Source organism: Schistocerca gregaria, chromosome 5 (genome assembly GCF_023897955.1).
Source record: "Schistocerca gregaria isolate iqSchGreg1 chromosome 5, iqSchGreg1.2, whole genome shotgun sequence".
In the NCBI taxonomy this organism is placed as follows: Eukaryota; Metazoa; Arthropoda; class Insecta; order Orthoptera; family Acrididae; genus Schistocerca; species Schistocerca gregaria.
This window is the reverse complement of record NC_064924.1, coordinates 422,020,459-422,092,547: the sequence shown is the minus strand read 5'-3', so window position 1 is coordinate 422,092,547 and position 72,089 is coordinate 422,020,459.

Genomic DNA, 72,089 nt, shown 5'->3' with positions numbered 1-72,089 from the left:
CCATATGTCCTTAAAAGGTAAAATACTTTCCCGCATTGTGAGTACTTGTTGGTTAAATATTCAACGAACACGATTAAACCTGACACATCTTGGCCTAATCTTCGAGGCGTCAGATGGTCAGATGTAGTTGTCTTGTGAGGTAGGAGGAAGAGCAGGAGACTGCAAAGTTATCTAGAAACAGAGAGCATTTAACAAGGCTCCTGAATGTGAAGGAAATGCCATTAACAGCGACTGCAAACACAATGTGACACCGAGTACACTGCCTTCGGCGATCCTACTCTCTTCAAAACAGGAGTCAGACAAGACATCAGCAACGGGATATCGGAAACCCCGTTCCTCGAGAAAGGATTGAATAAGAAGCGGCAGACATCCATGTAGGCCCCATTCATGATTTGATTACCGATGTTGTACATTCAAGTGCTGTCGAACGCATATCAAAGTCAAGAAACACACAAACCAAATGGTTTCAGCGTAAGAATAAATCTTGTGTCAGAGTCTTCAGTAGAATTGAGTTGCCAAGGGGAGAACGGTATCGCCTGGGAGTGGCACAGGTGACCTCTGGATTCGAGGGGCCAGACGAGGCGGCGGTTGACCGTGCTTTCGAGGGTGTTACCCATACAACCGTAAGGGCTACCATTCGTCGGCACGATCCTTGCCTGGTTTCCATAACGGAATTTATCTCGCCTCCTTTCACGTCTTGGGGTACTGTCCACTAAACCACATCATTTTTAAACAATATAAGAGCTTGCCTTTGGCACAGATGACGAAGCACGGCGTAATGAATCTGATCATGACCTGAAGCGGTGCGTCTGGCCGCAGTGAGGGCTGATTCCAGTTCCCACATGGTGAATGGAAGTTTGTAGACCTCCTCATTAGATGAAAAGAAACAGTGCCTTCTTATCTCCACAGTCCTACGGAACACTTGGAACGCAGGAGTTTGTTTCAATGAAGCAGCGAAGGGGGAAAAGAGAGAGAGAGAGAGAGAGAGAGAGAGAGAGAGAGAGAGAGAGAGAAAATCTGGGGCACACCTTTCGGTACGTCCACCAAGACCCCATTTCTCAACAAGGCCATAAGGAGAGGTGTACAGGACCTTGCCTGAAACCCACCCTATCGAGTCCCAAACCTGCGTAGTGGAAAAGGGCCGATTAATGTAAGTCGAGAATTACTTCGAGGAGTTCTCCTTCCGTTCTTTCATCACTCGCCTCGCTTATGCTGTGTTAGTCGGATGGTGTTTGAATTTGCACAAATCTGCGCGCCTGGCTCTCATTCCCGAGCGGCATTCGTCATTTCCTCAAGGGGCAGGCCATCGTCGGAGGTGGTAACTAGACAGAGGCTTGAACATACAGCAACTGGTTGGCTCTCATAGATGATGCTGTCCACCATAACCTGGGCACAATCTTGTTCTTCGGAAAGTCCTAGATGGTACCCTGACTATAGGGTTGCAGAACACTTTCACAAACAGTACAAGCTATGAGACAGCTCTGCGCGACTACATCAAGGCATTTGAAAGTCGATATTCCAGAACCAAGCAGTGTACAAATACTTCCTGTTGTACCCAAATTGAAATGCAGGTCCAAAGCGCTTGACAAAAGAAAATGTTTCATTTATCCACCATGGTCTGTAAATTGCAAGCGTCCCCAGTTTTCCGTCATCCACAACCAATTACATTTGTTACTAATATTTGTGCCATCAAAATGCAACGGTAAGATCAAGCTTCACGATGAAACTAATAATGAATCTGAAAAAACTGCCGTGTCTATCTGTTTGAACACTCGTCTGCAGAACTACTAGACGAATTTTCGTGAGGTTTTCACAGATCACTTGAACATAGCTTCGAGAATTGTATAGGCTTTATTTCATCAAAATCGGATAAAGGAAAAAGAAGACACTGTACCTGAAAATTTTATGTATACTAATATTTTAAGTTTTCACGACTAACCCGCTAAACCGATTTGCATGAAATTTTGAGTGGGAATAACATGAATCCCGTGGAAGAACATTAGCTACTTTAGAAAATGTGTAGTGCAATTGTTTACTGATTTGAAGAATATCACGCGAATTGTGCATAAATATTTAGTCTTTGAAAAAGCTAGTTACTCTTTGACTTCCGGTCTTTATCATGTATTTCAGAAAGTTCTTGTATAGATTGATATGTGCTTCGTGATACGACTCAAATCAATGAATACAATACTTATAAAATCGTAAGCGTGGTTAGGTAATTACATCCACCCGATTTGTTGAATAATGTACACGTTACACGAGGTCTATCCAGAAAGTAACAGGTGTTTCGGTGTATCGTAGCGTTGGCCGACCCAGTCGTCACGATGAGAAGCGCAGTGTTAAGCCTAGCCTTGCGCCTGACGAACTGGTGAAAAAATTAACAAACAATTTTGCGAAAATAGTCGTTTCGCGATTACACATCTTCCGCAGCATTTTCCCAGATTCCAGAGAGTTTGTTGCGTGCAACTGTGGCGGAAGACATTGGTTACCACAATTTTCGTGATAAGTGTGTTCCCAAAATCCTAATGAAAGACCAAAAGAAACAGAGACTGGCTAAACCCCTGACTTACCCCAAAGATTACTTCAAAAATGGTAGAAAACTCATCGATCGTATCGTAACTACGGACGAGACTAGGCTGAACCTTGTCAAATGTGAAACAAAAAGGGCCACCGATGGAATGGGGTGACACAAATTCTCCCAAGAAACCAAGGAAGTTTTTGTAAACGCTGTATTTCGGGAGCCGAAGGGAGTGATTTCTTTGGACGTGGTACAACTATAAACTCAGAGAGATGCCAAACACTGACAAAGTTAAGGCGGGTGATGTAAAACGAACATCAAGGAAAACGTAGTGCAAAATTTTCGATTTTACGAATGTCCACAGACGGTCAATCGTAGCCGAGAGCTCCTACGCTGACTTGGATGGGAGGTGTTTGGTCACGAGCTACTACTACATCTTCCCTGGAATGAAGATATGGCTCGCTACACAACGCTTTGACACTGACGCTAAACTGCGTGCCGGTATAAACAAGTGGTTGCAGTCGCAGGCGGTAGACAAAAATTCTTCAAATGGCTCTGAGCACTATGGGGCTTAACATCTGAGGTCATCAGTCCCCTAGAACTTAGTAGTACTTAAACCTAACTAACCTAAGGACATCAAACACATCCGTGCCCGAGGCAGGATTCGAACCTGCGACCGTAGCGTTCACGCGGTTCCAGACTGAAGCGCCTAGAATAGCTCGACCACACCGGCCGGCGGCGGTAGACGTCTACGGAGATGGAATTGGTAAATTTTTGCCAGAGTAATGTATGTACCACAATTTTAATGACGATTATGCAGAAAAATAGCTTCAAAGTGTATGTTTTAGACGTATATAATACAATTTGATTTTTATAAATAGTTAAATTCTTATTTCGAAACATCTGTTACTTTCTGAATAGCCCTTGTATAATTTATAGCTGTTTCATTAGCAGGACGCACAGATGCACGTTCTTGCCCGTACTCCTCTGCACGCACTGATCGAAGCAACGCTTTGCATGCCGACTAATTGTGTGTTGGTACAGCTTGGGAGGGGGGGGGGCGACGTGTACATCACGAGCTATGCCTAACCGAACAGGCAGACATGTCAGGGCAGCTGATGTTATTCACGTACGATAGTTCACTTTCTCACCATCAATCATTACAGAACTACTGATACGAGCGCAGCCACAGATAACAGCTAGTTACTTAATAGTTTGCTTTAAATGACGTCTTCCACAGTTCCGTGAAGCACCAATAACTGCTAGATTCTCAATTTGCAATCTGGATTATAGAAGCGCTATGCACAACTAGTATTTTTAACACATTTACTGGAAAGTAAGTTTGATTCCTGAAACGAACTGGGTGTGACATGGACGGGTGAATGATGGTTGCGTACTGCAATAGGTCACTCCTCGGATATGGAGCAATACAGACCCGTTCGACACACTAAGAGGTAATGTGGGAGGCAGCGAGGATAGGAACGTAAATATATTAAGTTCTAGAAAGGCGAACGACATCTATCTTCTAGTGTGACACCATTCACTGGTCAGGTATTACCAGTTATTTTTCACTCTCCTTTGGATTACACTATTAGTGTGGCATAAATGGTTCAATACCCCCTTGCAAATAGCCTCAAAGTCATTATTCTCAGAGATTTATGAGCAGCTGAAGCTGTCATATCAGCTCTTCATAAAAGTTTCGTCAGCCGTTGTTTTCTTCGTAATAGTGTGCCGTAAGACGCTGTACCCTTAGAAAGCATTATTGCGTTCGCCTGTTTATAAACCATAACATCTTTAATTGCACACATCCTAGTGGAACGTACATGTCATATCGCTGACTGTAATGGAGAATTTTGACAGGAATGTGTTGGCATTTAACAGGCAGTATGTTTTGTAACTACAGTGATGGGCCTTAAACCTAAAAAAGGTTTGATTTACTTACACATTACACCAAGTAACGATTTACTTTCAGTTCTTCTCGGTAGCCAGCTGTGAAACCAAATTCTGCTGTTCTAAAAGGATAAAACTTTCCACTAGCACAGAGAACACATTGCATGAGTAACTTTGCTCCTGCAATATAGAATTCCAATTAATTCCGTAAATTCCTGCTACAATGTTCCAGGGTGTCAACTATATATTTTCTGTGTCAGCGATTTGTCAGTTGCACTCCGACCACGAAAATGACACAGTCGTCCACCCAGATGAAGTCAGCGATACTCATAAACAAACAATACACAAGTTTATTGTAAACAAATACCTGCTCTGAAACTTTCACTGTTAGTACCTAAAGTGCATCTACTCATATAAGTGCATCGTAGGCTGTAATTATAGTATGGCAGAGAAACTTGATATATATTTTAACGCTTTAGTGTAGAACCTATTTACGCTAAAAAAAAAATTAGTTACGATTTTGGCCACCAGGTTTAAATTTGGAGTTGCGAATGCAAGACAGACGTTTACCAAGGTTTCCACATGTAATGGATTAGGAACGGGATGTGGACAAGGTCAAACAAGTGAGAAACCCATGATGTTGATTTTATTATTAAACACGGCTTACACAGTTTTTCAGTATGAGCACCAGAAACGTCGACGAGGTGCTGAATCTGTAGAACGACATGATCAACAGTCGCTCACAGCAGTTCCGATGAAATCTGAGCAACGTGTTCCTGTAAACTAGCCTTCAGATACGGTGGAGACTGAAGGCGTCCGGGGTGAACGTGCCTTTTTAGGTATCCCCAGAACCAAAAGTCACAAGGATTCAGATCAACTGATATCTGGAAAACCTTTTGAGGTAAAATGTTCGTGGAAGGTCGCGTTAAGGAGTTCTCTCACTGGGGAAGCGACTGATACGGGTTGCCCCATCTTGCGTGAAAATAGCGGTTTGTGCATAGTTCCATTCTTCTAAAGCAGGAATCACGTTCTGTACAAGAAGATCTCGATAACATGGAGATGTCACCGTACATGTGACATGGCATCAGGGTGTATTCTCTTCAAAGAAGAACCGACCGAGGATAAAAGTGCTTGTGAATCCACACCAAACAGTCACATACGGCGAGTGCAATGGCTCTACGAGCACCAATTCGGCAGTTCTAGGTGCTTTCTGCGTAAGTAGGCTGTTTAGTACGTAAGTAGGCTGTTTAGGTTTTTATATTGGTAACGCCACATAGCGCTCTGTATGAAAATAACTGACTGTGCTGTGTGCAATCTGTGGCTGGCTGGACTCGTTGTTGGAATATTCGACTGGAGTGTTGGGCAGTTGGATGTGAACAGAGCGTAGCGTTGTGCAATTGGAGGTGAGCCGCCAGGAGTGGTGGATGTGGGGAGAGCGATGCCAGAGTTTTGAGAGGTTACAATGAGCGGACGATCTGGACGTGTTTCCGTCAGAAAAAGGAAATTTGTAAGACTGGATGTCATGAACTGAGATCTAAAATGACGTTTGAAGACTATTATGGTAAATACATTGTTTGTTCTCTATCAAAATCTTTCATTTCGTAACTACATGCCTACCAGTAGTGCCTTCAATAGTTAGGATCCTTTATTTAGCTGGCAGCATTGGCGCTCGCTGTATTACAGGAGTTCGAGTAACGAAGATTTTTGTGAGGTAAGTGATTCATGAAAGGTATAGGTTATTTTTAGTCAGGGTCATTATTTTGTAGGTATTATTGAAAGTCAGATTGCGTTGCGCTAAAAATATTTTGTGTCAATTTAGTGACGATCAGAATAAGTAAAGAGAGAACTTTCTGAGTACGTTCAGTTTCGCTCAGCTGTTAGAAAATCAAATAGTGTAAGAGTTTTTCCAGCACTGTCATCCTTACTTTTCAAACGGGAAGTTTCAACTTGACCATGTAGAGTAAAATGTGCCTCGTCACTACGAAGAATATTGCCCGGCCGCATCTTATCAACTTCGATCCGTGCCAGAACCGAACAGCGAATTCAGTACGTTGCTGCGACTCATGACGTTTCAGTTGCGAGGCAGTCTTGATCTTGTACAGGTACCATTGTAAAATAGCTTGCTAAACTAACTGAAGTTTTGTCACTGAACAATTCTCGTGATCCTGCAGCAGAATTATTAATAATCGGGGCATGGTCAGTTACAACAACAGCAACCTAGTGATCGCGATACGACGCCTCCATCTTTCACGTCCCACACAAAGCTCTTAGGTGTTTCTTATTGCGTTACCATCTTCTTTAACCATTTACTGGCGGAGGGTACCTTGTATAATTCATTTACTTTCTGTTCCACTACCAAAGAGAGCGAGGCAAAAACGATTGTTTGAGTGTCTTCATACGAGATATAATTTCCTTTACCATTGGGCACCTTCAGCGAAATGTACTTTGGCAGCAGTAGAATATTTCTGCAGTCACTTTCAAATGCCGATTATGTAAAATTTCTCAGTCGTACACCTCGAAAAGAACATTGCCTTCCCCCCAGGGATTCCCACTTGAGTTTCCCAATGATCTTCGTAGCAATCGTGTGTTGACAAGGCCTTACAGCAACAAATCTAGCAGCCTACCTCTGAAATGCTTTGACGCGTTCCTTGAATCCGAACTGGTGGAGCAACATTCAAGAATGGGTCACACTAATGTTATATACGCGGTCTCCTTTAGAGGTGAACCACACTTCTCTACATTTCTGCTAATATACCGAAGTGGACCATTCGCCTTCCCCAGTACACGTTCGCTCCGTTTCATATCGCTTTTGGGGTATTTAATCGACGAGACTGTGCCAAGTAGAACATTATACGTAATATTCTATTGGAATATTAAGGGATTGTTTTCTCTACTGGCAACGGCCTTGACGCAGTCGCTGCCCGGTTTCCGTGAGATCACCGAAGTTAAGTGACCATCCAGGCCGCTATGCTCGGTTTCCCATTTTTTCGGGGTGCACTCAGCCTCGTGATGTCAATTGAGGAGCTACTCGATCGAATAGTAGCGGCTTCGGCGAGGAATAACGACTGGGAGAGCGGTATGCTGGCCCCATGCCCTCCTATCAGCATCCTCGTCTAAGGATGACACGGCGGTCGGATGGTCCCGATGGGCTACTAGTGGCCTGTAGACGGAGTGGTGGTTAGTGGTATTTCCGCCTGATCAGCACTAAGATAACTTTATTCTACATTTACAGATAGCTGCCATTTATCACATCAACTAGAAATTTTGTATCCTCCTACAGAATCAGCAGCAAAAGTCGCAGACTGCTGCTCATCCTTCCACCAGATCCTTTATATATACAGAGAATAAGAGCGGTCCTATCACACTTCCCTGGAGCGTTACCGATGATTAACTTGGTCTCTGATGAATACTCGCTGTCGAGGACAACGCACTATGGTCAGTTACTTAAGGAGTTTTCGAGCCACTCACATATCTGTGAACCTACTCCGTAAGCTCGTACCTTTGTTAATAGTCTGCAGTGGGAAATCAGTCAAACGCTTTTCGGAAATCAAGGAATGTAGACTCTGCCTGTTGCCCTTCATCTATCAAGGAATCGAAATTTCTACCGATGTGGTGTATTTATATGTTTACTGCTTTTCTTAGTAAAGCAAAACGTCAGTTCCCAAATTTCAAACAACTTACGGAAATTCAGCAAGGTAATATTTACGGCGACCGCCGATATTTCGGCACGAGTTCACCTCGTCATTTACAAGGCACACAAGGGCTCACAAAACGTCGATTGTAAATTAAAATATACATCACTTAAAACTTCCGAGCTAATAGGCCGTTATCGATGTATAAACCTTTCTCTTAATGTTTCCTCTACGACTGCGAGAGACGTGTTCACAGGTAAGACGGCGAACTGCAACCAGAGCTCGACGGAGCGCCGAATACATGGGCAGTGCAGAGGGCACCACAGCCCATCACGTGACGTCAGCTACGAGATTCTCTCTGGAAGTGCCAACGCTCTGGATTTTAACGTAGTCGATATTCGTTCTTATGCTGCAATATGCTTATCAACATTTTATCTAATTCAATTCCTTCCCCCTTCATGTTAAAATTATTACGATGTTTGCAAATGTCAATAGCCTCTCTATACACACGGGCATGCTAATGCAATGTTTGCGATATGACACTATTGGCAGCGAATTTTATTTATTTTATTTTTTAACCACTATAGAGAGATTTTAGAGAACCGGCATTTGAAGCTGACTGCCGAACGATTCTGCTGCCGCCAAAATAAATTGTACATAAGGACAAACAACATAAGGTATGAGAAATTAGGGCTCATACGGAGGCATATAGACAATCGTTTTCCCCTCGCTCTATTTGAGAATGGAAAGGAAAGTAAAACGAGCAGTCGTACGGGGTACCCTCTGCCACGTACCGCAACGTGACTTTCTCAGTATCTATAGATGTCGATGTCGATGCAGATGTAGAGGTAGATCGCCCTCTTGGTGAAGACGTTCCGTTCCTCTTTTGTTCAACCAGACGGATGTTAACACTCCTTTTTGTGGTACCTATATAAACCAGTCCATAACTACATAAAATTTTATGTACACCCGGTGTAGCTACAGGATGTCGTGTACCTTTTGCTGGCATGAAACATTTTCTTATCTTCCTGGTGGGTCTGACGGTCGTTTCGACACCCTACTTGCTGAACACTTTACCAATGTGATCTGTAATTCTACTGGTGAAGGGAAGGGAAACTTTCCCTTTGGGCGGCAGTCGTTTCTCGTCTATCCTGATTTCTCTCCCTATGGTGAAGTGCTGTATCTATCTCCTTGTTAGAATAACCATTCATCTATAATTTCGGCCGTAGATGTTCAAACTCATCTTTGAGATACGTCGGCCCACAAATTTTGGACCCCCTGTCCACCAAAGTTTTAATCACACCTCTCTTTTGTCTGCGGAGGTTCTTAGGATCTTTGTGCAGGTAATGCCAGTACGCGTGGCATTTCTGTATACTCTGTGCCCCAACATCCCGTCCCCTCGCTTGATAATGGATACATACAAGAAATTCAGGTGGCCATTATTTTCCGTCTCCGTAGTAAATTATATTTTTGGATCGATACTGTTGAGATTTATCAGGAAGACATGCAGTTCCTGTGCACCGTGTGCACATATTAGAAAATTATTATTGACAAAGCGGTACCACCTGGCTGGTCTTCTGGCAGTCTGCAACGCCCATTCTTCAAAATTCTCCATAAACAAATTGGCCACAGTCGAACTAAGAGGGCTGCCCGTAATCATCCCGTCAATCTGCTCATAAAAATCATTATTGTACTGAACATAAGTCGTGGTGAATAACTGAATAACTCCACAGCATTTGCTGGAGAAACATCCGCTATACATGAGGTAGCTTCGTTCACGGGGAATCGCGTTAACGCAACATCAAAACTAGCAGTTGTATCATCTTGGCCGTCGTGCATTTCTTTTAATTTATCAATGAAATGATATGAATTTTTAATATAACTAACCCCCCCCGTTCCACTGACATAGAGCTGCAGCAATGATGCAAGGTGTCAGCCAGTTCCATGGTGTGAGGCCCTATACTACTGACAATAGCCGTCAGAGAAATCTGTGGTTTTTGCAACTTGAGTAATCCACAAAGCCTAGGTGGGCGTGCTTCCGTTTTGCAGAGTAGCTTCATATCACCACAGGAGAGTGAATACACTTCTACCAATCGATTAGTGATTTTTAAAATCTTCGTAGTCGGATCCTTCTGAATTAAATCAACCGACTGCTGTGGAAGCTGACGGACCCATGCCCCAATATTTGCTATGATACCCTCCGTGGCTACTTTTAAAGGTGGCACAGCTAAGTTGCTTCCTTTGGGTAGAACAGAAATTTCAGAATCACTCCAATCTTTATCAGACAGGTCAATAACAGCTCGAGATTTATCTCAAATTTAAGTCTTGTAAATAATAGATTTGAGCCATCAGTCGTCCTTTTTAAATTTTATTGGCAGATCTAGATGTCAGCTAGAAAATAGCCATTCTCATTGCACTATCATTTTTTATCAATGCATGTAATGCCTGTTGGAGTATTCAATGAACAGTGGATGAAGCCCGACCAACAGGCATTATAAGCATCGATCAAAAATGATTATGGATTGAGAATGCCTAGTTTCTAGCTGAAATCTAGATCTGCCAATAAAATTTAAAAAGCACGACTGATAGCTGAAATCTATAATTTATAAGTCAAAATAATAGTCGCTGCGTGCAACAGCCATATGGATGCAAATTAACCTGATTAAACTGAAGCCACCAAAAAGTTCTTCTGTAGACCGTCGAATTTCTTCTTCTGTCTATTAACTGATATCTCTGCACTAATTTCCATAGTCCTGAATGTTAGACCGTCAAACTTAATCCAGTTGCAACACTGCATAACATTACTAATAAATAAATGGAGCAGTAGTAACTACCTTGTGGTTTCCGCCAAGGTTCGCCGCGTCTGGCGAATGCTCCCCTGAAACGTCGCTAATTACAAATGGTTGTAGATACGGTAAGTCTGTTTATGGATGCAACGGGCGTTGCAGGCTGCCAGTAAAAGACCATCCAAGTGGTACACCTGTGTTGATAACGCTTTAGTAGTGTGGTCACGTGGTGCAGAGGAATTGGCAACCTTCCTGTTATATCTCAACAGCATCAATCCAAAAATACAATTTACTATGGAGACGGAGAATAATGGCCAACTGAATTCTATTGATTTCTCTGTTATAAAGCGAGGGGACCGGACGTGAGGCCATAGAGTATACAGAAAATCCAAGTATACTAACCGTTTTCTGCACAAACATTCTAACCACATCGCAGACAAGAAAGAGGTGTCACTAAAACCTTGGTGGACAGGATGCACAAAATTTGTGAACAGACGTATTTGAAAGATGAGCTTGAACATCTGCGGTCGACAATAAAGAAGAATGGTTATTCTAACAAGGAGATAGGTCGAGCAATTCGCCGTAGGGAAGATAATCAGGATCGACGAGGAACTACGTCCGCCCAAAGGGAAAGTTTCCCTGCTGTTCATCAGTAGAATTACAGACTGGATTGGTGAAGTGTTGAGCGTGGTATGAAATTACCTTCAGACCCACCAGGAAGATAAAATAATGTTTGAGGTCGGAAAAAGATACGCGACTTCCTTTCGCTGCACCTGGTGTATGTGAAATTCGTTGTAATTGTGGACGGTTCATGCAGGAACCGCAAATATCAGTGTTAATATGCGTCTGGTTGAACACAAGAGGAATTTCCGCATGGGCATAGGATAAAGCGGGTGATCATGGAATAAAATTCGCTGGCACGAATGTCACATTGAAAACATCGCATTATCATGCCTGTGTATATAGAGAGACTGTTGAGATTTGTGATGCCAACATTATAGTGTGAGAATGATGATCGATTACTTTCAATCGTGAATGTTGGCACTGCCAGAGATAATCTAGTAGCCAACGTCACGTGATGGACTGTTGTGCTCCATACACCGCCCAAATCTGCGGCGTTCCCTCGAGTCCTCGTTGCAGTTCGCTACCTCCGAAGATGCCTCCCGAAGTCGGAGAGGAGACGTTAGGAGAATGTTTTATGTATCGATCACAGACTATTAATCCGGATGTGTTAACCGATGTTAATAACAGCAGTGAAAACTTACACTGAATGTTTAAAATACATTATTTGAGTATGAACAATGCGTTTAGCCTATAGTGATAGTCTGCTTTAACGGCTGACTACTAAATGACATTACATCATCTGTGTAACGACTAGCCTGAGGAGTTGTTGCAGCTTTCTCCGGTTTCGCTTAGAAAGTTCATCTGCTTCATGGTTGAAACCTTTGTGAGATGCAGGGTGTATCTTAATCACCTCAAAACACAGAAATAACTACTCGCCCCGAGAAAGCGTTAGAGATCGAATAATAACAAAATATTTGAGATTTGTTCAGGCTAGGTTTGCTGTAATACCTTTTTTGTTAACAAATCTACGATTCATAATAGTGTATAATATTGGGGTATGGATGTCTTACGACAGCCGTTGAACATCAATGAGACCTTTTGAAATTGCAGCATGCTGCAGGTGAAAAGTAGGACAGCAACTCGTTTTATAACTGAAATAAATGGTTGTAGACCCACCATAAGTTGCCTGAGAAGTCAGTTGCGGATATCTGTATCTATTTTAAAACCATCCGTATTGTGTGTGACAAATACTGGTGATAGCCTTTGTAAAAAAATTGCCACTGCAGTGATTAACTTCTGTCTCATGTGGTGTACTTACTGTTTTTGAGTCTGCCATAGTGCCGCTTTGATTATCACTATACAACGCATGACGGAGTTAAAAACCATTTATTTTACTGAAAAAGAGTCGCTGAAGGGTAGTATCTTCAATTAAATATTATGTTCATTTAGGTTTATAAGACTTTCATGGCCATCCATCGTGCATGTTATGCCATGGATAAGGGAAAGAAAAAAGACAGGGTGGAGAAAAACCACCTCTTTTGATGTCAGAGCAGGTAGGGGATATCGAATCGAACAACATTTTCCAGATAATCGTGAGTCGGAATTGTATCGTAATGGAGCTGCAGTCATAAACCAACAGCCTGCCGGCAACGGGCGCACAGAAGTGTGTGTTATGCTATCAGTCTGTTAAGGAAACACTAATATAGTGGTTTTAATGCTTCAGGTGTTCAACATTGTCTTCCTCCAGTTGATTACAACGCACAGAACTTTCATAATGACATGTAAAACTGTCAGAAAAGCCCTTATTTGGAATTTTGTTAGCGCATTTTGAAACTCCTAGAACTACTTAGTTCTCCCAAATTTAGACTTAGGTTCATTGAAAATCTTGGACAGAGGCAAGTCAGTAAGTTGACATATTTTGCATATTTTCATCCAATAATGTAGTATAGAATAATGTTCTGGGGTAACTCGTCTTTACAGTATACTTACTCCTTCATGAAGTTCCTCGCAAATAATTCACTACAGATAAAAAGTAACAATGATGTTCATAATTGCACCAGAAGCAAAACGTCATTCATTACTCCACATTAAAGTTATCTTTAGCTCAAGAATTGGAATTACTCACATCTGTGTATCTTTTTTTTATTTTAATTAATAAATAAAAAAATTACAAATGTTCAGTATGTAACCAGATGTAGAAATTAACTTACGATGTGAATGTAAAATGACTCGTTCTACATCATTAAGATCTATCGTACAAAATGATCCCTGCAATATATAACTAACTAACTCATACGTCACATTGGCTACAAATGTCGGCAACTTCATCAATGCGTTGACCCTTCGTGTGAATTCTTGCACTTTCTCGTTTTGTTGTAGTATCTCATTAGTTGCACAAAGTCTCGTCGTCCATGATGATTTTTCTTCCAGGAAAGAATCGTATGCGTTGTGCGTTTCAATCACGTAGCGGGAGGCGTCCATATGTCGTCGGGTTTGTTCGGGACTCAAGAAGTGCGGAACAAAATTTGCACACACATTTCTCTTCTTCCAAGTATTTTGAAGGATGTCTTGAACACTTGATTCAGAAATGTTTCTCTATTGTCATTGCGATGTGACACAACAACGTTGACATTCTGTGGCCACATGCCTGCTCACAACTGACTGTTCGAAGGCACATCTGTTGTTTATAGTTGTTTACGCTGCAATCGCAGTTACTGCGCGAGCTGACGCCGCTTATACACAAGGAATAAAATGTTTCCGAACTTTTTGGGCTGGCAGGGTGGACACATCAAAACTCGGTCGTTTCCCTGACAAGCTCAGGCTCTCGTTTAATGGCCTTTTTTGTCATCAGTCTTCTGACTGGTTTGATGCGGTCGCCACGAATTCCTTTCCTGTGCCTCTTCAAGACGCGCGATCTCCATCCTCAATTATCTTGTGAATGTATTCCAATTTCTGTCTTCCGCTACCGTGTTTACCCTCTGAAGCCCCCCTCTGGGACCATGGAAGTTATTCCGTGATGTCTTACAAGATGTTCTACCCGCCTGTCACTTCTTCTTGTCAGTGTTTTCCACAAATCCCTTTCCTCACCGATTCTGTGGAGAACCTCCTCATTCCCTACTTCATCAATCCACTTAATTTGACCTACCATTCTCTTTCCCTATACCAGATTTTTTTTCTGGCCTGTATGCATCGCCTGTATGGAAAAACAGCTTGCCCCAAGTGTGACTCCTATACGTAAACATTAAAATGATTAAAAATTTCTCTCGTCGTAAATGAAGTTTCTCTCTCTACTCGTTTTCTGTAGTGCGTCCATGTAATTCCAGTTTTTCTAATAGTTCGCTGACGTTTCATGATGCAACGGTGGCTCCCAACTACTTTTTCAGACTTCCACTCTGCAACCACATAAGTTTCTACGCACTACGTCGTTCCCACGAAGGGAAATTTGTTTGTTTTAAATCCTGAGTAATAGAAGTTCGTAGGCGGTTTTGAGATTTTTTTTCTCAGACCAGAAATTAAAATTCGGATCTGATCACATGATTCTTTTTGGACCGCTTTCCCTACTGAAAAAAGGTCTTCCCTTTTCTCTGTGGAAGTGTTACATGTTCATTGGACAACTGGCATTTTTCGGAAATTCAATTTTCACGGTATAACGCTGGTATGACGTCTCCCTCCTATTCTTCCCCCTGCCCGTTTCCCCGTTCCCCGTTTCATAACTCGATGGACGCTGACCACCACCTACAGGACTATGCCGTATCTCTTTCAAAACGCTTTGTTTTTGTTGTTCAGAACCTCAGTACCGTCACATTTTCAGTTAAAGAATTGTTCTTACAGGCGGATGATTAATAAAAAGTAGTTCTCTGGTCCGAGTAATAAATTATTAGTTACCACTCCTCGATTGTCTGCTCCGTAACCGCGGTGGTTTGCACCTCGGAGTTGCGTCACTCGAAACTTGCTTGATGGAAAAATTGGAGAATTTATCGTACGGAAGGGAAAAGAGATGGTTGTGTAAAACACTACTAAATATTTCTCCGTAATGTCTCAGGGAGTCGGGGCATTGGATAGTGCACAAACTCACCCTCCCGTCGGATGAAAACGTAAAGCACTGTAATCAACTTGACACTATTCCGGAGGAGTAGGCTAAGTTTGGGCGCTGAGGAGGGGAGGAGGAGAGGGGGGGGGGGAGGACAGTTGCCCCTCTTTCATCTCCCCTATCTTTCTGTCTTTTGCAATGAGACACATGCAGTGCTGCACTGTTTACAGGCTCAAAAATATCACCTATACACGAAGTATATTTAATATACCCATTTCTGAAAACGCACAACTAGAATCTGCTAGACTTGCTTCATTTCATGAACCACTCAATAGAAGAGGAGTCATGGACAGTACTACCTTTCTTTGGAATGGTGATATTTTTTGTAGTTTTGTGCACCGTCTTCACATATTACTCATTGTTTTCCTACATATTACTCACTGTTTTCCTATAACAGTTAGTAGGAGTCACTTTCTCCATCAGTTAATAATTGAAAAATTAACATAAATATCACAAACCTATTTCTCATTTGAGTTCGATTTTTCATACAGATCCGGCCGCGGTGGTCTCGCGGTTCTAGGCGCGCAGTCCGGAACCGTGCGACTCCTACGGTCGCAGATTCGAATCCTGCCTAGGGTATGGAGGTGTGTGATGTCCTTAGGTTAGTTAGGTTTCAGTAGTTCTAAGTTCTAGGGGACTGATGACCACAGCTGTTGAGTCCCATAGTGCTCTGAGTCATTTTCATACAGTACTAACAGTATCTAACTAATACATAAAGTGGAAACCGTATATGGAATCGTCACAGAAGCACAGAAAACGTAACATCATTGAAGTACATAAACACGCTTTATCGCCTGCACTTCTGAGTATATTTGAACTGATTGTTTAAAATATCGATGAAAGTTTGCATAATTGCAGGCGGGTGCACAAACGCTGATAATGAAACTCATATCACAATATTTACCTTAGCTTGTCATAAATATAAACTAACAAAAACGAAATAAAGAAAAAACTAGATACTGTTGCTGTAAATCATTCTGTTTAGAAGCTATGCAGCAAAAACCGTCTCATAAATTGGGAATTACTCCTATCATCTCTTCACAGTACCAATTACTACGTCAGTTTTTTTTTTCATTTACATACTACTGTTGACTACTACAATTTCAAAGATATCGTCGTGTTAGGTTGATCACGTTCTTTAGTAATTGTACATTGGCGAAAGAAACAAATAGTGAAATGTCTGAATATATTGAGAAAAATGTGTCACCGAATGAAAGACTGTTGGAGTGTGCGAAATATGTGTGTACTGTGTTCAGACGTTAATCTACCAACATGAGTAGTTAAACAAAGCCTTGATTTATCTGTTATGTGTTATATGAGTGTTTATTTCCAAATAGTCAATTTGTAAAGGCAGTCTGACTAAAAGTAAGTAACATACTGTTACAGTAACACATAATTACGTGAATGTGAGCAGTGGAAAATGAATAAACATAGCTTATGTAACCGAACAACAAACAGTAGGTAACCACTTATCAAATCCTACCAAAATTATATAGTACGCGAAAGTTCAGCATACAGCCAAACAATGTGCAATGACGATGGTTCCTTTCGATCGTAACTAAGAAACTTGGATTCGAAGATAACCTATCAATAAAATATGTCATCAAAGGAACTGAATCATATAGTAGTTAACAGATGATATTGCATGTACTATTGAAAACGTGGTAATACTCATTACTCTATACTTCACAAAATATCTCAACGTTCTATGAACATACACATTGAAAAGTCAGCCACAGCAATGCTGGAGAACTGTACGTGTTTGGCTATTCGTATACTGATTAATCGTAGAAGAGATGAGTCATACAAAGCGTGCATCTAATCTTACGCACTAGAACAAATACACGGCTTTGGACAGCAAACGAAAGTAGCAATAATACTAAATTCGTAATCTACGGGGGTGTCCAGTTTGTGATGGTACACATTATTTTCTCGGACAATTTTGGTGGGAAAATGTGCGGAATTTGTTGTTGGATATCGTGGAATATTCCAGCTTCAGCCCTTATATTTTCATAAAGTTCGATAAGCGGCGGCGCTCGCCGTGGCCTTCAAAACGGCATCTATAACGGGCGTACATCTCAAGCAGAGAGCTGTCATTGAGTTTCTTTTGGCGGAAAACCATAGCATCACAGATATTCATGGGCGCTTGCATAATGTCTACGGAGACCTGGCAGTGAACAAAAGCATGGTGAGTCATTGGGTGAGGCGTCTGCCATTAACGCAACAAGGTGGTACGAACCAGTCTGATTTCCAGCGCGCCCTCCAGACGCACACAACTGCGACTTCTCCAATATTGGAACGTGCGGACACTCATTCGAGGTGATCGTCGGATGCAAACGATCTTCTTCTTCTTCTTCTCCTCCATGACAAGGCAAGTCCTTGTAGGCGGGAGAAGCTCACAAAACTTCATTTGGCTGTTCTTCCTCGTCCACCCTGGAGCCTGAACTTCGCAACTTCCGTCTTCATCTCTTTGTCCCGATGGAGGATGCACTCTGTGGGCAGCAGTACATGGATGATGGAGAAATTAATGATGTAGCGAGACTTTGGCTCTGACGTCGACTAGTAGGGTAGCAACACGAGGGCATACAGGCCCTCTCAGTAAGGTGGTGTATGGCCGTCACACTGAACGGAGATCATGTTGAAAATTGGGATTTTTTAACCAGAAGAGTAAGGAATAATAAGGTGTACTGGAATCCTGAATAAAATCAAGCTGATTTCAGAAAAAAAAGTGTTGCGTTACTTATGGAATGCCCCAGTGTATAAACTTTAAATTGATCAGACAAATAATACAAACCACATGGTCTTTTCGGCACACGTGATATGAATCGAACTTGTTGTGAAGCCAAGAACAACGTGTATTCTTATATCCCTTCCGACTTACCTTAAGTGCACGAGAAGGTGATAAGATTGAGTGCATACTCCATCGGATTGAGTAAACACCACCTGATTACGTAATTAGCTTTAAGCTTACGAGAAACTACAATCCATTCATCATAAGAATAAACCTGATGTAAACAAACAGAAACGCGATGATCGGTCAGAAACCATAGCACACGAACACTGGTGTTACGATCTAGGAAGTAGGTCCTACTTATGTATTAGATATCATATTACTAAGTTACGTTAGATGAAACTTTTAGATATTCAAAGTATTAACGGCCATTAACGTTTTTCTTAATCATGCTGTAGGCACGTAGTTTTTATATAAAAAATCGTGTACAGTCGCAGCCTATGCAGCGCTGGGCTCTGATTGTTATCCTACACTCCTGGAAATTGAAATAAGAACACCGTGAATTCATTGTCTCAGGAAGGGGAAACTTTATTGACACATTCCTGGGGTCAGATACATCACATGATCACACTGACAGAACCACAGGCACATAGACACAGGCAACAGAGCATGCACAATGTCGGCACTAGTACAGTGTATATCCACCTTTCGCAGCAATGCAGGCTGCTATTCTCCCATGGAGACGATCGTAGAGATGCTGGATGTAGTCCTGTGGAACGGCTTGCCATGCCATTTCCACCTGGCGCATCAGTTGGACCAGCGTTCGTGCTGGACGTGCAGACCGCGTGAGACGACGCTTCATCCAGTCCCAAACATGCTCAATGGGGGACAGATCCGGAGATCTTGCTGGCCAGGGTAGTTGACTTACACCTTCTAGAGCACGTTGGGTGGCACGGGATACATGCGAACGTGCATTGTCCTGTTGGAACAGAAAGTTCCCTTGCCGGTCTAGGAATGGTAGAACGATGGGTTCGATGACGGTGTGGATGTACCGTGCACTATTCAGTGTCTCCTCGACGATCACCAGAGGTGTACGGCCAGTGTAGGAGATCGCTCCCCACACCATGATGCCGGGTGTTGGCCCTGTGTGCCTCGGTCGTATGCAGTCCTGATTGTGGCGCTCACCTGAGCGGCGCCAAACACGCATACGACCATCATTGGCACCAAGGCAGAAGCGACTCTCATCGCTGAAGACGACACATCTCCATTCGTCCCTCCATTCACGCCTGTCGCGACAGCACTGGAGGCGGGCTGCACGATGTTGGGGCGTGAGCGGAAGACGGCCTAACGGTGTGCGGGACCGTAGCCCAGCTTCATGGAGACGGTTGCGAATGGTCCTCGCCGATACCCCAGGAGCAACAGTGTCCCTAATTTGCTGGGAAGTGGCGGTGCGATCCCCTACGGCACTGCGTAAGATCCTACGGTCTTGGTGTGCATCCGTGCGTCGCTGCGATCCGGTCCCAGGTCGACGGGCACGTGCACCTTCCGCCGACCACTGGCGACAACATCGATGTACTGTGGAGACCTCACGCCCCACGTATTGAGCAATTCGGCGGTACGTCCACCCGGCCTCCCGCATGCCCACTATACGCCCTCGCTTAAAGTCCGTCAACTGCCCATACGGTTCACGCCCACGCTGTCGCGGCATGGTACCAGTGTTAAAGACTGCGATGGAGCTCCGTATGCCACGGTAAACTGGCTGACACTGACGGCGGCGGTGCACAAATGCTGCGCAGCTAGCGCCATTCGACGGCCAACACCGCGGTTCCTGGTGTGTCCGCTGTGCCGTGCGTGTGATCATTGCTTGTACAGCCCTCTCGCAGTGTCCGGAGCAAGTATGGTGGGTCTGACACACCGGTGTCAATGTGTTCTTTTTTCCATTTCCAGGAGTGTATTAATGCGCAGTATGAAAACGGCCGAGGGCGCTTTCTGTTCCGTAGTGAAACACGCGCGTGGAACACGGTTTAAAAGTGCAGAGAAATAGGCTGGTTTTAATGCTTTCCATAAATTTACGGAGATAATGGGCTTTGAAGCTTTCGCAGTGTTGTATGTAATGTAGTTGAGAATACACTCACAATGAAGGTGTAGCGCAGTCGGTACCGTAATGGAATGTGAGCCTGCCGCGTTTACTTGTGCGTGTGTTCAAATTCTTCTGCACTATCATTTTTTCCCTTTCAGTTTGAAATACCTACTCCTCGTAATTATAAAACTCATCATCATTTTCATGAATAATGCACGTCTTCTTGTTCCTAATTGTAGATTGGATGCGATATTCCTGTTTACATTTCCAACACAAAATTTTAATTATCGATGTTTTAAGAAAGACTTGATAAAAGTTGGTTAAATCAAGAAACATATTTTAATTTTTTAAGACAAAACTGAAAAACCATATCCTCTTTATTTGGACTATATCCATCCTTTTATAACATTCACAGCATTGAGCACATCATACAAATGCTGCAATTTTACATTTCCTACTGTACTATTGCAATATGAACCCAACAGAACCGATCTCTAGCCAAACTGCTGGATTTGGCTCGAGAAGTAACGAGACTGTTAAGCTGCCAGACGTACTGGAACTAACGCACGCAGCTTTTTCACACTTCACTGCCGAACGTTGGCCGTCATAAAAGAAGAAGAGAAAATGCTGCGCCTGGCCGGCTTCGTGGATTCTGTTGTTGATAGGCTCGTTATCAACGTAGCTGGTGACGCTTCCAGAACTGAAACGTATTTCTCGGATTCGGACAAGGAAGGAGCTAAGAGATTATCAGACGACTAAGTAGTACCTTTAGTGGCTTCTATATTTAACTATTTGGTGAAATCCTTCGTTACTCTTTTACTGTACACGTAACTTACGCAGAAAAATTACCCTGTGGTTAAATGAGGAGTTTTCGTCATTTTTTTTAAATTACAATGGTACCTTAGCTAAAAACGATAACGTGATGTGGTTTTCGTCTAGTCGTCTAAGCAGCGTATTGTGGGAGATTTGCAGCGTATTATTTCATTCTGCTTAATAATCAAATACCCTTCGAAGCTGTATTGCTCCTCTGCTCGTCTCTTTTTACTTGTAAACTGCAGCTGGCCACGTCACCGCAGGCTAGCTGTACCAGCTGATCGGCCAGTGCTGTCAAAGTTAAATGCGCCGGTAGAGCTGTTGTTCCGTATTATCAAAAATGGTTCAAATGGCTCTGAGAACTATGGGACTTAACATCTGAGGTCATCAGTCGCCGAGAACTTAGAACTACTTAAACCTAACTAACCTAAGGACATCACACACATCGATGCCCGAGGCAGGATTCGAACCTGCGACCGTAGCGGTCTCGCGGTTCCAGACTGAAGCGCCTAGAACCGCTCGGCCACTCCGTATTATCGCTAAGGTCATGTGCGCTTCACGCACCTCACAAAACATGAGATTATTATCGTACTTCACAGTATTCGAGAGAGCTTGGCTGCAGTCCCACTTGAAACAAAAGTCCAATGAAGTTCCAGAAAACGGCGACGAGTACATAGTGAAGTGTTTACATCAGGTTTGTTCTTACGATGAATGGATTATAGCCATATCTGAGCGTTTGTAACGTGTTGTGCGCTTAGTGTGGATGTTGACGGCTAAGATTCTTCTACTGTTCACAGTAGTGCTATACATTTTCTGTGGGATTGAAATCAGGTGATTTATCTGGCCAGTCGTGGTGTGAATGGCTACCTGACTGTTCGACAGTCCGGGAGCGTAAGGCATCAGTCCTGTGAAATTGGCTGTCTTCTTAGAGAAAAGGATTGTCAATAGCGACGGTTCGTCACGGAGAATATTGAAAAAAATATCCTGGTTCACGTTCGCGGTAAACTGAATAAATGATCCCAAGGTATGGTACGAAGAACATCCCGAAACGTTACAAAACCTCAGCCGGCCTGTACAGCATACTCCGCAGACTGCACGTTGAACTGCTCATTTGGTCGTGGGTGCTGTCGATGCCCTGAATCATTTGAAAAGTGGCAGAACCGTCACTTGTCGGACCACGTCGCACGCGTTCTGTCCGCTACCGTCCAACATTTGCGTTGTCTGGCCCATTACAGACATGGAGATTCATGTGCTACTGTGATTAACTGTGTTTTGCGAGGTATCAACTCAAGATAGCCCTGCATGCTGTTCGTTCCATAATGTTCGCTCGGAAACTGTTTCATATCGACCTGCGTTCACCGACTGTAGCAATTCCTATCGCATTTCAAATCTTGAACCTCTTTTGGAAGCGATTTTCATCAGCATTACTTCCGTGATTCGATTGCCAAATCAGTAAAACGTACCCTTATAGGATCACTTTCTGTCTGTCTGCTCGACTGTTACAAACACTCTCCCTCGGTAATGAGTGGACGTATCATCTTGAAATATATTTCATGTACTAAAGTGTACAGTTCCCTTAGCGGAGTAAAACATTTAAGGATCTAAGTCACTGCAGTCAAAAGATGCGGCCATTTCTGTGAAGCAATGGAGCCTTGGTAGGCCACTGGAGGGAGTTGGTGCCACATCTGCAAGCGAAAGTCACCTAATTACCGTAAATTCTAGGGAGGGGGTGATGAGCCCTGACGCCACGTTGAATCTCATCCCAGATGTGTTCGATCGGATTCAGATCTGGCGAGCTGAGTATCCAGAAAATCAACTGTAACTCGCCACTTCTTTCCTCGATTACTCCATCACACTCCTTGCCTTGTGACATGAGGCCTTATCTTGTTGAAATATGGTCATCATGAAGGAGTTCACGAGGTCTACAACCAGTGTACGATACTGCTTGGCCGTCTTGGTGCCTTGCATGAGCTCCACTGGACCCACGGATGCCCACGTGAATATGCACCAGAACATAATGGAGCCGCTGCCAGCATGTCTCTGTCCCGCAATGCAGGTGTCAAGGAGCTGTTCCGCTTAGAGACGACCGATTCGAGCCTTTCCATCAGCAAGAACAAGAGGGTATCGGAATTCATCAGACTATTCAACGCTCGGGCACTGCACCAACGTCCAGCGCCGATGGTCACGTGACCATTTCAGTCGTAGTTGCCGATGGTGCGGTGTTAATATTGGTACATGTATAGGACGCTCTTATGAGGGGTGGCCGCACAACTCCACGATGTCTGGCCGTGACTTCACCCTAGTTTCACTACGTGGTGAAGACAGTAACCGCAGCACTTCTCGAACACCTGACAAGTCTTGCAGTTTCCGAAATGCTCGTGCCGAGCCTCCGGGCCATCACAATCTGTCCTCGGTCAGATAGATCACGCGCCTTCTCCATTCCACACACAGACAGCACGCTCAGTGATACTACATGCACCGTGCGTGTGTCTGACAGCAGTCATCCCTTGCCCGATGACACTGCTATCATCTGGACGGGTTAATATCTATATTAGGTCAGTGGTGGCTCTGGCTCTGAGCACTATGGGACGTAACTTCTGAGGTCATCAGTCCCCTAGAACTTAGAACTACTTAAACCTAACGTGCGGACACATCCATGCCCGAGGCAGGATTCGAACATGCGACCGTAGCGGTCGCACGGTTCCAGAACTGGTCAATGAACTCTATTGTTCGTGCTTGTCGCAGAGAGTAGTTTCCATTAGATTTGTTGAATGCAAATGTAATAGGACTGGGGTCCGCATAAATAGTGAATGCTCTGGTATCGATATACAGACGAAAATACTTTACGGTTTCGTACATTACCAGAAGTTCTCTGTCATATGCACTGCATCTGACGATGAGACCTGAGCTGCTGTGAGTTCGCGTGACAAGAAGTTCAAAGGCTGCCTGTTGTCTTGCGTCTACCACTAAAGCCAACAGTGCATGCAGTAACATTTGGTCCAAGAGAATCGCTTTCTTGAGATCTGCTTTCACTTTGTGAAACGCCTTTTGCATGTCTGGGGTCCACATCAGGGGTCGCTTACCAGTAGTATTTTTTTGCAGCCTTTGCCGCTGTCGGTGGTGCCTGACCCTCGGCTGCCCGTGGCAAGCGTCGACGGTAGAAATTTACTGCCCATAAAGGTCTTCTAAGTTCTCGTCGAGGTATCTCTTCGCCAGTGGGAATTTTCCCGGTCAGGAGACATTTTCTGTCTGACGACACTGTTTAACCCAAAAAATGTCACCTGCTGCTGTTGGTAGGTACATATCTTCTCGTCGATAACTATTCTATATTGCTTAATTGTTTCGATAACGGACCTGAGATATTATTCATGCAACGCTTTTCTCTCAGTACGCCAATATATCATCTAGCCACGCGAAACAACACGAAACCCCGTAGTACGTCATCTACAAACCTCTGCCGCGTCTGTGCCGCTTTCCTAAGGCCGAAAGGCATTCGAACGTACTCGGACAACCTGGAAGGTGTTGCAAATTCCTTCATCGGTATATCCACCTCTGCGACTGCTATTTGATAATAGCACAGACTGTCGATCCTCCGAGGATTTTAGTGAAATACAGGGTTATTACAAATGATAGAAGCGATTTCACAGCTCTACAATAACTTTATTATTTGAGATATTTTCACAATGCTTTGCACAGACATACAAAAACTCAGTTTTTTAGGCATTCGCAAATGTTCGATATGTGCTCCTTTAGTGATTCGGCAGACATCAAGCCGATAATCAAGTTCCTCCCACACTCGGCGCAGCATGTCCCCATCAATGAGTTCGAAAGCATCGTTGATGCGAGCTCGCAGTTCTGCCAAGTTTCTTGGTAGAGGAGGTTAAACACTGAATCTTTCACATAACCCCAAAGAAAGAAATCGCATGGGGTTAAGTCGGGAGAGCGTGGAGGCCATGACATGAATTGCTGATCATGATCTCCACCACGACCGATCCATCGGTTTTCCAATCTCCTGTTTATGAAATGCCAAAAATCATGATGGAAGTGCGGTGGAGCACCATCTTGTGGAAGTCGGCGCTGTCGGTCTCCAGTTGTGGCATGAGCCAATTTTCCAGCATGTCCAGATACACGTGTCCTGTAACGTTTTTTTCGCAGAGGAAAAAGGGGCCGTAAACTTTAAACCGTGAGATTGCACAAAGAACGTTAACTTTTGGTGAATTGCGAATTTGCTGCACGAATGCGTGAGGATTCTCTTCCGCCCAGATTCGCACATTGTGTCTGTTCACTTCACAATTAAGAAAAAATGTTGCTTCATCACTGAAAACAAGTTTCGCACTGAACGCATCCTCTTCCATCAGCTGTTGCAACCGCAACGAAAATTCAAAGCGTTTGACTTTGTCATCGGGTGTCAGGGCTTGTAGCAATTGTAAACGGTAAGGCTTCTGCTGTAGCCTTTTCCGTAAGATTTTCCAAACCGTCGGCTGTGGTACGTTTAGCTCCCTGATTGCTTTATTCGTCGACTTCCTCGGGCTACGCGTGAAACTTGCCCGCACGCGTTCAACCGTTTCTTTGCTCACTGCAGGCCGACCCGTTGATTTCCCCTTACAGAGGCATCCAGAAGCTTTAAACTGCGCATATAATCGCCGAATGGAGTTAGCAATTGATGGATCTTTGCTGAACTTCGTCCTGGAGTCTTGTTGCACTTTTATGACTGACTGATGTGAGTGCATTTCAAACACGACATACGCTTTCTCGGCTCCTGTCGCCATTTTGTCTCACTGCGCTCTCGAGCGCTCTGGCGGCAGAAACCTGAAGTGCGGCTTCAGCCGAACAAAACTTTGAGTTTTTCTAGGTATCTGTAGTATGTCGTGACCATATGTCAATGAATTGAGCTACTGTGAATTTATGAAATCGCTTCAATCATTTGTAATAGCCCTGTACTTGAAACTCGGTACAAAATAACGGCCTGGAACTGTAAGGACATTTAACCACAAGATTTCTAAGTACCATACTTTTTCACTCAGTGTAACGGAGATGCCAGGGCTACCGAAACAAAGTAGCACACCTGCTATTAACAAACCATCGAATTCGGCCCTTGCTGCTATTAAACGATCTAGGGCTAAACCTCTTGGTCGTGGTGATACAGGCTGACCGGGCGTGGTTCTAATGTGGTGCACTGTGTGATGTCACACCGTTGGATGAAGTGCCCTTGTGCTGCCACTTTCGCCCCGTGCCACCTCTGTGTGCATGCAGCCTATGGTGCGACGTATGTCTCGTCGAAGCGTACCTATGACGACTTCATCATCTGTAGCAAATATGTATCTTGATTCTCGTATTACACAGGAAGTCGAGGCCTAATGTGGTTCTAACACCCCTACTAACAAAAATGTTCCAGTGGCAACTCTGTCTATATCTAAATCCACCTCAATTTCGTATGTACCATAAGTAGTTATCGGTGACGCATTTGCCTCCATGAGGTGCGCCCTTGAGGTTGTGGTGGTTTTCTGATAATTCTTGAACGGCAGTGCACTGACATCTGGCCCCGAGTTGGTCAGACAGTAACACACGACCTCACATCTTTAATATATAACCTCTCTGAAGGGGTGGATAATGTTGAAAATTTGCTCACCATCCAGGATCCCTCGTCGTACTGACCTCCATCCTGAAGGCGCTGCTGTTAGTTCTCAAGGCCTTTCTCGCGTAGTGACGGCCGCCGTCGCCATTTGTGTATGCACACGGTCTAGTATATCTAGTCCCCGAACTGCCGGTGGCACAAACAAATCTTCTCCTACTGGTGGCCACCGTTAATCCCTTAGTTATCCCTGCCCGGAGTGGTCGATCGGTTCTAGGCGCTTTAGTCTGCAACAGCGCGACCGTTACGGTCGCAGGTTCGAATCCTGCCTCGGGCATGGATGTGTGTGATGTCCGTAGGTTAGTTAAGTTTAAGTAGTTCTAAGTTGTAGGGGACTGATGACCTCAGATGTTATGTCCTATAGTACTCAGAGTCATATGAACCTTAGTTATGTTTCTTTTGGCCAGACGAGCTCTTCCTGTGTGTAACTTGACTCATAAGTTCATACAGCTGCCTGGCCCAAATCTCCATGCTGGCTCTTCCATAAGAGTGCGGTCTCCTGCTAGCATAACCTTCCGCAACCATGTCATACATGTAGTATGCGTATTGTCCATAGTCGCGTAAACTTTGTCTACTATCTGTATCAATGTCTGGACACTGTCTTTTGCTCAGGTAACTACCGCCGCCTTGACTGCACAGGGCATCTGTACCAGCCAAATGTACCACAGTGCCAGGTCTAGTAATCTTGTTCTCCGACGATGCCCCGTAGGTGTCTTCAATACCCAGAGGGGTCCTGTCTTCCATCTTTTCATTTTTCAACATCTGCTGTATGCGTCATTAAAGTGGTTCAGATATTCTGTCGACCAATAACATTTTTAAAAATGTATAATGTCATTCGGTCGTTGGCAGAAGTATTATCCCCACTGCTATAGTACACACATCAGATAAAGTTTTGCATCACTTCGGTTCCGAGAACTCCTGAAGGTAGACGTTCAGTGTTGATATTGTATCACAGTGACAGTTCCTTTGACTGTTCAGAGATGTCACTAAATCCGCCCAAAGATGTAACCAATCATAAATGAGCAGCTCCTATTAGACGAAGGGGGTCCGACCGCCTATCAGTCCCCGTCGTTCCACCACGAAGGAGGTAGACTGCTGGTGTTGTCTGTAGTTCAACCATGCCTAGACTGTCAATACTGCGGTTTTATCGCGTCGGCATAGTTACTTAGTGCCAGGAAAGGCTCTCAACAAGGAAGCGTCCAGGACTCTCGGAGTGAATCAAAGCGATGTTGTTCGGTCACGGAGAAGATAGAGAGAGACAGGAACTGTCGATCGCATGACTTGCTCAGGTATCCCGAGATCTGCTACTGCATTGGATGGCCGCTACCTACTGACTATGGCTCATAGGATCACCGACAGCAACCCCACCATGTTGAATAATGCTTTTCGTGCAGCCACAGGACGTCACGATTCAAACTGTGCGCAATAGGCTGTATGATACGCATCTTTACTGCCCATGTCCACGACGAGGTCCATCCTTGCATCCACGACACCATGCAGCGCGGTACAGATGGGCCCAACAACATGCCAAATGGACAGCTCAGGATTGGAAGCACATTCTCTTCGCCGATGAGTGTCCCATATGCCTGCAATTAGACAATCGTCGGAGGCGTGTTTGGAGGCCACCCGGTCAGGCTGAACGCCTTAGACACACTGTCCAGCGAGCGCAGCAAGGTGGAGGTTGTCTGCTGTTTTGGGGTGGCATTATGTGGGGCCGACGTACGGCACTGGTTACCATGCGAGGCACCGTAACGGCTGTGCGATACGTGAATGCCATCCTCCGACCGAGAGTACAACCATATTGGCAGCATATTTGCGAGGCATTCGTCTTCATGGATGACAATTCGCGCCCCCATTGTACACATCGTGTGAATGACTTCTTTTAGCCTAACGACATATCTCGACTAAAGTGGCCAGCGTGTTCTCCAGACGTGAACCCTATCGAACCCTATCGAACATGTCTGGGATAGATTAAAAAGAGTTGTTTATAGACGACGTGACCTACCAACCACTCTGAGGGATCTACGCCGAATCGCCGCTGAGGAGTGGGAAAATCTGGACCAACAGTGCCGTGAAGCAATAGTGGATAGTATGCCACGACGAATACAGGCATTCATCAATGCAAGAGGACGTGCTACTGGGTATTGGAGGTACCGGTGCATACAACAATGTGGACCACCACCTCTGAAGGTCTCGCCGTATGGTGGTACATCATGTAGTGTGTGGTTTTCATGAGCAATAAAAAGGACGGTAATGATTATGTTGATCGCTATTCCAATATTCTGTACAGGTTCCGGAACTCTCGGAACCGAAGTGATGCAAAAATTTTTAATGAGTGCAGCAGCTTTGGCGTCTAATGCGTTTACGGTGATCACAAACCCCATGTGTTTATCAATTATTTCATTTTGCTCCAATGCCAGTTGAAGCATTGAAAACGAAAGTTCCGGTTTTTCTGGCAGGAACTGCGGCGTTCGTACTTTCATCTGTGTCTGGATAGTTTTTGCACATGTGCCACCAATTGCCGTCCGTGGACCCATAGCTGGACTATTCTGCTCCCTTGTTTGTCTTTGTAGCACGTCTTGAATGCCTACTAACTGTTCTTGCGTGTACATTTACGTCGTACTCGAATACGACGATATCGATAATATTTTTCTTTTTTTTACGTGCGTCTTTCCACTTGCTCGCGGAGCACCACTTTATAGCTCTGCTCAGTATCTATATAATTAATTTCGACAAATACTGTTTCAGAGAAACTTTCATTTTTTTCGCAAAGGTTAAAGCAGTTCCGTACAGCCAGCGAAGGGTTTTTTTTAAAAAAATATAAAGAAAAACAAAAATATCAAAGAATAAACAATAATCTGTTTTCTCTCACGGAATAAACAATGCGCACTGTGTGCTCAGTCTGGTGACGGCAATTCCCGCAAGTTTCTTCTTCCCCGGTTCTGCTTCACTTAATATATCATTTACCAAATGTATCAAAACGGCAAAGATCTGTTGTAAAGTCTCATGTCGAGTTGTGTGAATATTATCGAGGTTTTCTAAATTGGTCCGCTGTGCGCAGTAATTATTTTCTTTCCCAAAATATCGTGGAACGTATCTGTAATCTTTTTTTAACTTTTTGTAACAACTAGGCTGTGTTGAGATAGAATATAATGATCTGTATTATTAAATACTCTTGTTCTGATAGTCGTTACGAAAGATACAGTAGTCGCATGTTGTGCTAAACATTATATTCCGTGATTTCTGCTTTCATTCGAGTAGATCGTGAAAGCTTCCTCAGATCCCGTGAGAACGAGTTAGTTAGTTACGAAACGTAGCAATTTTCAGTACTGTATGAATGAGATACGGAAGTAAATATCTGTCTGTGGTTAATACTTATTCAAGTAGGTACTGGTCATTATCTTGTCTGGTGTGAATTTTATCGATAAGCTCTACATTTCACAATAATTAGCGACATAGTTAGAACCTGCACTTCGATTTTTTTCTGATTTTTTAGTCCGATATCCGTGGTCATAGTATCACTCAACACAGAGACACATATTCGATTACTTCCAACATTAAACAACACTACAATAAGCAGAGGCTTACTTTATTGGATCACATCCACTTCTATACAAGTTTGAGAGCAAAAATTGAACACAATCGAAAACCATGGTTTTCTTGATGAATCACAGTATGGAGGAGAAGTACACGAGTGTGATCAAATCCATTACTACAGCCATCGTATACACAGAGACTGACTCGATATTTACAAACACAGAGATGTTACACACGGTTCTTATTACATCTGACTTCAAGGCTACTATGTCGATATTCCATTGTGACTTATATCGATGCACAGAAGAGAAATTCTCATCCGAATGAAACGTTAATCTCGATTCCAATCACCATGAAACTAGAACGTATAGCTACACTTTTGCTGAATTTTGATCTGGTTTAGATACATACAGATATTAGATGTCCGTACGGAACATACTAGGAGATGCGTTAGTGTCTGAGTCATGTACGGGCAATAACAAAGGTGAACCACGCACACAGGAAATTAATTCAGCCGAGAGTGAGACTTTTCAAAATGTCGTTATCTAATTTAAATGCGACCTTCCCAATAAACTGAAAAATGTCAACAGTGATCGGACAAAATAGAACAGACGTGATATATACAAGGAAATGACGCGAATTCCACAAGCAATACAGAAGGGGTACGTCGAAGGGAAGAATTCAACGAAACTTGTTACTGATATTCATGACAACGTGCGAGCTATGAGGAGACGATGATTATGTGGTTAGCTGACTATCTTTGTGTCTATTACGTTTATACTCTAAAATAAAACTGAATATAATACTCTCCTGATGTACGAACTTCTACATCCGTTCAGAAATTCTATTCTTATTAGAGCACACTTTTCATTAACATAGCCTTCTGTGTAACGTAGCATGTGGACAAAGTACTTCACATGTCAGCCGAACTGCTGTCACACTGTATTTTATTCGATGTTGCGAAATCACAGGCTAAAGTTCCTTCTCTTTTGGGCTATGCATAAAAGGACTAATAACTTCGTTAGCCGAGAACATTCTACACAAGGAACTGTAATCTTCCGTCTCTTGCGGAAGATTTTGCTCTGTTTTGCACCGTGCCGCAGTAATTAAGTAAAGAACAGATCTCGCGTATTGTCGTCTCGTTGGGAGGAAATTCCTGAGGGAAACAATTCCAGAATGTCTGTGAAGGTTTCGGAACTTCCTTCAAACTTTTTACCAGCGAGTACACTTGTAAAATCGGCAACAACTGTATTTCCTACAAAGAAATATTATCCGACCGTTGCTTCAGTGCTGCAGCAGAAATTCGTTCAGCTGTAGATTAACTTCTACGGCTAGTACTGTAGGAGCATATAAAAGGAAAAAGTTTGTGTTGTAGCAGGAATTTTTGACGAGAGGGGTGAGATGAGGATGAATTTTCAAATAAGACTAGGCTAGTATTCTCGCTTTTCATCTCTCTATGGCTCTGATATATGCTTTCTAATTTTTGTGGAATAATAATAATAATATCAGAAAAAACGCTTACAAGGACTAATTACTTATAGTCACTTAAATCAAAATTCTTTTAAATCTGTTCTATCAAGTTATTGGAAGTGTATTCGCAGTCTAACGTATGAACGACAGAATATTAAATGACGGTACTAATATGATATTTAAACAACAACTTCCGAAAAACCTCAGTATAAAATGCTATATTCTCGTTACCTCATAACTAACGTCATTATCGACTTCTTGTTTTATAATAATTTCAAAAAGGATTTCACTGTTTAGAGTATTTTAAGTATTGTTGTAGTTGTTAGCGTTACGAATTCTTTGAGAATGGTTGGAGGCTACTTCAGAGAATGTTTTCGGAAGACAGTAGTATTGTTGTTCAAATTTTAAAAAATGTGTTTCCTCCTGCCCTTTCTCATCTTATGTAGAAGGAAATGTACTTCGATTTTTACCTCAGATTGTCGCAATTCATATTTACGAATTCTCGTAGATCTTTCACTGTAAGACAGGGGACGCGTGAATTGTTAAGTGTTATGAGATCTTGGCAAACTACCGCGTTATATATTGGTGTAACGTTTCAGTCTTGACCTGTCAAACTGTTAGCGAACAACCTTTTTGTAAGCTAAGAAGCAGATGGAGCACTGGATGTAAACGGTATACAGTATTCAGTGTGACACCGAGCCTTAAGTGCTCCCTTACTCATTTACAAGGGTGCATAGAAGCGTCAGTTACCCTGATCGCTAAGTGGTGTATTATCTGCCGTGAATAGTAGTGCAGTCTGTGCTGTTTATCGTGTAGTCATACGGTCCACGAAGAGAGGTAGCCGCCTTCAATTCAGTAAATGTAACTGTATCGTCTGTATCAAGTGTACCACCCAGTGAGAACCGAAACACGAGAACTCGCTGAGGCCACGGGATGGCATTACAGTACAGACCACTGCCACGTTGAATCAGTAGCTAGCGACACCTGGCTGTCGATATCAACTCCGCATTTTTTCTTTCCTGTTCACTGGAGTGATGTTCCTACATACTCGACACCCTTCGATTTGGACACGCGAAGTGGACAAACACGGTGACCTTTCTTTCTATCCACTGCCATCGGGGACCGGTTAGCATGAAGCTGTAGTTGCACCTAACATTGACTCTCATACCGAACTTTCTGCAACTGCAGTGACAGCACAGAATCGTTGCCCCGGCGCTGTCGTCTGTGATGGTAGTACAGATGATACCCACGTCTACTGAGGTCGATAGTAAGTGAGTGGCTCTTCAGGTACCACTAACACACAAAGCTGGTCTGACAGCCTTGAACTTTCTCAATGGTGTTTGCAAACGGTTTGGTCGCGCTTTACGACATAGATCCTTTCTGTAAGTAGAAAAGTTGAGACAAAACACTCGTCAGATGTCAACTTTCTATGCATTATTGAACAACAATTCTATCAATAGCCCCTCCTTGTGAGATTAACTAAAGATGTGTACTCAAGTCCGGTTCATTTGAGCGGTATGTTGTTCACTATAACATATCTGTTGGCCATTGCGCGATCCCCAAACATTCGTACTTTGTGTCGCTTTAGATGTCTAGAGATACAGAATCTTTTATTTTTAAATTCTTCCCCATGTAATCGGCTATCTACGACGCTATGTCATCGTCAGCTGGATGCAGCACTACGAGAAACAACAAGTAAACAACAGCACGATATTACGTGTCCTAATATTACACCACAATAGTCGAATTCATATGCCTGCAGATGAGGAAGATACAAAATAAATTATGATATAACGGAAGCAATTGAGATAGAGTAGGGAGATGTAAATTTAATTCTAGTACAGGACTGAAATTCTACAGTAGGGAAAGAAATAAGAGGAAAAAATAAAACAACATGGCACGAGGAAAACACGAAAGAGGACGTTGCTTCATTGAATTTTGATCAAAGCATAATTTTAATCATAATTAAAACTTAGTTTACTCTTGTTGTTACATACGGGTCAAAATGAAACGAAAACGAAATTCTCCTTGTATAATGTATTTATATTTACACGCTGGCGCTCGAAACTTAATGACTATTCTTCTGTACAGTCTACATAGATTTAAGCTCAAATAGAAAAGGATTTTTCCCCATGTTCCACCTTCATCTGTTACTTTGTATCCCTTGGGTCTATATGACCTGGGTCATTAAGAAATCACAATATGTACAAACATCAGCAACAAAATTTTATTTCCACATGTCTGAGATACACGCGTAATGGTTTTTTTACAACAGTGCAAGTATTTGCTTGCTTATTGTTCAAACTTACGAAGTTACGCAACAATGCATGTAGCTTGTTGCTTTCAAATTTCCAATGCATTGTCGTACTATTCAGTGGCTGCGTTAGGCGTAAGCCTCTCAGGAAAGTTGCTCAAGTTGTTAAAATTTTAGTTATTTAGCTTTCGGTATTTATTTCCGTAGTAGTATTTATGTACGATCTTCTGACATCTTTGTGAGAGTGAAGCCCATATTACACTTACGCAGCAGCGCCCCAAGCGTACATGTTCGGAACTTCAGACTGGTTCAGGTAGACCGGTTACGCGATACACGCGAGATATACCCGTCGCGAATTCACTAATGCGCATTTTGCAGTAATAACGCACGGCACCCAGAGAAACCTCCCCGAGAATCCCTTAACAATGGGAGACGGTTTCACAAATGCCATTTTAAAGGAACTACAAAATAATGGCCTAGATATCCAACACTGTCGAGGACAGGGATTTGATAATGCGCCAATACGATTGGCATCAATAAAGATTTCAGAACAAGAATACTCCATGTTAATCTATGGGAATTCTACAGGCCATACAAATGCCATTATATGGAATTTCCTTTTGATATATACAGCTGAAACTTTCTAGCAGCTAAAATGTTTTTCGGCTCCATCAGTTATGTTTATGTGCTCTTTACAAAATCAAGCATGCATTAGGGTCTTGTAAGAGCTAAATTAAAATTAAAACTGAAATTAAAACCTCTGTTTGAAATGTGGTGGGAAAATGGAATCGGTGCAGTAAAAGAAACGTGTTGGGAATTTGATAACGTTATCGAAAAGTAAAAGAAAATAAAAAGAAAAATAATACTGATGATTCTGAAACTTTCAGGAATTATAAAGCAGTCTTGAAAGAAATGTTAACTTTTGAGTATATTGTTGCAATGAGTTCACTGTTGCAATGCACGTGTGATACGAGATTTTACTACGTTGAAGTAAGCTATGACAATCTTTTCTAGTGAACTTGAATGTTGCTATTGACACTTACGCTCATTTCGTGACTGGATTCAATAAGTGGGTACTACAGGATTTGCAACAAGCTTATTTAACACGATAACGGATCCTATAATAGTCTTCTCTGAATGTCGATTCAAAACGCTCAACCAATATTTTGAACGATTTGGTTTTATTTCCGTTTCAGTTGATAGTGATAACAACTTAGGTAGTCTCTTGGCTCATCGTACTTCGCAAGTAGGTCTTAATCGATTTTAACTATGGAATGCTTCTCTCTGCCGAAGATACACTGACCAGAACTGTGAGAATGATTATGATTGTTATGTAAATATTTGGATAGGCTTCTTCCACATTATTTTCTCAGTGTACTGACTAGGTTGTTATGCATCATTGACTGAGTCTAGTAGTAGGATTTTATAAGCTGGAGTTCCTCATGAAGTTATAAAGGTTTTATGTCGCTATATGTTCACCTTCACAGTTTTTAAGAAACAAAAACCACCGAGGATGGCACACAGGTGCCGAAACATGTTTGGGTAACAAGGAAGAAAACCACATACTTCCACAAACGCCCTTTCACTTCGCAAAACAAAATAGTGATCACCGCGTTTTGCGAAGTGAAACGGCGTTTGTAAAATCGAAATTACACAAAGTACATTAATTTGCGCATGCAGTGCCCTCAGAACGAATCACGTTCTTCAAAAAGTAAGGGATTCGTTAACTCGCCTATAAAATTTACGTTCAAAGTATTTGGTTTGCAAATGACAAGCTATCAATGTAGGACACCATACACATGGTCCTGCAATACCAAATAGTTTAAAATCACGGTAAGAACAAAAACTGTCTTTTGGCCTCACTTTGTTAGATCAGTTACAACCCAAAACATGTTCGCTTCCTACAGTTTTTAATAAACGAATATCCTGATGATGGCACAGAGGTGCCGAAACATGCTTGGAGATAAAACTGTGTTTTTGCATAAAAGGTGGAAACTATATTCAATAATTAGTAAGCTATGCTTGCAAAATTCAGACACAACTTAATTACAGATGAATGCGAAAACTAGTAGAAGACGACTTTGCGGACTATAAGTCAGAGTTCTGGAGAAATTAAGTACACACGAGGCATTACTGACCCTATGACTTATGAGTTACAGAGAGAATTTGTAGACTTGGAGAGGGCTTTTTACGACGTTGACTGCAACACACATCTTGAAATTCCTGAAGATAGCAGACTGCAGTAAAAGTGAATTCTAGGGAAGCAGTACTTGAGACAGATTTGTATTTTATCCCAGATATTATTCAGTCTGTACATTGAGTAAACAATAAAGAAAATCAAAGAGAGATTCGAAGAGGGAATTAAGATTCAGGGAGAACATAAACAGTTTTAGGTTTGTCGAAGGCATTGTAATTTCTTCAGAGACACCAAAGGGACAGTGAATGAAATGAATAGTATCTTGAAAAGACAATATAAGAATCTCATGAAAATTAAAACAAACATATTAGAACGTAGTGGAATTAAATCTGGTAATGCTGAAGGAATTGCAGTAGGAAATAACACAATAAAAGTGACTGATGAATTTTGCTATTTGGGTAGCAAAATAAGTGATAATGGTCTAAGTACAGGGTATGTAATATGTAGACTGCCTGTAACACGAAAAGGATTTCTGGAAAAAGAGGAGTTTCCCAACATCTATTAGGTCTACGATTTCACTTCCATAGTATTTTCTCGATGTTCGAGGTTTTGTTGTGAAAAACGCATCACAAATTTACGATTCTAAGCGTTGGCCATCGCTGGCTACTACTTTCTCCCATCTTTCGAGCAGCGTACAGAGCCTGGTCGTCCATCGAGGATATCCATGAATCGATCCAATTTTGCATTTGTCCATCTGATCGCAAGTACTGGTGGGCAGGACGTCTGCCATTGATCGAAAAGGTGGTAGAGGCAGAACTGGCTGGAGAATACGGAGGGAGGGGTAGGACTTCTCATTTCAGCGTTTCCATCAATTGCTTTCGATAACGATCTCCTGTGATTGTTTCCGTCGTATCAGTAGCCTCAAAAACCTTCTGTCTTCCACTACCATGCCGTTGTTTGACCTCAAAAGCACCGTTCGTGAAGCATTGAAAGCATTCCTTACACGTTCTCTCACTAAAAGATGGTTCACGGCAGGTCCTACCCAGTTTTTATGAGACTCAGCCACAGACGTCTTCATGTTAAAGCAGAAAATTAAGTTGACTTATTGCGACAAGAAAATATCTGATACGGTCACGAAGCGAATAATATTTTGAAGACATTATGATGCTGTATGGTACTTAGGACCTACCACCAGCACCAATATTTAGCGCTACTGCCATCGGTCGCAAAGTGGCGAAGGAAAGTTGTAGACGTTAGAGTAAAAATTTAGGTTTAAGGGAGTATTTTCTGAAGAACTTTGTATATAATTTGACCTTGAACGGAAGTGAAACGTGGAAGATAAGCAGTTAAGACAGGAAGAATATAGAAGCTTCTGAAATGTGAAGATTAGATGGGTATTTGGAACAACTAACGAAGATTTGCTGAGTCGAACTGGCGAACTATAGAAGTCGAAGTACAACCAAACTAAAAGATAGGATCCGTTCTTATGACATTTATTGCAGCTTCGGGGCCTCCTCAATGCAATAATGAATGGAAATTTGGGGAAGGGGTTAAAAACTGTACTGGAGCACCAAGTAAGCAGGACCAAGTGGATGCAGGTTACAGTAGTTGTGCAGAGATGATGAGGCTGACACAGAGTAGACTAGTGCAGAGAGCGGCGTGAAACCCTTTTTCGGACTGAAGATCGCGAAACCACAATTGTCAATATTATAATACGTTTTCATATATAATGTGACTAGGAAAACTGGTTATATGTCTACAGCTGACCTAGTTACACGATCACAAAAAGTTCATGGATGACACAGCTGCCAAAATGAATTAAAAGCGCTTAGAGATTATTAAGTAAAACAATCTGGATATAGAGATATCATTCGTAGTTAGTTGGTTACTTTGGCAGCCAGTTACATGTTTCATAGATCATTTCGACGAAATACTCTGTTACATATAGATCTATAGCCTGCTCTACATAAGGTACAAGATCTTCACTGAATCGATCAACAACCGCAAGGAAAAAATAATATGCTATATCAATCCACCGCACGTAGGAACTGGTTTTGTAAATCGAAATAACATAATAGACAGTTTGAAAGCTGTGATGGAAATTATAGAACAGAACAGTGTATAAGACTATTACAACTTCGTTTGGTATTCACTCATTTTCGCAAAACTTTAGATCCACTTTTTAACGACATCTGTATGAGAGCATACAAACCACAAACTAGTTCTATGTTACTGTACCGAAGACTATGTACTACAGCAGTAATACACCTTCCTTTAGATATCATCAGGGTGATCAAACAAGATCATTCCATAGTAGAGAAAATATCCTCAACTACCTTAGAGAAACGATGCAAATTTTGAAACTGGGAGAACGAAGGGCTAACAGTTAACGGAACTAGTCGGAATCTCGGAACAACAGCAGGTTTTCACGATTTTGTAAATAGTATACAGCCTTATTTGCATACAAAACCTTGTTAAACGACAGATTCTGGATGTGAAGCACCAGTTTTCAAGCTTCGTGCATCAAGAAAAAGTACAAGAATAGTAACATCAGTGTAAAAACACCAAAATACCGCTGGAGGTTCGAGTCCTCCCTTGGGAATGGGTGTGTGTGTGTTCTACTTAGCATAGGTTAAAGTTAGCTTAAGTAGTGTGTAAGTCTAGGGACCGATGACCTCAGCAGTTTGGTCCCTTACTAATTAACACATGTTGGAATATTTACAAACACCACAATAAATATCTTTACAAATGATGATTCGACCAAGCTTACAGCGACCCTACACCTTCTTTCCTATTCGTAATTATAGTGTTACACGATCATCTTTTATTACGAGTGTCTGGTCGCGTCTGTTAAGCTGCGTAACCGTGTTAGAACCTTGGCTGTTTATAATGTATAGGTCCAAACTCGCTACTAAAAGCAATAATATTAAAGCTTTGAACACTATTTTAGAGGAAACTGAACTCTGTTTCAAATGTTGACATCATTTGTATCTGTAAGAATATAAGTTAGGCTACCGTACTCGTTCGGAGATTTTGTTGGACAAACCAGTGGTCGTAGTACCCAAAACAAAGTACACGTTCGCTCTTATCTATAATTATCGTTGTGATAATTAATATTTCCCACTGAGGTACAACGATAGCATTTACCACTGGGTCAAGAACCAATAATAACTCGCCCTGAAATCCTTCCTCCTAAAAGTAAATCATTCTACCTTCATGATTGTACTTGCTAGTAGTGATGGACAGGTTCTGAAGGGACGAATATAGAAAGTAAGGCTGCTTATTCGACTTATAATAGATAATGATCTTCTAATTCCATAAATGTAGTTACAATATTATTTTACCACAATGAAACTAACAAGGTCTTTAATGACATTCATTTGAAACATTATTTTTTTATCTTTACAGAGAATAAATGAAGTTAGTGTCTGTCATAACACTGAAGTTACTTTAGTCTTGGGAATTTTAGTTACTGCATTTAGACCAATGGAATCTAATCAAATACTGTAACAAAGCGATTTGTCAAAGTTGTCTCTCCCCATTCTTATTTTAATAAACCATACGACCATAGCATGCATTGTCACCAATTTTTCACACAGTAAATAGTACTTTCGAGATAGGATTTAGGCAAAATATTAGTGAACTGTTAATATGTTGAACCAAAAGCACTCTATATAACGTATTCTGTTGACAAAGGTCTGAGTTTCCACACATGATTAAGGAAATAAATTGCCTCGTACGTGCTGTGTGAGAAGCTGTGCAGTTGAGCATTTGGTACAAAAGTACAGCCGCGGATACTACAAGTATCGATGAGCACACCAACACATCACCTCATTTAACCACTGCCCAATGGCTTCCTCTTAACAGCTGAGTGTGTCCGCGGTATACTTCGTTCTGCATAAAAGGCGTTCACAAAAACGGAAACGCCGAGACACACCTGTCAACCATATCTCGATGGGTGTTGTGTGGTGTCCTTAGGTTAGTTAGGTTTAAGTAGTTCTAAGTTATAGGGGACTGATGACCATAGATGTTAAGTGACATAGTGCTCAGAGCCATTTGAACCACTTTGAACCTATCTCGATGGTGTCAACTAGGTCAACCTACTGTGCATTTTCCCTTGTACAAAAGACGTTCACATGACAGCCCGACAAAGGGAAAACCGGCCGAAGTGGCCGAGTGGTTCTAGGAGCTACAGTCTGGAACCGCGGGACCGGTACGGTTGCAGGTTCGAATCCTGCCTCGGGAATGGATGTGTGTGATGTCCTTAGGTTAGTTAGGTTGAAGTATTTCTAAGTTCTAGGGGACTGATGACCAAAGTGGTTAAGTCCCATAGTGGCTCAAATGGCTCTGAGCACTATGGGACTTAACATCTATGGTCATTAGTCCCCTAGAACTTAGAACTACATACACCTAACTAACCTAAGGACATCACACAACACCCAGTCATCACGAGGCAGAGAAAGAAGTCCCATAGTGCGCAGAGCCATTTGAGCCAAAGGGGAAAGCTTGGCCGTCCTCCAGGCTAATGGCTTCCTCATTTGTTTGGCGGAAAATTAGTCTTTCCGTACTAATAAAGTAAAACATTCTCATAAGGAGAACACACTTTTCAGATATGATTGTGTTAAATCCTTAAGTACATAATATTAAAATCAAAATGCAGTTACTAATCACAGTTTGCCTTTGATAACATTTCTTCCCCTTTACTGTCATTAAATAATCATTACAAAACCCTCTGAAATATCAGCACTCTATGTGAATGTAAAAATAGCATTGCACCGTTACAAGCTGTTCACCTAATATATGAGCAGAATCATTTAAGATACGTAATTCTGTTCTCAGATAAAAGACACTCCGGCTGCTGCTATCCTGTTATATGAGACAAGCCAAGAGAATTCAGTCTTTAAAATGCGATCAGTAGTCTCGGAAAAATTCCAGTATCTGATATATTTTGAATCTGAAATCGATTGCTGTCTTCTGCAAAAGTTCGCACTTTCTTTTCGAGGGATTTTCACGTCACGCTGACTGTACACTCCAGTGTCGCACGATTGAGAAATTCTACTTACAAAATCGAAATATTGTACGAAACGTTCATTTGTAACTGATGTAATGGCAACTGGATTCATGGACTGCACTTACACACCAACTGGAAATCATAGGGGATGCTGCTAAGGATGAATCACTACTAAACTGTAGTAACAGTTGGGCTCTTGTTTCTGTTAGACTGTTTGCCCCCCTTCTTCTACTGCTTCTTCTGCCTATATCGGCGCAGACTCGACATGGTTTAAGGATGGTCCGATGTCCTTTCTCTTGCCACTCTGTAACCCCCCCCCCCCCCCTTCCAACTGCAAGCATCTAGAATTATGCATTAGAAAGTTTTCAATAAATGTTTGTGAATTCTGTAACTCAGGTAGAGCTTCAGTACCAGCCCAATATTCACCTAATGGAATACGGAGAACCTGCTAAAACCACATTCCAGCCTGGCCGCTACAGCGACACTCGCCGCTTGTACAGAAACCAGACGGCAGTTACAATAATCGAGAGCCATGAAAGGGAAGCAGTGGTTGAGCCGGGATTGGGACAGGTTCGTAGCCTATCTCCGATGCTACTAAATCTGTACCTTGAACAAGAAGTATAGGAAATTAAAGAAAAATTGTAAGTAGGAATTAAAGCTCAGGGAGAAGAAATAAAAACTTTGAGGTTTGCAGGTGACATTGTAATTGTGTCAGAGAAAGCAAAGTACTTGGAAGTGCAGCTGAACAGAATAGACAGAGTCTTGAAAGTAGTATACAAGATGAACATAAAAATACCAAAACAAGAATAATGGAGTGAAGTTGAATTAAATCAGGTAATGGGGAGAAAATTAGATTGGGATACGAGACGCTAAAAGCGGGACATGAGTTTTGCTATTTGGGGGGCAAAAGAAATGATGATGGGCGAAGTATAGAGGATAAAAGTTTAGACCGGCAGAGTTAAGAAATACGTTGCTGACGAAGGTAAGTTTGTTAACATCAGATATAAACTGAAGTGTTAGCAAGTCTTATCTGATTGCACTTGTCTGGAGTGCACCCATGTACGGAAGAGAATCATGAACGATAAACAGTTAACAGAAGGAGAGAATAGAAGGTTTTAAAATGTGAGGCTACAGATTATTGCTCAAGGTTAAATGGGCAGATCACGTAACTAATGAGGAAGTACTGCGTAAAACTGGGGAGAAAAGAAATTTGTGGCATGACCCGATTAAAAGAAGGATCAGTTGATACGACACATTCTGATTCATCGGTTTAATATTTGAGGGAAATGTGGAGGGTAAAAACAGCGCGTAGCGTTGAGCAGTTGGAGGTGAGCCGCCAGCAGTGGTGCATATGGGGATAGAGATGCCAGAGTTTTGAGAGCAGACGATATGGATGTGTGTCCGTGAGAAAGAGGAAATTTGGAAGACTGGATATCATGTATATGATAACTTTTGAATATTAAGGTAAATACATTGTTCTCTATCAAAATCTTTCATTTGCTAACTATGCCTATCAGTAATTGGTGCATTCCGTAGTTAGAATCTTTTATTTAGCTGGCAGTATTGGGGATCGATGTATTTCAGTAGTTCGAGTAACGAAGATTTTTGTGAGGTAAGTGATTCATGAAAGGTATAGGTTATTGTTAGTCAGGGCCATTCTTTTGTAGGAATTATCGAAAGTCAGATTGCATTGCGCTAAAAATATTGTGTGTGAGTTTACTGATGATGAGAATACGTAAAGAGGGAAATGTCTGAGTACGTTCACTTTTACTCAGCTATCGCTGTATCGAATAACGTAGAATTTCACCAGCACAGTAATTTATAATTTTTCTAAGAGGACGTTGCAGCGCTTCGATCTGATGTTCTCCATGTGTTGTTTGGAAATAGCCGGTACAAACTTCTAGGACCTGTGGAGGGGAGCGGGTACATAATATTTTGAATAGGAACACATGTCCGGCAACATGCCATTTTCGTACTACAGTCGTATGAAAACATGTTTGCTAGATAGATTTGCAAAAGGGTAGTCGTGGTGCAGAGTGTTTATGTCGGACTGGCTGATGGCATTCGGATTGCCTAGTGTCATTTGACGTCTGTCCTACCTCTCTCACCTGGTTCGAGCTTCATTCGTGTGCCTGTGAGTTTCGGTGTGTTGGATATGGTATGGATGTAGTTGTCGGTCATTCACATCGTCACAGTTGGTTCTGAGTGCAAAATCCTTTGCATGCGTAATTGTTCGTGTACACGTTGCCGTATTCTCTTCGAGATGATGCACTATGGCCTCTTCCAATTCGGGTGTGCGGCATCTCCTTGGAGCACCACAGACACGCCTGCTGACCGTGAAAGTACACCTTTCCAGAAGACACTGCGTAATTGTGGCGAAAAGGTATGCGATGGAGTCGGATGTTATGCATAACGATCTCGTTAAGGGCGACGAGCAGTCCTGTTTTCATGAGCTTCACCGAACAGAAGGATCATGTCGGTGTATTCTGAAAACGTGTACGCTGCGACGCTCCTCTAACACTCACGGACACGCGAAAGAGGCTCGAATCAGGACATATAAATAAGACAGACGTCACATGGCATCAGCCAGTCTGACGTGAGCGCTTACCACCATGAGTGCCCTGTGGCAAACCGACCTAACACACACGTTCTCAAATGGCTATTGAAAATATTATTTATTGATAAGTCCTAGAAGTATGAAACGGGAATTTCTGAACGCCCTGTGTACGTAGTTCCCCCATCTGTGTATGCTTTTGCCAGTGCATGCTCTTGTTTTTCCTTTCTCACGGGCTGATAATTTTGGGCTTTAGTTGGCGTTAATTCGGACCACTTTGAAGTTACGAACATCTCGAGCAGTGGGCCTGTGACGGGTTCCAGAGCTCCGCTGGTTGCGCTGTTTCACTAATGACGTCACTTAACACAGTGGCTTGATGTGGCCCGCAGTGACTGCTGTTCTGAAAGGATAATAATTCATGCGCCGGTACACACGGCGGGAATTCACTGAGTGCAGCTCGTGACAGCAGCAGACCGTGAGTGGGGTGTGAGTCAAATATCCCTTAATTAGCAGCTGTAAACCTTTACGTGTGGCAGAATCACATGTTGGGAACAACAGGCCAGTTATTTTCAGTTGTGTCCAGCAGAGATCAAGTTATTAGTGCAGTAATTAATCGCACCTGTTGCGATATCTGTAGTTCCTTTAGTGCCGCTTAAAGGAAATTACCTATTTCCCTCGCAATAACAAATATCACTGTTCCGGAGTCTTTACATAACTACTTCTTTCAATCCACTCATGTACACTCCTGGAAATTGAAATAAGAACACCGTGAATTCATTGTCCCAGGAAGGGGAAACTTTATTGACACATTCCTGGGGTCAGATACATCACATGATCACACTGGCAGAACCACAGGCACATAGACACAGGCAACAGAGCATGCACAATGTCGGCACTAGTACAGTGTATATCCACCTTTCGCAGCAATGCAGGCTGCTATTCTCCCATGGAGACGATCGTAGAGATGCTGGATGTAGTCCTGTGGAACGGCTTGCCATGCCATTTCCACCTGGCGCCTCAGTTGGACCAGCGTTCGTGCTGGACGTGCAGACCGCGTGAGACGACACTTCATCCAGTTCCAAACATGCTCAATGGGGGACAGATCCGGAGATCTTGCTGGCCAGGGTAGTTGACTTACACCTTCTAGAGCACGTTGGGTGGCACGGGATACATGCGGACGTGCATTGTCCTGTTGGAACAGCAAGTTCCCTACCCGGTCTAGGAATGGTAGAACGATGGGTTCGATGACGGTTTGGATGTACCGTACACTATTCAGTGTCCCCTCGACGATCACCAGAGGTGTAAGGCCAGTGTAGGAGATCGCTCCCCACACCATGATGCCGGGTGTTGGCCCTGTGTGCCTCGGTCGTATGCAGTCCTGATTGTGGCGCTCACCTGCACGGCGCCAAACACGCATACGACCATCATTGGCACCAAGGCAGAAGCGACTCTCATCGCTGAAGACGACACGTCTCCATTCGTCCCTCCATTCACGCCTGTCGCGACACCACTGGAGGCGGGCTGCACGATGTTGGGGCGTGAGCGGAAGACGGCCTAACGGTGTGCGGGACCGTAGCCCAGCTTCATGGAGACGGTTGCGAATGGTCCTCGCTGATACCCCAGGAGCAACAGTGTCCCTAATTTGCTGGGAAGTGGCGGTGCGGTCCCCTACGGCACTGCGTAGGATCCTACGGTCTTGGCGTGCATCCGTGCGTCGCTGCCGCCCGGTCCCAGGTCGACGGGCACGTGCACCTTCCGCCGACCACTGGCGACAACATCGATGTACTGTGGAGATCTCACGCCCCACGTGTTGAGAAATTCGGTGGTACGTCCACCCGGCCTCCCGCATGCCCACTATACGCCCTCGCTCAAAGTTCGTCAACTGCACATACGGTTCACGTCCACGCTGTCGCGGCATGCTACCAGTGTTAAAGACTGCGATGGAGCGCCGTATGCCACGGCAAACTGGCTGACACTGACGGCGGCGGTGCACAAATGCTGCGCAGCTAGCGCCATTCGACGGCCAACACCGCGGTTCCTGGTGTGTCCGCTGTGCCGTGCGTGTGATCATTGCTTGTACAGCCCTTTCGCAGTGTCCGGAGCAAGTATGGTGGGTCTGACACACCGATGTCAATGTGTTCTTTTTTTCCATTTCCAGGAGTGTACACTGAACTTATATGTTCTAACGCAATAACTGCTTTCGTGACATGTTAATCTAGGTGTTTTACTGCGGTTCAGAGAGCGCTAAACCTAGTGGTTGATATGGAGAAATCTGTCAACTATGCATGACTGTTGACAGCGATGCAAACACTGCCAAATTTGTCAATGGAATGGCTGTATTGATCATTTAATTCTTTGCAGCTGGCAAGGCGTGTACTGCACAAACGAAACTTGCCATAGTGACAACAGAAACACTTTGTTACCATGTCTGTTAGTTTTTATTGATAATTTTGTTGGTAGTGGGAAGATTACCCTGATTGTTTTCTGGGTAGGTTGAGAGATTCCGTTTGTGGAGACTCGGAATCTTTTATTGAACGATCTGATCGACCTGTCTTAAAGTCAATCCAACTGTTCAGTTCTTTAATTCGAAACATGCGCCTTGAATTGCATATTTCTGCCGGTTTATAGTCAATCTCCATCTGTGAACCGTTCTCTTTTGCCTTTCATATTATGTAAACAGTTTTGTTTTGCTCTCATTACTGCTAGTTGCACTGTGGATGCAGTAGTTGCCAATAATTAAGTCACCAAAAGAGTCCTGAATTGAAATTTCGTGGTGGATGTAAACTGCGTATAGGTTCAAATGGTTCAAATGACTCTGAGCACTATGGGACTTAACATCTGAGATCATCAGTCCCCTAGAACTTAGAACTACTAACCTAACCAACCAAAGGACATCACACACATCGATGGCCGAGGCAGGATTCGAACCTGCGACCGTAGCGGTTGCGCGGTTCTAGACTGATGTGCCTAGAACCGCTTGGCCACAGCGGCCGGCCTGCGTACCGGATCAGGACTCGAATCTGAGACCTCTGTCTTTCGCAGAGAAGTGCTGAAGGTGTCTTTTTTTTCTTTTTGTCCGTTTCTTCATCGATTTTGTTCCGAATTTCTGTGTAAATGTCTTATAATGCCACTCAAAGTCCATCACCAAAATTTTCACCAAAGTTTTTACCACTGATGTTACCAGTGCCCTGACCGAACACACGGTACTTCAACCAACCTTGGAATACACGACTCTCGACCGCCCCTCACAACTTCACTTCCTCCAGTACCTCATGTTCTACCTTCCAGACTTCACGTAAGATCTCCTTGATATCTTGCGCTTAGTTCTCCTGAAAGAAAGGGTATGTGCTTATCCACAACGTAGCGGACTGCTTCCAAAGAGTGAAATTTCTCTTTACAGCAGCGTGTGCGCTGATCTGAAACTTGTTGGCAGATTAAAAGTGCGTGCCGGTCAGGGATTCGACCCCAGGATCTTTGCCTACCGACAAGCTACCCAAGCACGATTCCATGGATCTGCTCACAGCTTGATTTCCGCTGGTACTTCATCTCATACCTTCCAAACCTCACAGAAGCTCATTTGACTAACTTGCGCAACTATCACTTTTAGAATATAGAATATCTCGTAAAAATGGCTTGGCCAAATTGCAGTCTAACAGAAAGTTTCATATGAGCGCACATTCCGCGACAGAGTGAGCATTCATTCTGGAAACAATCCTCCAAGCTGTGTCTAAGCAATGTCCGTACGGCATCCTTTCTTCCAGGAATGCTATCCCTGCATGTATGAATAGGAACTCTTTTGAAGAGTGTAGGGTAAGAGATGACACACTAGCGGAAGTAGAGCTGTGAGGCTATCGAGTGTGTGTGTATGACGGGGGGGGGGGGGGGGGGGAGCGGCAGATTGCAGGGTACCTGTGAAAGGCGTTGTGACTTGTGCGTAGGTATTTCAGTCGGTAGAGCACGGCCTGTAAAACAGAAAGGACACTGGCCCGATTCCCAGTCTGGCACACAGTTTTAATCAGCCAGGAAGTTTCGAATCAGCGCACACTCCGCTCCACTCTGAGAGTCCAGAATTACTTCACAAATTTTAATTTGCATCTTTCCCTTAAGCGTTGCTTTCAGTCATATTTTAATCCATTCTTTCTGATTACCAGAACATGAGGCGTAGATTTATATCGCGTCTGACGAGATCTGCAACTCCACTTTGCCGTATCTATCACCTAAATTTATAGCGTGACATGGTACAATCAATATGTTTCCGTTTGGTGTCATTTATAAGCAATCATTAGATTTTGAAGATTTGGACGAAGTCACGACTGACTGGAAAAAAGTGCAGGTGATACGTGTGTATAAGAAGGGCTAAAGAACGAACCTGATAATTGCAGACCAGTATCCCTAACGTCAAATAATAACTAAATCAAAACCCAACGCTGTCAACGGGCGTTGATAGACATCGACGGGGACAGCTGAAAATGTGTGCACCGACCCGGACTCGAACCCGGGATTTCCTTACATGGCAAGCGCTCTATCCATCTGAGCCACCGAGGGCACAGACGACAGTGCGACTGCGGGGACCTATCCCTTGCACGCTCCCCGTGAGACCCACATTCCCAACTTAATGTTCACAGACTATGATCGTAGTGCCACTGCCAATTACACTTATTACTCGCGGCAGACAATCTTACCGAGTCCCGTAAGAGTTCGGGCAGTATGTGTGTATCCGCACAGAAGGAGGTCAATGGCCGGTTAGCCTTAACTATACGAAGATGGTATCTGTTCTTTCGGACAGCTTCACATAGTATCCCTAATATCGGTGTCTTCCAGAATCCTTAAACATATTGTCAGTTCAAGTATGATACAGTTTTTTGAGGCCGAGGAAGCATGTTTCATCTGAAAAGAAACCACGTATTTGACGATAGTCAGTGGCAGATACATATGGGGTCTGGCGGCGCCCACCCCCCCAACACCATCCCCTCGTGCGGTGCCGCCCACCCACGCCGCCCCCGCCAGCCAGCCAGCACGCTATTCATTCGTTCCTTTCGTCAGTCGACTCGACTGAATCGAGTTATCGAGTAGTTGTATTTTCCTATGTAGCAAGCGCGTCCGCGTCATCGTATTTTATACGTTTCTGTCTGGCACATGCCAGGAAGAATAGGCGGCTAGAACTCATTATTTAAGGAAGAGAATCAAAATTGTAACTTTTTATATTATTAGATGGCATAGTCTCGTATATTTGCACAATCAGTTCAAGTAAAACTTTCTTAAGCTTTGCATGTGACTTGATTATTTTTTATTACAGTAAGAATAAAGGTAGCTCAAGATATCTTTAGCACCCGCTCTTTGAGGTTTTTCTTCATCCGCTACTGGTCACCAGTAGGTCCGAACAACAACCAAGTGTTAAGGAGATCCTTCGGGAATTCAAATGAGAATCCCTGGAAGGAAAGTGATTTTCATTTCGAGTAACGCTAGTGAGAAAATTGAGAGAACCAGTATTTGAAGCTGACTGGCAAACTATTTATACTTCCTCTGCTACTAGAACTGCCACCTGTCGTTTGTGGTGTGTGGTTGTTGCACGTTCACGTGCACTGGTCACGTTAATGTGTCTGGATCATGTGTAACGCTAACAGCTATTGCTGATCAGATATACAGCTTGTCAGATTACTCCCATTCGTCGACGAGTCAGCTGCTGCTGACGTTCATTTTACAACAGAACGGGGAGCGACCTGTGGTCACGGCCAGGTAGCGAACTGGTGTTGGCATTTGTTGTGATAAATGATTAATTGGAGTCGGTCTGTAGGAGGGAGCTTCTGCAGGTGGTTTTACAAGCGGTTTCGGAAAACTAAGAGCGAGGTAAGAGTATCATACGGCCGTCATGTGACCACCTTCTCCTCATTGGTGTGTGCGGACTAAAATATGCTTTTGATGTACAGGTTCTGGGTTCTTTACATTAAAACTACAGCACAGTCTTTGTATAGGTGAGACAAATTAACTGTATCATTGACTTCGTCAATATGACCAAAATTGTGAAACCGGACGGTGTTTTGTGGATCCTGAAATTTTAATTAACACAAAATTAATTAATCGAGTCCAACACACATTCTGTGACAGACATGTATAACGTAAGAAGTATGCAGTTACCAGTATCTAATCTTTAGCCTCACGTAACCAAATGGCTGCAGTAGGTTAGCATTATTATCTAAATTAATGATTAGTTAATTAACAAGTAAAAAAAATTAAAATTCGGTACCAGTTTGAATAAATATGTTACGTGCGGCTGCAGCTGAAAGAGATGCGCTAGTTAATATTGCTAATGTTGAGGAAATAATTTTATTTGGCTTGATTAATTGTTGTTCAGTGTCTTTTGCTATGTTTTGAGGCTTCCATATTGTGTTTTCGTTAAATGTTGCGTATTGTATTTTGATTTAAAAGGTCTTCGGGAACTACCGGCAAAGACGCATCTTTCGAGGTGTATTAGTTATATGTTTTGTTTTGCTCCATTCAAATTCTGTAGAAATATATTAATTGAGGAACACTGGAGAGGAAGTTAGTGCCTATTTTCAGTTTGCTCGGGAGCGTTCAGTGGTAGATTGTCCGTGATACGCGTAACTGATGAATGGCACAAGGCCGCACATTTCGACTTTGTGTGTTTCAGACCTTACTATACTCGCAAGCGGGTAATATGGCACAAAATATTTGATTATATTTTCGACTTCTTTGTGCCGCTTAGAGCCAACACAACTGATTGTAATATTTTCGAATGTTTGCTTGTTTCACTAATTCTTTTTGTGATACAAATTTAATTTCTCTTTAGGACTACGTCTGGACGTCTATATGCAGTGCCCCAGTCTGTGCCTAAGCCATTTATTAGCAATATCCTCTCTTCCAGGAGTAGTAGTGCCGTAAGGTATGCAACATTACTTTTGTGAAGTCTGGAATGACGAAGAGAGGTGCTGCTAGAAGTAAAACTGCGAGGGGATGAAGTCGTGAGTCGCGCCTGTATAGCTGAGTCAGCAGAACACTTTGCCATGAAAGGTAAACGTTACGTGTTCAAATCCTGGTCTGGCACACAGTTCTAATCTACCTAGAAGATTCAGTCATATTGTCGTTCAAAAATAGTATATTTCCAACTGTTTGGAAACTGATGTTTTCTTAAAGTTTGGTTACGTTGCTGCAGGATTTGTACTCATTTAGCTGAAATTCATAACATTTATTTTGCTAAATTTTGAGCATAGAATGTTCTTGTATATTGACTGTCGTGGTAACTGAGGACAGAGTGTCTCCATGTTTGCTGTAATATTAAACCTGACTGCACAGTGATTCAACTGGTATTAGCTAACTGGCACCGTTAATGATTTCTGATTATCTATCATTTACCGTATTTCTACAATTTCTTTTAAAAAGCTAGAAGCACTGCCTCTTGAGAAATTATCTGATTTTATTAAAACGTAGCAGAGCTACCATGGACCTTGCCGTTGGTGGGGAGGTTTGTGTGCCTCAGCGATACACACAGCCGTACCGTAGGGGCAACCACAACGGAGGGGTATCTGTTGAGAGGTCAGACAAACGTGTGGTTCCTGAAGAGGGGCAGCAGCCTTTTCAGTAGTTGCAGGGGCAACAGTCTGCATGATTGACTGATCTGGCCTTGTAACATTAACCAAAACGGCCTTGCTGTGCTGGTACTGCGAACGGCTGAAAGCAAGCGGAAACTACAGCCGTAATTTTTTTCGAGGGCATGCAGCTTTACTGTATGATTAAATGATGATGTCGTCCTCTTGTGTAAAATATTCCGGAGGTAAAATAGTCCCCCATTCGGATCTCCGGGCGGGGACTACTCAAGAGGACGTCGTTATCAGGAGAAAGAAAACTGGCGTTCTACGGATCGGAGCGTGGAATGTCAGATCCCTTAATCGGGCAGGTAGGTTAGAAAATTTAAAAAGGGAAATGGATAGGTTAAAGTTAAATATAGTGGGAATTAGTGAAGTTAGGTGTCAGGAGGAACAAGCCTTTTGGTCAGGTGAATACAGGGTTATAAATATAAAATCAAATAGGGGTACTGCAGGAGTAGGTTTAATAATGAATAAAAAAAAAGGGGTGCGGGTAAGTTACTACAAACAGTATAGTGAACGCATTATTGTGCCCAAGATAGACACGAAGCCCATGCCTACTACAGTAGTACAAGTTTATATGCCAACTAGCTCTGCAGATGATGAACAAATTGAGGAAATGTATGATGCGATAAAAGAAATTATTGAGGTAGTGAAGGGAGACGAAAATTTAATAGTCATGGGTGATTGGAATTCGTCACTAGGAAAAGGGAGAGAAGGAAACATAGTAGATGAATATGGATTGGGGGGAAGAAATGAAAGAGGAAGCCGTCTGGTAGAATTTTACACAGAGCATAACTTAATCATAGCTAATACTTGGCTCAAGAATCATAAAAGAAGGTCGTATACATGGAAGAATCCTGGAGGTACTAAAAGGTATCAGATAGATTATATAATGGTAAGACAGAGATTTAGGAATCAGGTTTTAAATTGTAAGACATTTCCAGGGGCAGATGTGGACTATGACCACAATCTATTTGTTATGAACTGTAGATTAAAACTTAAGAAACTACAAAAAGTTGCTAATTTAAGGAGATGGGACCTGGATAAACTTAAAGAACCAGAGGTTGTAGAGAGTTTCAGGGAGAGCATAAGGGAACAATTGACAGGAATGGAGGAAAGAAATACATTAGAAGAAGAATGGGTATCTCTGAGGGATGAAGTAGTGAAGGCAGCAGAAGATAAAGTAGGTAAAAAGACAAGGGCTAATAGAAAGCCGTGGGTAACAGAAGAAATATTGAATTTAATTTATGAAAGGTGAAAATATAAAAATGCAGTAAATGAAACAGGCAAAAAGGAATACAAATGTCTCAGAAATGAGATCGACGGGAAGTGCAAAATGGCTAAGCAGGGATGGCTAGAGGACAAATGTAAGGATGTAGAGGCTTATCTCACTAGGGGTTAGATAGATACTGCCTACACGAAAATTAAAGAGACCTTTGGAGAAAAGAAAGCCACTTGTATGAATATCAAGAGCTCAGATGGCAATCCAGTTCTAAGCAAAGAAATGAAGGCGGAAAAGTGGAAGGAGTATATAGAAGGTGTATACAAGGGCGATGTACTGGAAATGGAAGAGGATGCAGATGAAGATGAAATGGGAGATACGATCCTGCGGGAAGAGTTTGACAGAGCACTGAAAGACCTGAGTCGAAACAAGGCCCCGGGAGTAGACAACATTCCATTAGAACTACTGACGGCCTTGGGAGAGCCAGTCATGACAAAACTCTACCATCTGGTGAGCAAGATGTAAGAGACAGGCGAAATACCCTCAGACTTCAAGAAGAATATAATAATTCCAATCACAAAGAATGCAGGTGTTGACAGATGCGAAAATTACCGAACTATCAGTTTAATAAATCACAGCTGCAAAATACTAACGCGAATTCTTTACAGACGAATGGAAACCTGGTAGAAGCGGACCTTGCGGAAGATCAGTTTGGATTCCGCAGAAATGTTGGAACACGTGAGGCAATACTAACCTTACGACTTATCTAAGAAGAAAGATTAAGAAAAGGCAAACCTACTTTACTAGCATTTGTAGACTTAGAGAAAGCTTTTGACAATGTTGACTGGAATACTCACTTTCAAATTCTAAAGGCGGCAGGGGTAAAATAAAGGGAGCGTAAGGCCATTTACAATTTGTACAGAAACCAGATGGCAATTATAAGAGGCGAGGGGCAAGAAAGGGAAGCAGTGGTTGGGAAGGGAGTGAGACAGGGTTGTAGCCTCTCCCCGATGTTATTCAATCTGTATATTGAGCAGGCAGTAAAGGAAAGAAAAGAAAAATTTGGAGTAGGTATTAAAATTCATGGAGAAGAAATAAAAACTTTGAGGTTCGCCGATGACATTCTAATTCTGTCAGAGACAGCAAAGGACTTGGAAGAGCAGTTGAACGGAATGGACAGTATCTTGAAAGGAGGATATAAGATGAACATCAACAAAAGCAAAACGAGGACAATGGAATGTAGTCAAATTAAATCGGGTGATGCTGAGGGAATTAGATTAGGAAATGAGACACTTAAAGTAGTAAAGGAGTTCTGCTATTTGGTTAGCAAAATAACTGATTATTGTCGAAGTACAGAGGATATAAAATGTAGACTGGCAATGGCAAGGAAAGCGTTTCTGAAGAAGAGAAATTTGTTAACATCGAATATAGATTTATGTATCAGGAAGTCGTTTCTGAAAGTATTTCTATGGAGTGTAGCCATGTATGGAAGTGAAACAGGGACGATAAATAGTTTGTACAAGAAGAGAAGAGAAGCTTTCGAAATGTGGTGCTACAGAAGAATGCTGAAGATTAGATGGGTAGATGACATAACTAATGAGGAGGTATTGAATAGAATTGGGGAGAAGAGGAGTTTGTGGCACAACTTGACAAAAACAAGGGACTGGTTGGTAGGATATGTTTTGAGGCATCAAGGGCTCACAAATTTAGCATTGGAGGGCAGCGTGGAGGGTAAAAATCGTAGAGGTAGACCAAGAGATGAATACACTAAGCAGATTCAGCAGGATGTAGGTTGCAGTAAGTACTGGAAGATGAAGAAGCTCGCACAGGATAGAGTAGCATGGAGAGCTGCATCAAACCAGTCTGAGGACTGAAGACAACAACAACAACAACAGCAGAGCTTAGTGTAACATTGTGCGATGATCGTCTCAGATACTGAATATTAGCTATGTTTTCGAAGACGAGGTGACAAATGTAGCCGATTCGTTGTGCAGAGGAATACTTTCTCGACAATTTCCTGTTAGTTTACCAAATTCACAGGAATCGTGGAACGTACAGCCGTGGATACACATGTAGCTACAAACACATTCTGCTCTCCCATCACCATTTGTTATGAGACATTAAACAACATCAAGGCAACTTTCTTCCCGAGTATGAGGCAGTTTAAGTAATTGCAATAGCTATGCTCATTGTGAAACGCTTCTTATTGTTGTTTTTTTTTTAGTGCATTTTCCTTGTTCCAGTTTGTTGCATGAATAGATTTAGGTATTTTGTATTACATATTTTGCTTTTTATTTTTTAAATTACGTTAACAACGTATATTGTGCAAGTAAATTTTGCAAGACTGGAACACTAATAAACTTCATCCAAAATTATATTAATTTTATGCTTGTTCGCTACTTTACCATGTTCTTTATTACAATTACGCATTAGCTTTGAACACCATTCTAGTTTCATTAATTCTGGGCTGTAAATATGCCCAGTGCCTAGTGAGATGATAAAACGTCGTACCGAGTGTAATAAAATAACGAGACTGCAAAGGGAAACAACTGTGAGACTCTCTATTTCGCTGAGTAAATTAAAAGTGTTTCACACCAGGAAACATAATTTAATCTCGGTTTTCATTAAGAGAATGCAGGGAAGTTGAATGAGGGTAGCCTTTGCAGGTGAAGGTCTGTCTCTCTCTGTCTATCTCTCTCTCTCTCTCTCTCTCTCTCTCTCTCTCTCTCTCTCTCTCTGTGTGTGTGTGTGTGTGTGTGTGTGTGTGTGTGTGTGTGTGTGTGTGTGTGTGTACGTGTGCGTGCGTGCGTGCGTGCGTCTGCCTCTGTTACTGCTACTACACCCACAGAAATTAGTCCTGCACATTTCAGCGGGGTGCCACATAGCCTACGAACGACAGTCTAGGTCGTTGGGCCCAATGCGCCAAGTCCGCAGTGGCATAAAGCTATTGTCACGTGCGTCGCTTGATACCGACCACCACGTAGATGGCCTTCCCAGCACAGTGGAATTCTGTCGAGATATCAACACTAAACTGTTCACGTTCTCCACTGGGAAACGTTGATTTAACATCGCATGCCACATTATGACCACAAGGGAAGAGGGCGGTAAGTGCACATTTTGTCAAAGTATACATCTACATTCCTGGAAATTCAAATAAGAACACCGTGAATTCATTGCCCCAGGAAGGGGAAACTTTATTGACACATACCTGGGGTCAGATACATCACACTGACAGAACCACAGGCACATAGACACAGGCAACAGAGCATGCACAATGTCGGCACTAGCACAGTATATATCCAACTTTCGCAGCAATGCAGGTTGCTATTCTCCCATGGAGACGATCGTAGAGATGCTGGATGTAGTCCTGTGGAACGGCTTGCCATGCCATTTCCACCTGGCGCCTCAGTTGGACCAGCGTTCGTGCTGGACGTGCAGACCGCGTGAGACGACGCTTCATCCGGTCCCAAACATGCTCAATGGGGGACAGATCAGGAGATCTTGCTGGCCAGGGTAGTTGACTTACACCTTCTAGAGCACGTTGGGTGGCACGGGATACATGCGGACATGCATTGTCCTGTTGGAACAGCAAGATCCCTTGCCGGTCTAGGAATGGTAGAACGATGGGTTCGATGACGGTTTGGATGTACCGTGCACTATGCAGTGTCCCCTCGACGATCACCAGAGGTGTACGGCCAGTGTAGGAGATCGCTCCCCACACCATGATGCCGGGTGTTGGCCCTGTGTGCCTCGGTCGTATGCAGTCCTGATTGTGGCGCTCACCTGCACGGCGCCAAACACACATACGACCATCATTGGCACCAAGGCAGAAGCGACTCTCATCGCTGAAGACGACACGTCTCCATTCGTCCCTCCATTCACGCCTGTCGCGACACCACTGGAGGCGGGCTGCACGATGTTGGGGCGTGAGCGGAAGACGGCCTAACGGTGTGCGGGACCGTAGCCCAGCTTCATGGAGACGGTTGCGAATGGTCCTCGCTGATACCCCATGAGCAACAGTGTCCCTAATTTACTGGGAAGTGGCGGTGCGGTCCCCTACGGCACTGGGTAGGATCCTACGGTCTTGGCGTGCATCCGTGCGTCGCTGCGGTCCGGTCCCAGGTCGATGGGCACGTGCACCTTCCGCCGACCACTGGCGACAACATCGATGTACTGTGGAGACCTCACGCCCCACGTGTTGAGCAATTCGGCGGTACGTCCACCCGGCCTCCCGCATGCCCACTATACGCACTCGCTCAAAGTCCGTCAACTGCACATACGGTTCACGTCCATGCTGTCGCGGCATGCTACCAGTGTTAAAGACTGCGATGGAGCTCCGTATGCCACGGCAAACTGGCTGACACTGACGGCGGCGGTGCACAAATGCTGCGCAGCTAGCGCCATTCGACGGCCAACACCGCGGTTTCTAGTGTGTCCGCTGTGCCGTGCGTGTGATCATTGCTTGTACAGCCCTCTCGCAGTGTTCGGAGCAAGTATGGTGGTTCTGACACACCGGTGTCAATGTGTTCTTGTTTCCATTTCCAGGAGTGTATATACAACCTGCGCAAGCCGTCCTATGGCGTATGGGGGAGAGTTATTTGTATATCTGTCAGTTATCTCTTTTCCTCTCCCAGTCGCGAATGTTGCGTGTGATGCACAACTGAAAACTGGACATGGAAGACGCCAAAATTCTGCAATGTCAGATTTTGAATTCATATTTCATCTGAACGTGCTAATGAACAGAATGTGTATGAACCAGTCCATCAGATAGCATACGCAGATTATTTCATGCACTAAATTCTCTCTACTGACACGCATATTTTTTGCAAGCGATCGCTTCGTAATCATTGTTCTGATTTTCCTTGACTTGCTTACGATTGATATGAGTATCACTTGAAACTGTAAATTCACTTCTAATACACTACCATTGTACTTCCTCTTGATTACGTATTACCTATTCGATACTACTCTTTTAGTGAGTGTATCACATGATCTGTAAGCAAGTAAGTTAGAAAAAATAATGTCGGGGTTTGTTACTTTCATGTTCAGCGGTTTTAATGAGATGCAAGGCAATGTGACCATCTGTCAAAAGCCTAAACAACGACTCTTGCAACGAGGAGCGCCGGAAGAGCGTCACTGTGGTTCTGCTAGAACCTACAGGGATGTGGAGCCATGCCGAATCAAGTACCGAGCCCGGCTGCGCTAGGTTTCTCGGTTAATGATACGTGGTCCAGATAACTTGATCGAGGTGCTCCTAGAGATTCTCGTCGAGGTTTACTTCTGGGGAGTTTAGCGGCCAGGGAACTAAAAAGTCATCCAAGCTGTGTGACACGTTGAATTATCCTGCTAATAGATTCCATTGAAAGCTCAATTTTGGGGAGTCTCTAAAATTTCCCTTTTTCCCTTAAGTGGTTAACACATCTTTTCAGAATTGGACAATTGTAAATCTTTCTCAAGCGCTTCAGTAGTTTATGCTATGTTTTTTAGTTAAAATCCTTCAAAATATGTTATTATATTTCTTAAAACACCGGAAAAGTTTTCTTATTAAACAACTTTGGATCTGGTTTAAATGAAGTGTCTAAACTAAAGGGTGAAAGATCTTTTTCCCTGAACCTTGTCTAGCCATTCCACGTTCCATCGGCCTCGTTTCTAAAATGATTATTACGCTTTGGTTGCCGATGCCAGTACGAATATCTTTTAAGGCACCCAACAACAATTAAATAGGAACTTGCATTATGGAAATGAAGACGATCATGCCCATCTTTTATAATTATCTCGCCCAGGCATTAATAGAATTAGCTAGTACATCAATATCAAGATATCGTTGCTGGTCAAGATTACATTACATGTTAGAGACACTTACCCAAACATGGTCTTGTTATCAGTTGTGATGGGTGTAGAAGTGGTGTCCTACAGCGGCTGAGATGTCCTGAATAAGGACCAAACGATATGGGTTCAATGTTCATTCCTGCAACTGCATTGGAAGGAGCAGATTGGTGTAGGTGATAACCATTATCCATTTACACCTTGGCTGCTCGTATTAGGGGAGGCTCGTACCTGCCACACTATACAGTGCACAATTTCCTCGCTGTCACAATACGAATGATGTGGTGTAAGGACCGCATCTGTGGTAAAATTTCCAAGCCGTGGTCCCAAGACAAGGTTAACGGTGTACGGATGGCAGAAGTCGTCGACTGCTCATGGCAGCAAATCATATGCCACAGTAAGCTATGGTGACACCAGACTGTAACACCAGAAATGTTTGATAAAGATTAAGATGTAAATCTTTCCCACCACCCCCTTCTTAAATCTGCCATATGGTATGGGGTGACATATGTTCACCATAGGAATGAATCAGAGAAAAATTGTAATTATTTACCAGTGCGACTTATTACCTTAAAATATGCAGAGGAACATCGCACCCGGTCTCTCAAAGTATACATAAAGGATATCTGGAATTACGAGTCCTCACTGCAGTTGTGTGTGGAATGCGTCGAGAAAGATTCTTCAGTAGGCTACACTCAAATCCGATAGTGAATTTCCATGGGGCTTGATTATATATCATGAAACGGAAGTCATAATACCTGTTACAATTCCTTGTAAACTGACGCACACAAACCTTTTATGAGTCGTCCTTCATTCTCCAATGTTAACAGATGGTGACCTACCCAGATAACCAAGTCACTCCAGAACTGCTTCTGAATGCTTTCGCTAACACTACAGACATGAATACACTTGGTAAAAGAAACTAGCAGTATGCTGCCGGGAGTAAAAATAAACCGCTGGACACAACACTGATTATTCAGATATCATCTATCGGCATTGTGTATTTCTTTCCTGTGTATAGTTTAGTCAGTTAGATATAGATGACGGTAGAGGTAACCAAATCAGATGCTAAATATTTTTAAAAAATTATGTTCGTTTTTTACATGTGTTACTGGTGGGAAAAGTGTCCAATCGCTATTCACTCATCTGCTACAGAGTAATCACAATGACAAACATTCCTTTCAATTTACATTGGTCGTACCTAAGGTGGATGTACGTGTCACAACTACACTCTCGTTGTTGCACAGACAAATGGCCACAGCGTCCGTATCGAAAGCAATGTGGGATGTTTGTCAATAAAAGAGCAATAATATTTTTCTGTTCCATTTTTTAAAGCTGTCGGACAGGCATCACAGTTTGCCGTTGCACATGATGTATCCGACGATAACTGATGGTCACAGCGCGAATGATTAATAGTAGCGCAGCTTCGTGGGAACCACTTAAATAATTTGCGAGTGGGTACATTGTGTGTTCACAAAGAATTGCATGGGACTACTACGAGTCTGCAGTCAAATCAAGGGTGTCGAATAAATTCAATGCATTGAAGCACAGTGTAGTATTTTTTTCGGCTGTGAGGCATGTTTTGATGGACATGAGACTAATAAGAGTTTACAGTCAACTGAAAAGCAGACGAATACATATCATGCACTGACATACACGAGACCGTGATGAAAAGTAATGCCTTCCAATTTTTTATGTCACGTATCGTAAGGCTTTAAAAGTAAAACGAACGTTATTTATATCCTACATTTATAATCTTCGTATCTACATATTTACTTTTCAAAATATTCTCCCTGAAAACGAACACATTGCTCTCAACGAGAGACCAATTTGATGATAACCGTCTCTGTAGAATGTTTGACTTCTTGACAGAGCCACAATCTTACCTCTACCTGCGCTGCTTCGTCACTATGAAAGTGAAGTCCCCGAGGTGTTCCTTAAGTTCTGGAAACAGATGAAAATTGGATGGGGCCAAGTCGGAACTGTGTGGCTGTGCATCGATGACAGTGACCCCAAGGCGTCGAAATGTTGCAGATGTCGTAGCGCCCGTGTGTGGCCTGGTATTACCCTACTGAGGAAGAGGATACTACACGTGTGGACGAACTCTTCGAATTCGAAACTCGATCACAGCATCTTGTTTCTAACTAAACTTAGTTACATCACACCGCAGTGTAGCAAGCTACAATTATCAGGTCTTTAGCGACAGAGGGCGGAAAACATGTAGAGATTAAGAATAAAGACGCAGAATGCCAATAACGTTTGTTTTATTTAAAAAGTTGTAAGAGTTTTTAAGTAAATATTGTAAGTACCCTGTTTCTATGCTATAGACTGTGTTAATATCGCTGAAAGTGCTCTGCGCCTTCGACAATTGTTTCTGTGATGGAAAGACTAGTAGTTAGTGAGTGGAGAGGGATGTGTGTAGACATGATATTCTTAGTGCTGGTAGGACATGCATTCTAAAGTGAGATGAAAGGATGTGTTTATAAGAAAACACGCAAGGAAATGTATGGTAATGGATGTTTGTTCGATAGTGTTTAAGCTGTGGAATCATTGACAGCTATATAATGTTTGGACATGGATGTGACATGAATAAGGTAAAATTTTCTAAATACATTGTTTGCTCTTCAATAAAATCTTTCTTTCACTGACCATATGACTCATAGGAGTTAGTCTATAGTAGTTAAAATCTTTTTATTTAGCTGGCTGTAGTTGCTACTTGCTGTAATTGTTGTAGTTCGTGTTATGAAGATTTTCTCTGAGGTAAGTGACTTATGAAAACGAAAACCGAGATTAAATTATGTTTCCTGGTGTGAAACACTTTTAAATTACTCAGCCAAATAGAGTCTCGCAGTTGTTTCCCTTTGCAGTCTCGTTATTTTATTACACTCGGTACGACGTTTTATCATCTCACTAGGCACTGGGCATATTTACAAGCCATAATTAATGAAACTAGAATGGTATTCAGTGCTAATGCGTGATTGTAGTAAATAACATGGTAAAGTTGCGAACAAGCATAAAAATAATATAATTTTGGACGATGTTTATGAGCGTCTCAGTCTTGGAAAATTTACTCGCTCAATATACGCTTATAGTACGTTGCGTCGATCACACAGCCTGCAACGCGTAAGGAAGAGACAACACTTGGTCAGAGAAACAATCATTCGTCAGCTCCATCTACCCTGGCAACGGTGCATATACGGACACATGTTTATAAGACCTTTCTTTCCGATATCCCCAGTTAGGAATTAGTCCCTGCAGTTTCTCCGTTTTATTACTTTTCATCCTGTATAAGAAAAATTTCGTTCAGAAACTAGACCCGACCATTAAAACTACAGAATTGTGAAGGCAACTGCAACAGACGTCAAGTCGACATGAAGAGTATAACATACTTGGATATGGAGCCCAAACACATAAAATTGGTACGAGCAACGCCATCTACTTTCTGTGTATAAGGAAAGATTACGCAACAGATTTCTAATTCAGAGATCGCATTTTAACGTTGGTCGTTTGTCCGAGAATCGAGTTAGGACTCCTGCAAGGAGCACAAGCGTATACCGACAAGTGTGTTATTTCCACGATGGCAGGTAGATCCTCGTTCACCATAACCATTGCTGCCGTTTTTGGGATCCCACGACTTTCATGCGAATGTTGGATCTATGGATCGATCAGGGCCATAAAGCCACGCAATGACCAAATTTATTGTTCGCTAGGTCGTGAAGGTCGCACTGCCACGTCACGTACTTTGAGCCGGGGAGGGCTTGTTTGCGGTGAGGTAAGTACTTACACGGACAGCAAGCGGTCGTCCGGAGCACCGCGGACTGTCAACACGGCGACCGCAGTTTTTACGGCTTGTCTTGGCGCGACAGCAGAGTAGCGCCCCCATAGCGGGGCCAGTGGCGTGGGAGAGGCGCAGAGTAATCTTCTCAGACGACTCTAGATTATGCGTCCAGCATCACAATGGACGTAATCGTGCGCAGAATTTACGATGAGAGCGAACATTGCCAGACTGCACTCGTCACCGTTATGAGCCCTCTGCCTCATGTGATGTTTTATCCTCAAATGTTACCCGATGCTGGAGTACTCCATGTTAAAAACTCAACAAATCCTTTAAGGACGACATAGTAATAAGCATCCCTACTGTAGAGAAACAACTGAAGGAGCTGAAAACAAATATATCACCAAGTCCAGATGGAATCCCAGTTCTGCTTTTCAAAGAGTACTCTACGGCGTTAGCCCTTTTCTTACCTTGAATTTATCTTGAGTATTTCGCCCAGCAAAAATGTCCCAGGGGAATGGAAAAGTCGCAAGTGACTCCTGTGTATAAGAAGGACAAAACAACGGATCCGCAAAATTACGGATCAATATCACTAACAAATGTTTGCTGCAGGATCGTTGAACTCGAACTAAAAAAAAAAAAAATCTTGAGACCGAGAAGCTTATGTCCAGCATGGTTTTAGAAAGTGTCGCTCACGCGAAACTCAGCTTGCCGTTTTCTCACATGACATGCTGCGAGCTACGAATGAAGGGCAACAAGCACATTCCATATTTCTACATTTCCGGAAACCGTTTCACACGATGCCTCACTGTGAGCTGTTTAGGAAGGTACGAGCATGTGGAACAGGTTCACAGATGGTTGAGTGGCTCGATGCCTTCTTGAGTTACCGTATCCAGTAAGTTGCCGTCATCAGAGGCAAGGGTATCGTCAGATGTGCCCCGTGGAAGTATGACAGGACCGCTTTTTTTCTCTACATACATAAATAATTTGGAGGACAGGATGGTCAGCAGTCTGCTGTTGCACGCTGATTATGATTTACTGTGCTGTAAGCGAAGCAGAAAGGTATGGGGTAGTACAGTTCAGTGCTGCCAACTCACTTAAACAAGCTGAGAAACATCCAGAGTACGAGGTACTGTAGTACGCCGGGCAGGGTTTGCGGTTTAAGAGAATCTTTCTGAAGAATTAGTGTGGAAGGAAGTGGGGAATGGAAGTCCTGGATAAGTATGTGACGCTTTCCAAGTCTGTTACACATTTGAATACTGTGCTAATAAACAATACAGTAGGCAGTTTAGCTGAACAGTAGTGGACATCTCTAAAAAGATAAATAACAGTACTTGTAAAGACATCACTAGGTATTAGGAATGTAACTGCGAAGAAACCTTGGGTAACAGAAGATATAGTACATCAACTTATCGAAGGCGGAATGACAAGCAGAAATATATAAAAATATCGAAAAAGAAACTATCGTCGGAGGAACTGACTCAGCATATAGGAAAGTCAAAACAGTCTTTGGTGAAATTAAAACCAAGGATGGGAACATTAACAGCGCAACGGACTTCGACTGAGGACAGAGCGGATTGGGGGAAAGAGTACGTAGAAACAATTTATGGGGGCAACTTGTCTGATGACGTGATAGAAGAAGAAATTGGAGTCAATATGGAAGGCGTGGCTTCTACGGAGAATAATCATGATAGGTTTCTAGAACGCTCAAATCGCTGGTACTAAAGTAGTCGTAGAAACTTGCACATGAATTTCACTTTCCGTCTCTTGCAGCGGAGAGAAAACAACGAAGTGGCTGGAATACCTTCTTCTCTATCACTGTATTACATTTTGATTGGTCAATAATCGAGATTTAAAATGGTAAAGATAATTTTTTTTCCAGCAGTGGTAATTCATTTAGCTCTCCTTAGGAATTTCTAAGTTTCTTGCATGTCACAGAAGCACTCTGCAGTACAGTAACTTAACTGTCACCACCTACCAAGAGTTTCAAGAACTGTTGCATGTTTTTGAAACAATTCTCACAGGTCGTACATAGAGAATTTTATTGTTAATTTAGGTATATACTCATTAATATGGACTGAATTTGGTATTTACCAACGGTGATTTATCTTCTTTATTGTGTTACCAGTAAGCCTTTTACTACTATACTCCTACGTTTTATCTTATATTTCATTGTCGTCAAGTTTACTCGTTTTCGTATACTCCGATTGTAAATCATCCTTTATGTCGAATCATGCCTTCGTGAATCCTGTGTAACTTTGTATCAGGGTACGACTTAAAATAATGTCTACATCTATATCTATATGGATATTCCGCAAATCACATTTAAGTATCTGGAAGAGGGTTCATCGAACCACCTTCTCAATTCTCTATTATTCCAATCTCGTAGAGCGCGCCGAAAAAGCGAATACCTATATTTTTCCATGCGAGCTCTGATTTCACTTGTTTTATTATGGTGATCATTTCTTCCTATGTAGGTCAGAGTCAACAAAATACGTATTTTCGTATTCGGAAGAGAAAGTTGGTGACTGAAATTTCGTGAGAAGATTCCCCAGCAGCGAACAACGCTTTGTTTTAATGATGGCCGGCCGCGGTGGCCGAGTGGTTCTAGGCGCTAAAGTCTGGAACCGCGCGACTGCTATGGTCGCAGGTTTGAATCCTGCCTCGGGCATGGATGTGTGTGATGTCCTTAGGTTAGTTAGGTTTACGTAGTTCTAAGTTCTAGGGGACTGATGACCTCAGATATTAAGTTCCATAGTGCTCAGAGCCATCAGATTTTTTTTAATCATTTCAATGACGTCCTCTCCCCTACTTCGCGGTAATACAAAACACACAAAACATGCCACCCTTCTTAGAACTTTCTCGATGTATTCCGTCAATTATATCTGGTAAGGATCCCACATCTCGCAGCAGTATTCTAAAAGAGGAAGGACAAGAGTAGTGTAGGCAGTCTCTTTAGTACATCTGCCACATTTTCTAATTGTCCTTACAATAAAACACAGTCTTTGGTTAGCCTTCCCCACATTTTCTTTGTTTTCTAGCCAGTTTAAGTTGTTGGTCACTGTAATTCCTAGCTATTTAGTTGAATTTAAGGCCTTCAGATTTGACTGATTTATCGTGTAACCGAAGTTTAATGGATTCCTTTTAGCATTCCTGAGAATGATCTCACACCTTCCAATTTAGGGTCAATTGCCAATTATCGTACCATACAGGTATCTTTTCCATATCGTTTTGCTAATGTTTTGATCTTCGGACGGCTTTACTAATTTGTAAACGACAGCGTCATCCGCTACCAACCTAAGTTGGCTGCTCAGATTGCCTCCCAAATCGATTATATAGATAAGGAACAGCAAAGGGCCCATAATACTACTTTGGGGAACGCCAGAAATCATTTATGTTTTACTGTATGACTTCGTCAGTTACTACGAACTGTGATCTCTCTGACAGGAAATCACGAATTCAGTCACATAACTGAGACGATATTCCGTAAGCACGCAATTTCACTACAAGCCACTTGTGTGGAAGATTGTCATAAGCCTTCCGGAAACCCGGAAATACGGCATCAGTCTGAAATCCTTTGTCAATAGCATACAACACTTCGTCCGAATAAAGAGCCACTTGTGTTTCACAAGCACGATGTTTTCCAAATCCATGTTGACTTTGTGTCAATAGATTGTTTTCTTCGAGGTAATTCATAATATTTGAAGGAACTATATGTTCCAAACCCTGCTGCTTATCGACGCTAGTGGTATGGGCCTGTAATGTAATGGATTACTCCTACAACGCTCTACCGATTCCTACTACTTTCTTGAATGTTGGTGTGACCAGCGCTACTTTCCAGTATTTGGATACGGATCTTTCGTCGAGCGAACGGTTGTATACGATGTTAAGTATGAAGCTATTGTAACATCATACTCTGAAAGGAATCTAACTGGTATACAGTCTGGACGGGAAGATTTTGTTTTCTTAAGTGATTTAAGTTAAAAAAAAAAATGGTTCAAATGGCTCTCAGCACTATGGGACTCAACTGCTATGGTCATTAGTCCCCTAGAACTTAGAACTACTTAAACCTAACTAACCTAAGGACATCACACACATCCATGCCCGAGGCAGGATTCGAACCTGCGACCGTAGCAGTCGCGCGGATCCGGACTGCGCGCCTAGAACCGCGAGACCTGATTTAAGTTGCTTCACTACTCCGAGCCTACCTACTTCTATGCTACTTGAGTTGGCAGCTGTTCTTGACTCGAGTTCTGGAATATTTACTTCGTCTTCTTTGGTGAAGGAATTTCGGAAGACTGTGTTCAGTAACTCTGCTTTGACAGCACTGTCTTCGATAGTATCTCCATTGCTATCGCGCAGAGAAGGTATTGATTGTTTCTTGCCGCTAACATACTTCACACGTGACCAGAATGTCCTTGGATTTTCTGATAGGTTTGGAGACACAGTTTCGTCGTGGAAACTATTAGACTGAAGTCTGCGCTAAATTTCGAGCTTCTGGAAAAGATAGCCAATCTTGGAAACTTTGATCCGTTAAAATTTGGCATGCTTTTTTTTTGTTTTGCTGCTTCTGCCTACCATGTCTGCAATGTCTACCATTAATTGCCAAAAGAAATTGTAATATAAGGTTTTCTGCGTTTAGGTGGGTATATGGACACATTCTGAAAGTTGGTAAATTAAAAAAAAATTAAAAAATATTGCGGTGTGCATACTGTGAGACCTTCAGTACACACACCATCAGATTATTTTACTTGTCGCTCTAACGAAGTAGGTGAGTGTCAGCAATATGTCTCATGGTCTTATCGTGGCGGGTTTATCTTTTGCCGATAGGTCAGACGATAGAAATGCCACTTGCACGCTTAGAGTGCAGATTCACAGTGACCAACTTTAAAGAGAACTTGATTTATTTTCACACACATTTATTAAAATAATAACAACTTAAAAATTACTGAACTTGGTTCTGGATGCTATTTACAACTGACAATCTGAAGTTCCTTTGGTATTGGTACGTTAATCTTATTCTCACATATATCTCTGATGCTTGACAAAAGTGTCTATACATTTATCTTCATAGCTATGTACAGGAATATGGTAATCTTATTAGGTGCAGACTGAAACTTGACTGTAGACTGGTACAGGCAAATGTAGAACTCGTACAGACTGTTGCAGACAAATTCAGACTGGTACAGACTGGTACAGAGAAATGCAGACTGGTGCAGACACTAACTGCAGGTCTGTACACTCGTTATAATACCTAAGCCTTCATGTATCACTGCGCGAGTGTTATCCGCGAGGAGGAAAGGTTCTATGTTAGCAGCAATCTCATTGGCTGCGTTACATATTAATACGGGGATTGGCGGAAGCAGAATTTGGTCCGTCTCTATGGCAGCGCCATCTCGTAGTGCGGAGACAGACGAGCGCTGCGCCTCCGCTGTTGTGCTTAGTGGGGCGCGCTCTAGTGGGAAAGTTATGTACGTGCTGACGACGAGGAACTATGTACACAAGAAATATATAAAAAAACAAAACCGTTATATTAAATAAGGCCACGAAACTTTCAGTTTCTGGGAAGTTCGTTGCTTCGTAACAGCGTTTCTTTGATGTCCATTATTTGTAAATTTCTTTTCGTTTCTTGACGTACCATTGACTTTTTTGCGTCGTATTTTGTGTTGTAATTGAACGGATACAAAAATCGATAGGTTTCTATGGCACTGCTTTATTTGGACATATTCTAATGGAATCACAGACTTAACTAGTACGAAAAGCACTCCCTGCGACTGCACCAGATTGTCCCCATTTTATTTTTCATTTTATGAATGTCTTCAGTTACAATGCCAGACGCTTTCAAACGAAACCTATACACCAGGGAATAAAGCCAGAGAATTTACAGCTGTTGCCACGACAAATAACGCCTCAGTCGGCATCCGATTCCGAGCCCGGCCGCAGAGAGAGGTAGCTAGAGTAGGGGGTGTGTGGGATTGACGCCGATGTGGATTCAGGCAATTTCAGCTGGCAGGGGCGGCGGCTAACGACGTGGCGCGTGACGCGCGGTTTTCAGCAAAAGTCAACAGCGCGGTCGGCGCGCGGGAATGCGGCAGCAGAGCATTGCTGTGGCGGCAGTGACTCGAGCGCGGCGGTGCGCAGGCTGGCTCGCAGAAGGAATTAGCACCGGCAGGGCAGTTCCACTCAAAGCGCGCTCCGTCTCTTCAATAAACAATACAATTAAATGGTGTTCGTTGGACTGAAAAGCACTGAAATTATAAACTGACACTCAGCCTTTGGCCTCTGTGAATTTTTTTAGTGTATCCTAGCGTAATTTGTTAATTAAACAATACAGGTAGAGTATCTCTCATTAATCGAGTTTACTATGAAAACCTGAATCATGCATGGATGTTTTGTCATGTAAATACAGGGTGATCAGTCTTTAACGAAACCGCTTTTGCGGTGTGCGGCCGGTCGGTGAGGTTGGCTGCTTCTCGCTCGGTGCAGCTGACAGGAGGTCCGCAGTAAATACACAAACATAAAAAAAAAAAAAGGTTTAGCATCACCTCGGTTCCAGCAACTATACAGAAAACTGGAATAGCGATCAACATAAACACCATTTCCGCCCTTTTTACTGCTCATGAAAACCACACATTGCATGTTGTACACCATGCAGCGAGACCTTCAGTGGTGGCGGTCCCGGTTGCTGTACGCACCGGTACCTCTAATACCCAGTAGCAATTCCTCTTGCATTGGTGCATGCCTGTATTCGTCGTGGCATACTATCCACAACTTAATCAAGGCACTGTTGGTCCAGATTGTATTAGTCCGCAGCTCGTGGTCGTGCGGTAGCGTTCTCACTTCCCGCGCCCGGATTGCCGGGTTCGATTCCCGGCGTGGTCAGGGATTTTCTATGGCTCGTGATGACTGGGTGTTGTGTGATGTCCTTAGGTTGGTTACGTTTAAGTAGTTCTAAGTTCTAGGGGCTTATGACCATAGATGTTAAGTCCCATAGTGCTCAGAGCCGGATTGTATCACTCCTCAACGCCGATTCGGCGTAGATCCCTCAGAGTGGTTGGTGGGTCACGTCGTCCATAAACAAGCTTTTCAAGTCTATCCCTGGCATGTTCGATAGGGTTCATGTCTGGAGAACATGCTGACCACTCTAGTTGAGTGATGTCTGGTAGACACTACTCATGCATGGTTTTTTACATCTTTGGGCGGGTTTTGTGACATATTTCAACAGTCAATGGCACTGTGTCTGTGATATAATATCTTCCTGAGTTCTGGGAACCAGGCTGACGCAAAACCTTTGATGTGTGTACTATGGTTTTTCACGTTAGTAATATGCAACATAACCACCTGTAAGAGGAAAGTATATTATTTATGTACAGGGTGATTCAAAAAGGAAGAACAGATTTTAGCCGTTTATTACAGACAAACTATGAAAGACAGAAACACTTTGCGCATGTCACTGGAATGCGGACAGTTCGAAGTTTTATGTCTGAAAAGTCACTATATCAAATACTCAACGTGAGCACACCGCGTTGCTCGAGAAACATCGAAATGGAACTCTATTTCATTCCACGAACGAATCACTAGGTCCCTGTTTGTTGAATCGACAGCTTCAACAATTCGATTTCTCAGTTCCTGAAGACTAGCTACCGTAGGTGGCTTTTATGTCCCCCCACAGAAAAAGAAATCCCAAAATGTGAGGTCTGGGGACATGGGAGTGCAAAAGCAGTTACGAACATCTTGTTCTCCACATCTTAAAAAAAAAGAAGTTCAAATGTGTGGGGATCTTAAGGGACTTAACTGCTGTCATAAGCCCCTAAGCTTACACACTACTTTACGTAAATTATCCTAAGGACAAACAGACACACCCATGCCCGAGGGAGAACTCGAACCTCCGCCGGGACCAGCCGCACAGTCCATGACTGCAGCGCCTCGGCTAATCCCATGCGGCCCCACCTCTTCGAATCCGACGCTGTGGGATGGTGTTGTTAAGATAACGCTGCATCTCAAGGTGAATATGAGGTGGAGTGCCGTCATGCATAAACATGAAATCGTTGGAATCTTCGTGAAGTTGTGGAAACAAAATAATCTTGCAGCATCTCCAAATATGAAATTCATGTCACAGCTTCCTCCGCGAAAAAGAAAGGTCCGTAAGCTTTGTGAATAGAAACGGCACAACAGACATTCAGTTGTCTCTTTCATGTTCAATGACGAAACTAGGAATTTGTGAGCTCCAAATTCTTGCATTATGGCGGTCTATCTTACCCGGTAGATGAGTCTTCGATTCGTCCGAGGAAGTTACTCGTTCTGATAAAGAGTTCTCTGGGATATCGTGGAGAATTCAAATGCTAATTCGTGTCCCCTATCATGGTCGTCGGGACGCAATTGCTGCAGTAGCTACAACTTCTAAGGCTTTTTATGCAGGCGGCGTTCCAGAACACGCCACACCGTTTTTTGAATAAGCTGAAGTTCCGGGTCTGCCCGTCTTGTGGACTTCGAACGAGAAGTGTGTCTCGCAACGAAACAAATGTACACGAACCTTATATGTTACATTGACCGCATACGCGGCTTAAAATTCTCCTTTTTATAGCAAATATTAAATTTAATGTTAATATCATAGTGTAAACGCCTTAAATGTAACAACCTCTATGCTATTAATAAGGGATACAAACGCTCCTACATTGATCTTCTCTTCCTCTCTCTTCGCTGGTTTCCAATAATAGGAAGCAGACATATCGTACCACGAAAATAATGTAAGCATTTGTACTGTTAATCGTTACAGTTTATATGTGAGTTATTTCGATGTACAGTGAGTCCTCTGTCATGTTCTTTGCATTGAATTAATTTTTCCTAAGACATTTGCAACTGCACAATTTTAGCGGCGGCTGCTTCAACGGACTCCATTACGCGTCGACCTATAAGGCGAAACATCATAGCAGAAGTGCAGAAATCGCCCTCTCTAACATTTAACGAACATTTTTTTCACAGCAATGAGCCGCAGCGAAGAGCCACATCTGTTTTAAGATTTTACTTTTCAGCTCACGCCGAGAGCCAGCATTCGTGAATGGAACAAATGTGAAAATATTGATAGTGCGATGATCAGAAGCATAATACTAATTACCACACAGTACCGTAAGAGCTCATGTTTAGATTACGGATTCTAACCGTGTTGTTACGTTCACTGGTATCTGAACCACATTTTCGGTTACAGGATATAGCGATAATTCAAAATAGCCCATCATTGTAAGCAGGATTGCAGAAGCTACCACAATGTCTCTACACCGTCTTCGTCAGAAGTAAGGTTCGTTTCTAAGTTAGTGAATGAACGTAGTGACATTGTTAATGCTAAGTGTGAAAGCTGTCCCTCCTCCCCCCTCCCCATCCTCAACTGCTTCTCTATTTATTTTAATTCCTAATCCGAATTTTTCTTTTGTTTCCTTTACTGCTTGCTCAATATACAGATTGAATAACATCGGGGTAGGCTACAACCCTGTCTCACTCCCTTCCCAACCACTGCTTCCTTTTCATGCCCCTTGAATCTTATAACTGCCATCTGGTTTCTGTACAAATTGTAAATAGCCTTTCGGACCTTGTATTTTACCCCTGTCACCTTTAGAGTTTGAAAGAGAGTATTCCAGTCAACAATGCAAAAGCTTTCTCTAACCCTAAAAGTGCTAGAAACGTAGGTTTGCCTTTACTTAATCTATTTTCTAAGACAAGTCGTAGGGATCTTTTATCCAAAGTGTTTCCCCATCTTTTCCGACATAAAAACGGGAATCATTGCCCCCGATATCATCTAAGGGATTGGAACATTCGTCCTCGAATGCTTCGTTACTGTGGCAATCCACGTTCACACTTCCTTCTTCCCCTTCGCTTTCATATATGAACTGGCATGGAGGCCCACGAAGTATTTGAGGTATAACTTCAATATGTATATTGTTCCTATTCCTCGAAAAGCAAAAGGGAGCA